The sequence below is a fragment of the Rutidosis leptorrhynchoides genome, chromosome 9, assembly GCF_046630445.1.
Source record: "Rutidosis leptorrhynchoides isolate AG116_Rl617_1_P2 chromosome 9, CSIRO_AGI_Rlap_v1, whole genome shotgun sequence".
Lineage (NCBI taxonomy): Eukaryota > Viridiplantae > Streptophyta > Magnoliopsida > Asterales > Asteraceae > Rutidosis > Rutidosis leptorrhynchoides.
Window position 1 is genome coordinate 295,718,685 of NC_092341.1, and position 72,089 is coordinate 295,790,773.

Genomic DNA, 72,089 nt, shown 5'->3' on the forward strand with positions numbered 1-72,089 from the left:
CCGACAGAACCCGTATTGTGGCCCGAGGGGAACGAAGTGGGTTTACTTTTCCGTTGATTTCTATGAGGAAGGCGAAGAAGTCACTTTCTAAGGGGTGTGAGTCTTTTATGGCTTATATTATTGATTCTAAAATAGAGAAGAGATCGGTCACTGATATTCCAGTGGTTTTGAAATTTCCTGAGGTGTTTCCTGATGAGTTACCGGGGTTGCCGCCGGTAAGAGAAGTAGAGTATAAGATTAAGTTGGTTCCGGGAACAACTCCAGTAGCTAAGGCTCCTTATAGGTTAGCACCATCTTAAATTAGAGAGGTGAAAGATGGTAAGACATGGGGTTTATAAGACCGAGTTTCTCGCCGTGGGGTGCGCTGGTGCTGTTTGTAAAGAAGAAAGATGGTACTCTGAGAATGTGTACAGATTATCGAGAATTGAATAAGAGGACAGTTAAGAACAAGTATCCTTTACCTAGAATCGATGATCTGTTTGAACAGCTTCAGGGTGCGTTGTAATTTTCGAAAATAGATCTTAGATCCGGGTATCATATGGTTCGGGTTGCAGAATCAGATATACCGAAGACAACATTCAGAACGAGATATGGGCATTACGAGTTCTTGGTTATGCCATTTGGGTTGACGAATGCTCCAGCAGTTTCCATGGATCTGATGAACAGAGTTTGTAAACCGTATTTAGATCAGTTTGTGATTGTGTTTATCGATGACATATTGGTGTATTCAAAGTCAGAGGCTGATCATGCGACACATCTTCGATTGGTGTTAGAGTTGTTAAAGAAAGAGCAGTTATACGCTAAGTTCTTGAAGTATGAGTTTTGGCTTTGATGTGACAACCCGGAAATTTCCAACCAAATTTAAACTTTAATCTTTATATGTTTCCGACACGATAAGCAATATTTGTTAAGTTAAATTTCAAGAATTTTAAACTATGTTCATACATTCATTCAACCTCGACCAAGTTCCAACGATTCACGAACCATTAAACGAATATGATTATATTTGTATATGTGTATATATATATTATAACTTGAAACGTAAACAAAATATTAGATTAAATACTTTATATAATTGTATCTGTTTCAAAATATTTATCAATGGAATTAGAAGATAAGATCAAATGATTGAATTATTAGATATATTGAATTATGATTACAAGTCTCTGTTGAAAGGCCCACGTTGATTTGAGAAATCTTTCCATATTAACAATATTCGGAAAATGGTAAAGTGATTTATAAATAAGAACAAATTGTCAATCATTGAGAACTAGACAAAGGATAGTGGAAGATTGAATCTCATAAAGACTCGATTGATCTATTTAGTTTTAAATGTACAAAAACGTTTTCAGTTTAAAAAGAACTTTATTATTAAAACGTATATAACTTTTATAAATATCTAGAACCACTTTTGACAACTCATTACTTAACTAGTATGATAAAGATAACGATATTTATATTTTATTTTTTATATGTAACGATTTAAATTAATATTATATATATTTATACGCGTATTATATGTACATAGTTTTATACTTTTACTATACTTAAACTTTACCTTTACTTTATTTTTACTTTACTTTCACTTTAATAATTCACTTTAATAATTCATACTTTAATAATTCACTTTAATAATTCATACTTTAATAATTCACTTTAATAATTCATACTTTAATAATTCACTTTAATAATTGATACTTTAACAATTCACTTTAATAATTCATACTTTAATAATTCACTTTAATAATTTAAAAATCTATTATAAATAGAATTCAATAGGTTTCATTATTTCATAGAAACTTGAAAATATTTTTCTCTAAAATCTCTCAATCGATTTACATATATATATTTACTCCGTATTATTTCAAGATATTATTAGTATACATAAAATATTACGACGGAGTGCTGTCCGAGTGATTTCGAAATTGTTTTTCGAGTGGGATAGGATTAAGGAAATTATGGGTTATAGCTATGGAGGTGATTGAGTATGGTTCATGGGTATGCTCGTGAGGTCAATATAGTGTTTATCATTTTTGTTGCGTCTACGTACCTTTCCTGCAATATTGAATCTCAATATTGATACGTGAGTACTCATAATTTAACTTTTACATACTAATAGTGTATCCCTGACTAGTGCTCGAGTATTTAGGATTATGCATGCTTGTACTTTTAATATTGCCCTTAGACAGGTTAGGTTGAATGTTGAATTAGTTACACTTGCGGTTGAGATAAGGTATAAGATATGCATGTCCTTGGAAAGCTAGCGAAAAATTAAGAACTTTTCCTTTAGATATCGAATGGTTTCGATGAACGGATTAGAAGTTATAATCAATTGAATTTTCGATATTTTTTATTAAAAATGATTATTATTATCGTCGTTTTTATCGTCGTTCTAGTTTTATCTTATTATTATGATTATTATTATCTTTATCAATAAAAGGGATTTATCATTAAAAAATTATTTTTTTTTATTTATTACTATCGTTATTATCGTTAAAGTTATAATTAGTATTATTATTATTATCCAATTATTATTATTATTAGTATTATTATTATTATTATTATTATTATCGTTATTAATATATATATCATTATTTAAAAATAGTTATTGTTATTGTTATTATTATTATTACTATATTATCATTAAGATAATTATTAGTATTATCGTTAATAATGTTATAGTAACTATCATTATTAATATTAGTGTATTTAAAACAAATATTTGTAACACCTAATTATTTTGATTACTATTATTATCATTATTATGAACACGATATAAAATACGATTAAAAGCTATTAAATGAAACGATTAGGAAATAATGAGTAAGAGTATCATGATGAAATTAAAATATTATAAGATATTGATTTAGATAAAATTATCGTTCTTATTATTTTTATCATTACTATTATTATTAAAAGTATCGTTAGTATTAAAACTATCATTTTAACAAAAATTATCATTTTAATAGAAATTTCATTGTTACTATAAAATATCATTATTATTATTATTTTAAATAGAGTTATTATTTTAAAGATAATATTAAAAATTATCGTAAATATTAAAGTTATCATAATTAGAATTATCGTTTTATCATACTGTCATCTTAGTAATTATAAATATTGATATTTTTATAATAATAACTATTATTACAAAATAATAATACAACTTTTACTTACTATCATTATAGATATTATTTTATCAAATAAATATGTGATACAAACATATTTTACTACGTGTAATAACTTACTTTAATAATACCTATCATATTATCTTTATGATATTAAATGAACCCTATAAATTTTATTACTTAATATATATAAAAGTATATTTTATTATATAAATTTAATATAAAATTTTATTTATTAATAAATAAATTATATTATTTACTCTAATAAATCTTTTAAAAATATTTAAAAATATAAAATGACGATATTTAAACTATATATTAATCATGTATAGATTTTTGGAAATTATTTTGAGTCAAATTTACTTTTGCTGACTTTTGCATATTAGTCTCGAGCATTAGGATTGTGGTACACTATGATTTAACCTAATTTGTTAGACAAATATTGACCAACACATAAATATATATAATTAATTTAGGTTCGTGAATCCGAGGCCAACCTTGCACTTGTTCAATGACGTTATATGTATTTTTACTACGAAATACAGTATGGTGAGTTTCATTTGCCTTTTTACCCTTTATATTTTTGGGACTGAGAATACATGCGCTTTTATAAATGTTTGACGAAATCGACACAAGTAATTGAAACTACATTCTATGGTTGAATTATCGAAATCGAATATGCCCCTTTTTATTAAAGTCTGGTAATCTAAGAATTAGGGAACAGACACCCTAATTGACGCGAATCCTAAAGATAGATCTATTGGGCCTAACAAACCCCATCCAAAGTACCGGATGCTTTAGTACTTCGAAATTTATATCATGTCCGAAGGAGGATCCCGGAATGATAGGGGATATTCTTATATGTATCTAGTTAATGTCGGTTACCAGGTGTTCACCATATGAATGATTATTTTTGTCTCTATGCATGAGACGTATATTTATGAGAACTGGAAATGAAATTCTTGTGGTCTATTAAAATGATGGAAATAAATGATTATGATAAACTAATGAACTCACCAACCTTTTGGTTGACACTTTAAAGCATGTTTATTCTCAGGTGTTAAAGAAATCTTCCGCTGTGCATTTGCTCATTTTAAAGATATTACTTGGAGTCTTTCATAGCATATTTCGAAGAACGTTGCATTCGAGTCATTGAGTTCATCAAAGATTATTATTAAATCAATTTATAGTTGGATAGTGGATATTATGAAATGGTATGCATGCCTGTCAATTTTCGATGTAAAGAAAGATTGTCTTTTATAAACGAATGCAATGTTTGTAAAATGTATCATATAGAGGTCAAATACCTCGCAATGTAATCAACTATTGTGAATCATTTATAATGTATATGAACGGGTCCTTTCAGTTGGTATCAGAGCGGTGGTTTTAGCGAACCAGGTCTGCATTAGTGTGTCTAACTGATAAGTCGATAGGATGCATTAGTGAGTCTGGACTTCGACCGTGTCTGCATGTCAAAAGTTTTGCTTATCATTTTGTGTCGAAAATTAACTACTTATCATCCTCAGGAAATTAGCTGCTTATCATTTTTAGTCTAAGACACGTCTTGCTGCATTGATTGCATGAATAGTGTATAGACAAAAATTCATATCTTAGCATATCTGCTAAATCATATCTTATCATATCTGTTACTTTAAACTTTGCCTGACATATCCCGCAAAGTCCTCCGTAATCTACGAAATCTTTTGATATATATATATATATATATATATATATATCTATGTAATTAGAACACCATCCGTTAGCCAAAATCATTTCATATCGAAAAAAAAAATCCTTTATCCAATCGTACGAAATGGAATTCGTCATCAGTTCAAGTCACTCAGATTCCGAAATGGAATCCCATTCAAGCTCCGAAAGCAGTGTGACCGGAATAGATCAACCAATCAATCATCACCTATTCTGGATGAATTGGGGATGGGTTCGTAGCCTCCTCAATTATTGGAAACAAGAAGAAGGTGATCCCTTCCATCCACCACATTGCCCTCTTGATGAAGAACCTGAAGCACTTACCGGCGAACCTGTCCGAAACACCATTTCATTTCCAGAGTATCTCGTCACGATTATATATTACATCAAATTTTAGATTTTATTTATCCGCTCGTCCGAACCGACAATCACCCCGGTGTAATAGAAGAAGTCAAAAAGCTTCGCGCTCGGGTAGTGGCTTTGGAGAATATGGTGCAGAGATTACAAACACCAGCAGCAGCATCAGCAGCATAACCAGTACCACCATCATCAACGCCAATAGTACCATTACCACCTCCAACCACAACCGCGTCGTAAACCTCAACTTCACAATCTGTCCCACGAGCATCAACGTCATACGCACCATAGATACCAAGGAGTACCAACAACAATAACTGACAAAGTATTAATTCATAACTTCATTGGAGAAATATTCTGCGGCGATTATGTAATCTCTAAAGTCTTAGAGATTATCTAATCTAACCCTAACCATAAATCAGTTAAGCAAACCAAAATGATAGAAGGAAGAGTAGAAACCCTGACAAAAATGGTGTATGATTAACAAGCTAAACTTGCTTTACCAACAGTATCAACAGTACCGTCAGCGTTACCAGCATCGTCAGTACAGTCAACATCCGAATCAACAACACAGATAACATCACAAACTCCGTCAGTTCAAGAATCACTGTGGACATCATTACGAATCAATAACGTGTATATTGTATCAACGAGTTATGAAGAATTAACTCATTCCCTCTCAAGAAATTATATGTATATTATATATATATATATATATATATATATTTTTTGAAATAAATCTTTCCGTGCTATACTATTGTGTGTGAATCTTAACTACTCAGTTAATTCATATTACAAATATGCAATAATGTACGTCCTTTGGCCGCAACTTAACCAGCGTTAACTACAATCTCTGTCGCAATTCAACAAATTCCAATTCATAATAACTCAAGTATATATTTGATTTTACACTTTCATCATCGATGTACCCGAAACTTTTCAGATAACATCATTCGTACTTTGCGAAATTCACAAGAATTCCACGAACCGAACATCATACATCAACAAATAACGAAGTACTGATTCATAATTTCAATGTCATTAAAGAAATACTGCGTAAAAGTTATGTACTTTTTAAAGACTTTAGGGATTATTAAATTCTAGTTTCAACCGTAAATCAAATGAGTTTAAATTAACATTAACTCATTAACTCTATGTTACATCTGAAGAAAATATACATATATATATTTTCATAAAGACTGTAATAAAATTCCTTTGTACAAAATATTAATTGTGAAATTTTTTTTTTTAACAGGTAGGTAATACCCGAGAGATATATAAATTCACAATTAATATGTTACATTCTTCGAATCTGATTTAGCAAATTATCCATTATACTCCCTACTTTCACAACAATATACATTCTTTTATAGAAATCAAAACAACCATACTCATTCAAAATTTAATTACATATTCTGATTTTGAAATCCCAAAATTCAACTCGAGATATGATCAAAATCATCACTCTTAGATCCTTACATCTTTCACAAGCTATATTTTGACTTCAAAACTGTGTTAGAACATCAAATGTATGTTAACGATTACAATCTGTGTTCAAACCCTTCGAAAATTTCTGAAGACACTTCGAATGATGAGCAATCGAGATGATGATCCAACCACATGTTACCCACAGTTATGTACCCGAAAAACTCTTGAAACCAAAGTAAAAGTTTAAACAACGTATCCGCGTCAGATTCTTTGGCATTTATTAGCAAAAATAACTTTGCGACTCCTATTCAAAGTAGCCAGTTTTGTCACAGCTCCAGCAAGTCAACTTCGACTTTTCAGTCAGACTAACCTTATTATAACCTTGAGATATACACCATCGTTACCAGGGAACCTTTTACATTCCACCACATTATTAGCAGATGTACCAACAACTTCATTACCCTTTGACTTTAGCCTCTCCAAAAAGTCATTATAATTATTTATTGAAACCCCATCATTTACTCATTCGCATCTTGTAATGAGAATTGCCATACGAATCATTGGGAATTAGCAATCAGTATTTTGAAATCTCGCAGCATGTCTACGCCAACAGTTATATGTGTATATATAACGTCTATCTTCTGGACTTAATTTGAATGTGAAGTTTCTGAAAAACACTCCGAACTAAGAATTGGTTCTCTGAAAATGGAAAAAAATGCTGATGAAGCAGCAAAAACTAAAAACGACTTTAAACGGTAAAAGCTGAATGATAATGATGAAGTGTGCTGGCAAAGCGCAGAAAAAGAGAAGTTTTGGAACTGGAAAACGGATTGAGCAAAGTAGGAAGGAGGCTTTGGACAAATTACAAAGACTGAACCTGACTTCAAAGGATCCAAATGATTCAGTACCTGCTGAAGTCATTAACGAATACCTTGCTCCTGACTCTAAACCCCTGCGGACAATATTCTTCATCATCCTCTGATATTAGAAATTCTAAAATATCATCATATCTTTCATTATAAATATCCTCCATATTTCTGAAGATATTTTCTTAATTTTTCTTATTTGAAATCATTTACCTCTTTGCGATATCTGTATTACATCATAAAAGAAACTATTTTAGTTTCTAAATTCTGAAACATTCAAGTTTAAAATAGGAATATTTTGAAGTAGTGTTGGGAACTGAAGCATGAATTAGTATAATATAATGACACTTGATCAACGTGATTATATTACAGTAAGTCATGCTGAGTTTCTAAATGGAACGTGATGATTCACAGATCATAATATCATCATGTGCCATGTTATACGACTGTTGTATTCTATTTAACCTCTAAAATATCAAGAAAATATTTCTTGATGATTCGGCCTTTTCCAAGGTATTCTAGTAATTTGACAAGTCAAGATCGTGCCATCATAATTTCCTTCCTAGAACATTAACAATGTTCATTCTGAAATTCATATCTGTGAATTCTGGACCATTACAAGCGGTGCTTAATCGCAAGAAGAAGAAACAAAAGGACAAAACTCCGAAATAAAAATTGGGGTATAAATTGCAGCAAATAAAAGAGAGCATTAACTGTTAATGATAATGATTATAGAAGACAGAAGCAGAGACTTTGAAATATAAGGGAACATATAAAGCCCAACGATAAACCAGAAATTATAAACCATATATATCGATGCATATAGCAATATAAAGACACGGGAGAACTAGAAACACTATAAACCCAAGAATATAGTAGAAGTAAATAGATTCTTCCGGCGGTAGATGAAAAAGAAGAATGACCGATATGAAAGTTAGAAGTATATCGAGAATCAGAACTGGATGGAGCATATTTATGAATACTTTAAAATATGAGTTGAGGGAGAAAGAATAGAAGGTGATGAAACATGACTAGGAACTTAGAAATCAATAGATTTAACTCACACAATGGCGGAAAAAGTGAATCAAACCCTCTAGTGAATAGGTTAATTTTTTTTTTTTGATTAATTTAGTCAAACCACAACTAAATCAAGTGTGATTAGATCAACACCTAGAGCTATTATTCACCACCTGGGTGATTTGGACTGAGAGAAAATTGGAGGAGCTCACTAGATCTGAGTGTGTGTAACAAATGAGAGGCTTAACCTAAAATTGAAGAACATAAGACTTTATATACCCCTGTTGTTGACTCAACCATATGATTCATTCATCACACGTACGAGTTGGCTTCATCAGCCGTACGGATGATCACTCACTCGTGTCTTCTCATTCAGGTTGTAATTGTGGCTTAGCTCAGCATCAGCCGTACGTATGAGCCTGTCAGCTGTACTAGTGAGGCTTCACTAGTATGTCTGACTAAGTCTAACATAGTCAAACATCTAAATCTCGTTCCTGCAGTTCCTGTAACCACATACAAACATGTATAGGATAATAACGAGCAATCATGGTGGCCTGTAAACTGTTGTACCTGCAATGGACGTGGGTAGATGTCTAGGGACTTGCATAAAATGCATCAACAGAAGGTGTGAGTTGTAAGGAAACGAAGGAGGTGAATTTATAAGAAAATCTCCGACAGAACAATTAAAATGGACGATCGTATTTAAAGCGGATCCTAATTCCCTTGATTACCGGAGAGTCAAATCTTATTAAGAAGATTTTTTTCAAATCCCTTGAAATCTGGGAATCAATCATATCTACGTCAAATGATAAGATGAATCTACACTTACTCATTTCACTCTTCTATGTTAGCTTCATTCGTACTCTTCATATAAATGGATTGTTTATCCAAATTATTCGCTGATGATAAAACTCTAATTTTCAGCCCGTATGCAACATAAAAACATACTTATTATCATTCACGACCTTTCCACTCAAATTTCGGGATGAAATTTCTTTAACGGGTAGGTACTGTGACAACCCGGAAATTTCCAACCAAATTTAAACTTTAATCTTTATATGTTTCCGACACGATAAGCAATATTTGTTAAGTTAAATTTCAAGAATTTTAAACTATGTTCATACATTCATTCAACCTCGACCAAGTTCCAACGATTCACGAACCATTAAACGAATATGATTATATTTGTATATGTGTATATATATATTATAACTTGAAACGTAAACAAAATATTAGATTAAATACTTTATATAATTGTATCTGTTTCAAAATGTTTATCAATGGAATTAGAAGATAAAATCAAATGATTGAATTATCAGATATATTGAATTATGATTACAAGTCTCTGTTGAAAGGCCCACGTTGATTTGAGAAATCTTTCCATATTAACAATATTCGAAAAATGGTAAAGTGATTTATAAATAAGAACAAATTGTCAATCATTGAGAACTAGACAAAGGATAGTGGAAGATTGAATCTCATAAAGACTCGATTGATCTATTTAGTTTTAAATGTACAAAAACGTTTTCAGTTTAAAAAGAACTTTATTATTAAAACGTATATAACTTTTATAAATATCTAGAACCACTTTTGACAACTCATTACTTAACTAGTATGATAAAGATAACGATATTTATATTTTATTTTTTATATATAACGATTTAAATTAATATTATATATATTTATACGCGTATTATACGTACATAGTTTTATACTTTTACTATACTTAAACTTTACCTTTACTTTATTTTTACTTTACTTTCACTTTAATAATTCACTTTAATAATTCATACTTTAATAATTCACTTTAATAATTCATACTTTAATAATTCACTTTAATAATTCATACTTTAATAATTCACTTTAATAATTGATACTTTAACAATTCACTTTAATAATTCATACTTTAATAATTCAAAAATCTATTATAAATAGAATTCAATAGGTTTCATTATTTCATAGAAACTTGAAAATATTTTTCTCTAAACTCTCTCAATCGATTTACATATATATATTTACTCCGTATTATTTCAAGATATTATTAGTATACATAAAATATTACGACGGAGTGCTGTCCGAGTGATTTCGAAATTGTTTTTCGAGTGAGATAGGATTAAGGAAATTATGGGTTATAGCTATGGAGGTGATTGAGTATGGTTCATGGGTATGCTCGTGAGGTCAATATAGTGTTTATCATTTCCGTTGCGTCTACGTACCTTTCCTGCAATATTGAATCTCAATATTGATACGTGAGTACTCATAATTTAACTTTTACATACTAATAGTGTATCCCTGACTAGTGCTCGAGTATTTAGGATTATGCATGCTTGTACTTTTAATATTGCCCTTAGACAGGTTAGGTTGAATGTTGAATTAGTTACACTTGCGGTTGAGATAAGGTATAAGATATGCATGTCCTTGGAAAGCTAGCGAAAAATTAAGAACTTTTCCTTTAGATATCGAATGGTTTCGATGAACGGATTAGAAGTTATAATCAATTGAATTTTCGATATTTTTTATTAAAAATGATTATTATTATCGTCGTTCTAGTTTTATCTTATTATTATGATTATTATTATCTTTATCAATAAAAGGGATTTATCATTAAAAAAAATTTTTTTATTTATTACTATCGTTATTATCGTTAAAGTTATAATTAGTATTATTATTATTATCCAATTATTATTATTATTAGTATTATTATTATTATTATTATTATCTTTATTAATATATATATCATTATTTAAAAATAGTTATTGTTATTGTTATTATTATTATTACTATATTATCATTAAGATAATTATTAGTATTATCGTTAATAATGTTATAGTAACTATCATTATTAATATTAGTGTATTTAAAACAAATATTTGTAACACCTAATTATTTTGATTACTATTATTATCATTATTATGAACACGATATAAAAGACGATTAAAAGCTATTAAATGAAACGATTAGGAAATAATGAGTAAGAGTATCATGATAAAATTAAAATATTATAAGATATTGATTTAGATAAAATTATCGTTCTTATTATTTTTATCATTACTATTATTATTAAAAGTATCGTTAGTATTAAAACTATCATTTTAACAAAAATTATTATTTTAATAGAAATGTCATTGTTACTATAAAATATCATTATTATTATTATTTTAAATAGAGTTATTATTTTAAAGATAATATTAAAAATTATCGTAAATATTAAAGTTATCATAATTAGAATTATCATTTTATCATAATGTCATCTTAGTAATTATAAATATTGATATTTTTATAATAATAACTATTATTACAAAATAATAATACAACTTTTACTTACTATCATTATAGATATTATTTTATCAAATAAATATGTGATACAAACATATTTTACTACGTGTAATAACTTACTTTAATAATACCTATCATATTATCTTTATGATATTAAATGAACCCTATAAATTTTATTACTTAATATATATAAAAGTATATTTTATTATATAAATTTAATATAAAATTTTATTTATTAATAAATAAATTATATTATTTACTCTAATAAATCTTTTAAAAATATTTAAAAATATAAAACGACGATATTTAAACTATATATTAATCATGTATAGATTTTTAGAAATTATTTTGAGTCAAATTTACTTTTGTTGACTTTTGCATATTAGTCTCGAGCATTAGGATTGTGGTACACTATGACTTAACCTAATTTGTTAGACAAATATTGACCAACACATAAATATATATAATTAATTTAGGTTCGTGAATCCGAGGCCAACCTTGCACTTGTTCAATGACGTTATATGTATTTTTACTACGAAATACAGTATGGTGAGTTTCATTTGCCTTTTTACCCTTTATATTTTTGGGACTGAGAATACATGCGCTTTTATAAATGTTTGACGAAATAGACACAAGTAATTGAAACTACATTCTATGGTTGAATTATCGAAATCGAATATGCCCCTTTTTATTAAAGTCTGGTAATCTAAGAATTAGGGAACAGACACCCTAATTAACGCGAATCCTAAAGATAGATCTATTGGGCCTAACAAACCCCATCCAAAGTACCGGATGCTTTAGTACTTTGAAATTTATATCATGTCCGAAGGAGGATCCCGGAATGATAGGGGATATTCTTATATGTATCTAGTTAATGTCAGTTACCAGGTGTTCACCATATGAATGATTATTTTTGTCTCTATGCATGAGACGTATATTTATGAGAACTGGAAATGAAATTCTTGTGGTCTATTAAAATGATGGAAATAAATGATTATGATAAACTAATGAACTCACCAACCTTTTGGTTGATACTTTAAAGCATGTTTATTCTCAGGTGTTAAAGAAATCTTCCGCTGTGCATTTGCTCATTTTAAAGATATTACTTGGAGTCTTTCATAGCATATTTCGAAGAACGTTGCATTCGAGTCATTGAGTTCATCAAAGATTATTATTAAATCAATTTATAGTTGGATAGTGGATATTATGAAATGGTATGCATGCCTGTCAATTTTCGATGTAAAGAAAGATTGTCTTTTAAAAACGAATGCAATGTTTGTAAAATGTATCATATAGAGGTCAAATACCTCGCAATGTAATCAACTATTGTGAATCGTTTATAATGTATATGAACCGGTCCTTTCATTTGAGAGGTGCAATTTCTGGGTCATGTTATCTGTGAGGCAGGTATTAAAGTGGATCCATCGAAAATAGAAGCGGTAATGGGTTGAAATTCGCTGAAGACGCTGACAGAAGTTAAGAGTTTCTTAGGTCTTGCGGGTTATTATCGCCGATTTATAAAAGATTTTTCTAAAATAGCGGGTCTGTTAACCAAATTGACCAGAAAAGACGTAAGTTTTCAATGGAGTGACCAACAGGAACAGGCTTTTCAGACGCTCAAACAGTTGTTGTGTCAACATCCAGTGTTAGCATTACCCGAGGGTTCAGAAGACTTCGTGGTCTATTGTGATGCATCAGTTGCTGGGCTGGGGTGTGTACTGATGCAGAGAGATAAAGTTATCGCGTACGGTTCTAGTCAGTTAAAGACACACGAACGTAATTATCCGCTTCATGATTTAGAAATGGCCGCAGTGGTATTTGCGTTGAAGTTATGGAGACACTACTTATACGGTACAAAGTGTGTGATATGTACAGACCATAAGAGCCTCCAATATATTTTGATGCAGAAAGAACTGAATATGCGACAGAGACGGTGGATTGAGCTTATAAAAGACTACGATTGTAAAATAAAGTATCACCCGGGTAAAGCAAATGTTGTTGCCGATGCTCTAAGTTGTAAAAGACCGTAGAGACCATGAAATTTATGAGAACCGAAATAGTTTCAGACCTTATTGAATAGATAAGATAAGTTCAAGCCCAAGCTTTATTGGAGGAGAACTTAAAGACTGAACTGATGACCAAAATCAAGGACCAATTGACTGACGATTCCTGTGGACTTAAGACGTTTAAAAACCGAATTTGGGTGCCTATGCTTCGAGATTTAAGAAAATTGATCTTAAATGAAGCGCACAAATCGAGGTTGACTGTCCATCAGGGTAGTACCAAGATGTATAATGATCTAAAGTCGATGTATTGGTAGCCAACGATGAAGAAAGATGTTGCTCAATTAGTAGAAAGATGTCATATCTGTTCTCAAGTTAAAGCTGAACACCAGAAACCTTATGGTTCATTACAACAATTGAAGATTCCAGAATAGAAATGGGATCATATTACAATGGATTTTGTAACCAAGTTACCTAGATCTCATAGAGGTAATGATATGATATGGGTAATTGTTGATTGACTGACGAAAAGTGCACATTTCTTAGCTATAAAAAAGATAGCTTCGTTGAGTACTTTGGCAGAATTGTACTTGAAAAAAATAGTTAGTCGACATGGGGTTCCGTTATCTATCGTATCCGACAGGGATTCTAGATTTGTATCGAACTTCTGGAACAGTTTACAGAAAAGTTTGGGAACGAGGCTAAATCTGAGTACAGCGTATCATCCACAGACCGACGGTCCGAGTGAGCATACAATACAGACACTAGAGGATATGTTTCGATCCTGCGTGTTAGAGTACGGTGGTCCGTGATACATATACCTTTGATCGAGTTCGCTTACAACAATACTTATCATTCGAGTATTGGTATGCCGCCTTATGAGATGTTGTATGAAATGTCCCGTTCATATTGATTATAAACGTTCCATATTAATTGATTTCGTTGCGAGGTTTTGACCTCTATATGAGACGTTTTTCAAAGACTGCATTCATTTTTAAAACAACCATAACCTTTATTTTATCGATAATGGTTTAAAAGCATTACGTAGATTATCAAATAATGATAATCTAAAATATACCGTTTACACACGATCATTATATAATGGTTTACAATAAGAATATATTACATCAAAAATAAGTTTCTTGAATGCAGTTTTTACATAATATCATACAAGCATGGACTCCAAATCTTGTCCTTATTTGAGTATGCAACAGCGGAAGCTCTTAATAATCACCTGAGAATAAACATGCTTAAAACGTCAACAAAAATATTGGTGAGTTATAGGTTTAACCTATATATTATCAAATCATAATAATAGACCACAAGATTTCATATTTCAATATACATCCCATACATAGAGATAAAAATCATTCATATGGTGAACACCTGGTAACCGACATTAACAAGATGCATATATAAGAATATCCCCATCATTCCGGGACACCCTTCGGATATGATATAAATTTCAAAGTACTAAAGCATCCGGTACTTTGGATGGGGTTTGTTAGGCCCAATAGATCTATCTTTAGGATTCGCGTCAATTAGGGTGTATGTTCCCTAATTCTTAGATTACCAGACTTAATAAAAAGGGGCATATTCGATTTCGATAATTCAACCATAGAATGTAGTTTCACGTACTTGTGTCTATTTTATAAATCATTTATAAAACCTGCATGTATTCACATCCCAAAAATATTAGATTTTAAAAGTGGGACTATAACTCACTTTCACAGATTTTTACTTCGTCGGGAAGTAAGACTTGGCCACTGGTCGATTCACGAACCTATAACAAATATGTACATATATATCAAAGTATGTTCAAAATATATTTACAACACTTTTAATACATTTTGATGTTTTAAGTTTATTAAGTCAGCTGTCCTCGTTAGTAACCTACAACTAGTTGTCCACAGTTAGATGTACAGAAATAAATCGATATATATTATCTTGAATCAATCCACGACCCAGTGTATACACGTCTCAGGCTAGATCACAACTCAAATTATATATATTTTTGGAATCAACCTCAACCCTGTATAGCTAACTCCAACATTACTGCATATAGAGTGTCTATGGTTGTTCCAAATAATATATATACATGGGTCGATATGATATGTCAAAACATTTGCATACGTGTCTATGGTATCCCAAGATTACATAATATATTAGAATACATGTATAATACAATATAATTTAGCTAGGATATGATTTGTATAGAATTGTTAATATTTCCCGTAGCTACAAAAATAAAAAAATATCCAATCTTGTTTTACCCATAACTTCTTCATTTTAAATCCGTTTTGAGTGAATCAAATTGCTATGGTTTCATATTGAACTCTATTTTATGAAACAAAACAGAAAAAGTATAGGTTTATAGTCAGAAATATAAGTTACAAGTCATTTTTGTAAGAGGTAGTCATTTCAGTCGAAAGAACGACGTCTTGATGACCATTTTGAAAAACATACTTCCACTTTGAGTTTAACCATGATTTTTGGATATAGTTTCATGTTCATAAGAAAAATCATTTTCCCAGAATAACAACTTTTAAATCAAAGTTTATCATAGTTTTTAATTATCAAACCCAAAACAGCCCGCGGTGTTACTCTGACGGCGTATGTCCAGTTTTACGGTGTTTTTCGTGTTTCCAGGTTTTAAATCATTAAGTTAGCATATCAAATAGATATAGAACATGTGTTTAGTTGATTTTAAAAGTCAAGTTAGAAGGATTAACTTTTGTTTGCGAACAAGTTTAGAATTAACTAAACTATGTTCTAGTGATTTCAAGTTTAAACCTTCGAATAAGATAGCTTTATATGTATGAATCGAATGATGTTATGAACATCATTACTACCTCAAGTTTTGTGGATAAACCTACTGGAAAAGATACAAATGGATCTAGCTTCAAAGGATCTTGGATGGCTTGAAAGTTCTTGAAGTAGAATCATGACACGAAAACAAGTTCAAGTAAGATTTCCACTCGAAATAAGATTGCTATAGTTATAGAAATTGAATCAAAGTTTGAATATGAGTATTACCTTATATTAGAAAGATATCTTACTGTAAATAAGAAAGATTTCTTGAGGTTGGATGATCACTCTACAAGATTGGAAGTAAGCTAGCAAACTTAGAAGTATTCTTGATTTTATGAAACTAGAACTTGTAGAATTTATGAAGAACACTTAGAACTTGAAGATAGAACTTGAGAGAGATCAATTAGATGAAGAAAATTGAAGAATTAAAGTATTTGTAGGTGTTTTTGGTCATTGGTGTATGGATTAGATATAAAGGATATGTAATTTTGTTTTCATGTAAATAAGTCATGAATGATTACTCATATTTTTGTAATTTTATGAGATATTTCATGCTAGTTGCCAAATGATGGTTCCCACATGTGTTAGGTGACTCACATGGGTTGCTAATAGCTGGTCATTGGAGTGTATATACCAATAGTACATACATCTAAAAGCTGTGTATTGTACGAGTATGAATACGGGTGCATACGAGTAGAATTGTTGATGAAACTGAACGAGGATATAATTGTAAGCATTTTTGTTAAGTAGAAGTATTTTGATAAATGTCTTGAAGTCTTTCAAAAGTGTATGAATACATATTAAAACACTACATGTATATACATTTTAACTGAGTCGTTAAGTCATCGTTAGTTGTTACATGTAAATGTTGATTTGAAACCTTTAGGTTAACGATCTTGTTAAATGTTGTTAACCCAATGTTTATAATATCAAATGAGATTTTAAATTATTATATTATCATGATATTATGATATATTAATATATCTTAATATGATATATATATATATATTTAAATGTTGTTACAACGATAATCGTTACATATATGTCTCGTTTCGAAATCATTAAGTTAGTAGTCTTGGTTTTACATATGTAGTTCATTGTTAACACACTTAATGATATATTTAAATATCATTTTATCATGTTAAATATAGTGTATCAATATCTTAATATGATACATATGTATTTAGTAGACGTTATCGTAACGATAATCGTTATATATATCATTTCGAGTTTCTTAACTTAGTAATCTCATTTATTATGTATATCACACATTGTTAATATACTTAGTGAGATACTTACTCATCATACTCTTATGTTAACCATATATATATGTCTATATATATACCACAACATGTAGTTTTTACAATTTTGTAACGTTCGTGAATCGCCGGTCAACTTGGGTGATCAATTGTCTATATGAAACTTATTTCATTTAATCATGTCTTAACAAGTTTGATTGCTTAACATGTTGGAAATACTTAATCATGTAAATAACAATTTCACTTAATATATATATAAACATGGAAAAGTTCGGGTCACTACAGTACCTACCCGTTAAATAAATTTCGTCCCGAAATTTTAAGCAGTAGGAGGTGTTGACGTATCTTATGGAAATAAATGCGGGTATTTCTTCTTCATCTGATCTTCTCGTTTCCAGGTGAACTCGGGTCCTCTACGAGCATTCCATCGAACCTTAACAATTGGTATCTTGTTTTGCTTAAGTCTTTTAATCTCACGATCCATTATTTCGACGGGTTCTTCGATGAATTGAAGTTTTTCGTTGATTTGGATTTCATCTAACGGAATAATGAGATCTTCTTTAGCAAAACATTTTTCTTCAAATTCGAGACGTGGAAAGTGTTATGTACAGCCGCGAGTTATTGAGGTAACTCAAGTCGGTAAGCTACTGGTTTGACACGATCAATAATCTTGAATGGTCCAATATACCTTGGATTTAATTTCCCTCGTTTACCAAATCGAACAACGCCTTTCCAAGGTGCAACTTTAAGCATGACCATCTGTAGTGACCCGAACTTTTCCATGTTTATATATATATATATATATATATATATATATTAAATGAAACTGTTATTTACATGATTAAGTGTTTCCAACATATTAAGCAATCAAACTTGTGAAGACTTGATTAATTGAAATAGGTTTCATATAGACAATTGACCACCCAAGTTGACCGGTGATTCACGAACGTTAAAACTTGTAAAAACTATATGATGACATATATATGGTTATATATATAGTTAACATGATTTTATTATAAGTATGTATCTCATTAGGTATTTTAACAATGAGTTATATACATAAAAATGAGACTATTAATTTAAGAAACTCAAAAACGATATATATAACGATTATCGTTATAACAACGTCTTACTAGGTACATATGAATCATATTAAGATATTGATACACTTGGTTAATTATGTTAAATGATAAGTAAATATATTATTAAGTGTATTAACAATGAAATACATATGTAAAAATAAGACTACTAACTTAATGATTTCGAAACGAGACATATATGTAACGATTATCGTTGTAACGACATTTAACCGTATATATATCATACTAAGATATATTATATATCATAATATCATGATAATATAACAATTTAACATCTCATTTGTTATAATAAACAATGGGTTAACAACATTCAACAAGATCGTTAACCTAAAGGTTTCAAAACAACATTTACATGTAACGACTAACGATGACTTAACGACTCAGTTAAAATATATATACATGTAGTGCTTTAATATATATTCATACACTTTTGAAAGACTTCAAGACACTTATCAAAATACTTCTACTTAACAAAAATGCTTACAATTACATCCTCGTTCATTTTCATCAACAATTCTAATCGTATGCACCCGTATTCGTACTCGTGCAATACACAGCTTTTAGATGTATGTACTATTGATATATACACTCCAATGATCAGCTCTTAGCAGCCTATGTGAGTCACCTAACACATGTGGGAACCATCATTTGGAAACTAGCATGAAATATCTCATAAAATTACAAAAATATGAGTAATCATTCATGACTTATTTACATGAAAACAAAATTACATATCCTTTATATCTAATCCATACACCAACGACCAAAAACACCTACAAACACTTTCATTCTTCAATTTTATTCATCTAATTGATCTCTCTCAAGTTCTATCTTCAAGTTCTAAGTGTTCTTCATAAATTCCAAAAGTTCTAGTTTCATAAAATCAAGAATACTTCCAAGATTGCAAGTTTACTTCCAAGTTTTCTAAATCCATTCCAAGTAATCATCCAAGATCAAGAAACCTTTGTTACTTACACTAGGTTATATTTCTAATACAAGGTAATAATCATATTCAAACTTTAATTCAATTTCTATAACTATAACAATCTTATTTCGAGTGGAAATCTTACTTGAAATTGTTTTCGTGTCATGATTCTGCTTCAAGAACTTTCAAGCCATCCAAGGATCCTTTGAAGCTAGATCTATTTTTTTCATTTCCATTAGGTTTATCCAAAGAACTTGAGGTAGTAATGATATTCATAACATCATTCGATTCATACATATAAAGCTATCTTATTTGAAGGTTTAAACTTGTAATCACTAGAACATAGTTTAGTTAATTCTAAACTTGTTCGCAAATAAAAGTTAATCCTTCTAACTTGACTTTTAAAATCAACTAAACACATGTTCTATATCTATATTATATGCTAACTTAATGATTTAAAACCTGGAAACACGAAAAACACCGTAAAACCGGATTTACGCCGTCGTAGTAACACCGCGGGCTGTTTTGGGTTAGTTAATTAAAAACTATGATAAACTTTGATTTAAAAGTTGTTATTCTGGGAAAATGATTTTTATTATGAACATGAAACTATATCCAAAAATTATGGTTAAACTCAAAGTGGAAGTATGTTTTCTAAAATGGTCATCTAGACGTCGTTCTTTCGACTGAAATGACTACCTTTACAAAAACGACTTGTAAATTATTTTTCCGACTATAAACCTATACTTTTTCTGTTTAGATTCATAAAATAGAGTTCAATATGAAATCATAGCAATTTGATTCACTCAAAATGCATTTAAAATGAAGAAGTTATGGGTAAAACAAGATTGGATAATTTTTCTCATTTTAGCTACGTGAAAATTGGTAACAAATCTATTCCAACCATAACTTAATCAACTTGTATTGTATATTATGTAATCTTGAGATACCATAGATACGTATACAATGTTTCGACCTATCATGTCTTCACATCTATATATATTTCGGAACAACCATATACACTCTATATGTGAATGTTGGAGTTAGCTATACAGTGTTGAGGTTGATTCCAAAATATATATAGTTTGAGTTGTGATCAATACTGAGATACGTATACACTGGGTTGTGGATTGATTCAAGATAATATTTATCGATTTATTTCTATACATCTAACTGTGGACAACTAGTTGTAGGTTACTAACGAGGACAGCTGACTTAATAAACTTAAAACATCAAAATATATTAAAAGTGTTGTAAATATATTTTGAACATACTTTTATATATATGTATATATTGTTATAGGTTCGTGAATCAACCAGTGGCCAAGTCTTACTTCCCGACGAAGTAAAAATCTGTGAAAGTGAGTTATAGTCCCACTTTTAAAATCTAATATTTTTGGGATGAGAATACATGCAGGTTTTATAAATGATTTACAAAATAGACACAAGTACGTGAAACTACATTCTATGGTTGAATTATCGAAATCGAATATGCCCCTTTTTATTAAGTGTGGTAATCTAAGAATTAGGGAACAGACACCCTAATTGATGCGAATCCTAAAAATAGATCTATTGGGCCTAACAAACCCCATCCAAAGTACCGGATGCTTTAGTACTTCGAAATTTATATCATATCCGAAGGGTGTCCCGGAATGATGGGGATATTCTTATATATGCATCTTGTTAATGTCGGTTACCAGGTGTTCACCATATGAATGATTCGTGGACTGATTCACAAGTTCCCGAAGAGGAACCGGAAGAAGAATCGGAACCGGAAGAAGAATCGGAACCGGAAGAAGAAATAGAACCAGTGGGGAAAATAATAAAACGGTTAAGTAAAAGAAAATCCTTAACCAACCAACCAAAGTTAATTATGGTCAATGGTATTTCTGCCAAGGAAGCAAAATATTGGGAGGATTACCAATTCTCCGATGAATCGGATTCCGACGAGAATTCCGATGATGTTTTAGAAATTACCCCAACTGAATTTAAAAAGGCAAAAGAAAATAATAAGGGAAAGGGCATAAAAATAGAGAAATCTAATTCCAACCCTGATGAACTTTATATGTATCGTCAACCCCCGAAGCCCTTAAGTTGTAACAATGACCCGGGAACCTCTAAACCACCAGGTTTTTCTAAACCGTTGTGGAAAACGACAGCTCGTATTAGGGGAACATCATATATCCCTAGAAACTTGGCAAAACGAACCAAAACCGAAGAAGAAGAAACGAGCAAGTCGGAATAAGATAGTTGTATTCGTGTGGTGTAATATATGTAATATAGTGTGCTTATGCTTTATGATATATGTAAAAATTGCTTGTATTAATAAGTATTTTTTTTATGAGTCTAACTCTTGTCTATTTTACAGTATAAAAACACAAAATGGATAGACAACCCAATATTTTAAGAGACCTACCCGGAGACTTGATTGATGAAATCTTGTCTAGAGTCGGTCAGAATTCTTCGGCACAACTATTTACGACGAAATCAGTTTGTAAGACATTCGAAGAACGTTCCAAGAATGTCTTGGTTTATAAGAGACTTTCGTTTGAAAGATGGGGGATATCACATTGGGAAACCCATAAGTTACGATGTGTTTACTTTTACGCATATATTGCGGGGAACCCAAATGCTATTTTACGCAACGGGTTAAGAAATTATTTTGACTCAATGTATCCGAATATAGGACTTCATGATTTAGAAAAAGTGGCTAACATGCAACATAAAGAAGCATGCTATGCTTACGGGTTAGTAATGGTCGCTTCTCACCAAAGTGAGAAAAAGAACATCGGGCTACAACTATTAAACAAAACGTTCTCACAAGTGACGGAGTCGGTAATTGGGGTAAGAAATGAGGTTTTTAGGTTATTACGAGACTGTTGGTCATTACGTAACCCTCGTCCCTTTGACGATGTTACAACACGCTGTCTTATCAACGGCCGTAACGGTTATGTTCCACAAGACCAAGGATGGGAAGTAGTCCTAGTAAAACCAGAATGCATGACTTGTTTCTGGACGTATGAATTACGTGTCTTTATTGCCTTTGCTGAACGACTTGTGTACTAGCTAGAATTATCTTCACAACTATCTTGTATCAAAGTTATTGTGTGCTATATTTTATGCTTTATGTAAAATAAGCGATATTGTAAGTTTGTAAAATATTGTATAAAAGTTTGAACGCGAAATATTATTATAATCAGTTTTTCATATAGAATTGTAGTAGTTGAATTGTATATTAGCTACTAAGTATGAACTTAACGGGTAGGTACTACCCGAATTTAAACTTATAAAACGCTAATATGAAGAAAAAGCTTTTATAAATGAGTTCATATTATGCCACGAAATACTATTAACTACTCTTAATATTCTGTATAATTAACTTGTTCCATTTGACTATTTTGAAGGAAATGGCACCGACTACTCGACATACCGTGAATATGAATGAAGAGGAATTTCGTACTTTTCTAGCTTCAAACATAGCCGCAGTACAGGCTACGCTACATACCAACAATAACCTTGGATCTAGCAGTACAGGAAATCGTGTAGGATGTACCTACAAAGAATTCACTGCCTGCAAACCTTTGGAATTTGATGGAACCGAAGGACCGATCGGATTGAAACGGTGGACCGAGAAGGTTGAATCGGTGTTTGCCATAAGTAAGTGTACTGAAGAGGACAAAGTGAAGTACGCTACGCATACCTTCACAGGTTCTGCGTTAACATGGTGGAATACCTATCTAGAGCAAGTGGGACAAGATGATGCGTACGCACTACCGTGGTCAGCATTCAAGCACTTGATGAATGAGAAGTACCATCCCAGAACCGAGGTCAATAAGCTCAAGACAGAACTTAGAGGGTTACGAACCCAAGGATTTGATATTACCACGTATGAAAGACGATTCACAGAATTGTGCCTATTGTGTCCGGGAGCGTTCGAAGATGAGGAAGAGAAGATCGACGCGTTTGTGAAAGGATTATCGGAAAGAATCCAAGAAGATATAAGTTCACACGAGCCTACCTCCATACAACAGGCATGTAGAATGGCTCACAAACTAGTGAACCAGATTGAGGAAAGAATTAAAGAACAGACGGCTGAAGAGGCCAATGTGAAGCAAGTCAAAAGAAAGTGGGAGGAAAACGGTGATAAGAATCACCAATACAACAACAACAGCAATTACAATAATAATCGCAACAATTATCTCAACAATCGCAACATCAATCGCAACTACAACAAACGGCCCAACAACAACAACAACAACAACAACAACAACAGCAACTACAACAATCATCCCAACAACAATAACAACCGCAACAACAACAACAACAACAACAACAACAACAACAACAACAATCAGAAGCAGCTATGCCAAAGGTGTGAAAAGTATCACTCGGGGTTCTGCACCAAATTTTGCAACAAGTGTAAAAGAAATGGTCATAGCGCGGTAAAGTACGAGGTCTACGGACCAGGGGTTAACAGAACGAAAGGAACTAATGGTGTCGGAACGAGTAATGGCGGAGCAAGTAGTGTCGGAGCAAGTTATGCCAATGTAGTTTGTTATAAATGTGGAAAACCGGGCCACATTATTAGAAATTGCCCAAACCAGGAGAACACGAATGGACAAGGCCGCGGAAGAGTTTTCAATATTAATGCGGCAGAGGCACAGGAAGACCCGGAGCTTGTTACGGGTACGTTTCTTATTGACATTAAATCTGCTTACATTTTATTTGATTCGGGTGCGGATAGAAGCTATATGAGTAGAGATTTTTGTGCTAAATTAAGTTGTCCATTGACTCCGTTGGATAGTAAATTTTTACTCGAATTAGCAAACGGTAAATTAATTTCAGCAGATAATATATGCCGGAATCGAGAAATTAAACTGGGTAGCGAAATATTTAAGATTGATTTGATACCAGTAGAGTTAGGGAGTTTTGATGTAATAGTTGGCATGGACTGGCTGAAGAAGGTGAAAGCAGAGATCGTATGTTATAAAAATGCAATTCGCATTGTACGAGAAGAAGGAGAACCCTTAATGGTGTACGGAGAAAAGGGCAACATGAAGCTACATCTTATTAGTAATTTGAAGGCACAAAAACTAATAAGAAAAGGTTGCTATGTTGTTCTAGCACACGTCAAGAAAGTACAAACTGAAGAAAAGAGCATCAATGATGTTCCCGTCACAAAAGAAATTCCCGATGTATTTCCGAAAGAATTACCGGGACTACCTCCACATCGATCTGTTGAATTTCAAATAGATCTTGTACCAGGAGCTGCACCAATAGCTCGTGCTCCTTATAGACTCGTACCCAGCGAGATGAAAGAACTGCAAAGCCAACTGCAAGAACTATTAGAACGTGGTTTCATTCGACCAAGCACATCATCATGGGGAGCTCCTGTTTTGTTTGTCAAGAAGAAGGATGGTACATTTAGGTTGTGTATTGACTACAGAGAGTTGAACAAACTTACCATCAAAAACCGTTATCCACTGCCGAGAATTGACGACTTATTTGATCAACTACAAGGCTCGTCGGTTTATTCGAAGTTTGATTTACGTTATGGATATCATCAAATGCGAGTAAAGGAGGATGATATTCCAAAAACTGCTTTAAGGACGCGTTATGGTCATTACGAGTTTATGGTTATGCCGTTTGGATGGACTAACGCACCAGCTGTGTTCATGGACCTTATGAACCGAGTGTGTGGGCCATATCTTGACAAGTTTGTCATTGTTTTCATCGATGACATACTTATTTACTTAAAGAATGATCAAGAGCACGAAGAATATTTGAGAAAAGTGCTAGAAGTATTGAGGAAAGAAAAACTGTACGCTAAGTTTTCAAAGTGTGCATTTTGGTTGGAAGAAGTTCAATTCCTCGGTCACATAGTGAACAAAGAAGGTATCCAGGTGGACCCGGCAAAGATTGAAACCGTTGAAAAGTGGGAAACTCCAAAAACTCCGAAGCATATACGTCAATTTTTAGGATTGGCTGGTTACTACAGAAGATTCATCCAAGATTTCTCCAAAATAGCAAAACCCTTGACTGCATTAACGCATAAAGGGAAGAAATTTGAATGGAAGGATGAACAAGAAAAGGCGTTTCAATTATTAAAGAAAAAGCTAACTACGGCACCTATATTGTCATTGCCTAAAGGGAATGATGATTTTGTGATTTATTGTGATGCATCAAAGCAAGGTCTCGGTTGTGTATTAATACAACGGACGAAGGTGATTGCTTATGCGTCTAGACAATTGAAGATTCAAGAGCAAAATTATACGACGCATGATTTGGAATCAGGCGCGGTTGTATTTGCATTAAAGACTTGGAGGCACTACTTATATGGGGTCAAAAGTATTATATATACCGACCACAAAAGTCTTCAACACATATTTAATCAGAAACAACTGAATATGAGGCAGCGTAGGTGGATTGAATTGTTGAATGATTATGACTTTGAGATTCGTTACCACCCGGGGAAGGCAAATGTGGTAGCCGACGCCTTGAGCAGAAAGGACAGAGAACCCATTCGAGTAAAATCTATGAATATAATGATTCACACTAACCTTACTACTCAAATAAAGGAGGCGCAACAAGGAGTTTTAAAAGAGGGAAATTTAAAGGATAAAATACCCAAAGGATTGGAGAAGCATCTTAATATTCGGGAAGACAGAACCCGGTATAGGGCTGAAAGAATTTGGTTACCAAAATTTGGAGATATGAGAGAAATGGTACTTAGAGAAGCTCATAAAACCAGATACTCAATACATCCTGGAACGGGGAAGATGTACAAGGATCTTAAGAAACATTTTTGGTGGCCAGGTATGAAACCCGATATTGCTAAATATGTAGGAGAATGTTTGATGTGTTCTAAGGTCAAAGCTGAACATCAGAAACCATCAGGTCTACTACAACAACCTGAAATCCCGGAATGGAAATGGGAAAACATTACCATGGATTTCATTACTAAATTGCCAAGGACTGCAAGTGGTTATGATACTATTTGGGTAATAGTTGATCGTCTCACCAAGTCAGAACACTTCCTGCCAATAAGAGAAGATGACAAGATGGAGAAGTTAGCACAACTGTATTTGAAGGAAGTCGTCTCCAGACATGGAATACCAATCTCTATTATCTCTGATAGGGATGGTAGATTTATTTCAAGATTCTGGCAGACATTACAGCAAGCATTGGGAACTCGTCTAGACATGAGTACTGCCTATCATCCACAAACTGATAGGCAGAGCGAAAGGACGATACAAACGCTTGAAGACATGCTACGAGCTTGTGTTATTGATTTCAGAAACAGTTGGGATCGACATCTACCGTTAGCAGAATTTTCCTACAACAACAGCTACCATTAAAGCATTGAGATGGCGCCGTTTGAAGCACTTTATGGTAGAAAGTGAAGGTCTCTGATTTGTTGGAGTGAAGTGGGGGATAGACAGATTACGGGTCCGGAGATAATACAAGAAACTACCGAGAAAATCATCCAAATTCAACAAAGATTGAAAACTGCCCAGAGTCGACAAAAGAGCTACGCGGACAGTAAAAGAAAAGATATAGAGTTTGAAATTGGAGAAATGGTCATGCTTAAGGTTTCACCTTGGAAATGCCTTGTTCGATTTGGTAAACGGGGGAAACTAAATCCAAGGTACATTGGACCATTCAAGATTATAGATCGTGTCGGACCAGTAGCTTACCAACTGGAGCTTCCTCAACAACTCGCTGCTGTACATAACACTTTCCACGTCTCAAATTTGAAGAAATGTTTTGCTAAAGAAGATCTCACTATTCCGTTGGACGAAATCCAAATCAATGAAAAACTTCAATTCATTGAAGAACCCGTCGAAATAATGGATCGTGAGGTTAAGAGACTTAAACAAAACAAGATACCGATTGTTAAGGTTCGATGGAATGCTCGTAGAGGAACTGAGTTCACCTGGGAGCGTGAAGATCAGATGAAGAAGAAATACCCGCATTTATTTCCAGAAGATACGTCAACACCTCCAACTGCTTAAAATTTCGGGACGAAATTTATTTAACGGGTAGGTACTGTAGTGACCCAAACTTTTCCATGTTTATATATATATTAAATGAAATTGTTATTTACATGATTAAGTGTTTCCAACATGTTAAGCAATCAAACTTGTTAAGACTTGATTAATTGAAATAGGTTTCATATAGACAATTGACCACCCAAGTTGACCGGTGATTCACGAACGTTAAAACTTGTAAAAACTATATGATGACATATATATGGTTATATATATAGTTAACATGATTTTATTATAAGTATGTATCTCATTAGGTATTTTAACAATGAGTTATATACATAAAAATGAGACTATTAATTTAAGAAACTCAAAAACGATATATATAACGATTATCGTTATAACAACGTCTTACTAGGTACATATGAATCATATTAAGATATTGATACACTTGGTTAATTATGTTAAATGATAAGTAAATATATTATTAAGTGTATTAACAATGAAATACATATGTAAAAATAAGACTACTAACTTAATGATTTCGAAACGAGACATATATGTAACGATTATCGTTGTAACGACATTTAACTCTATATATATCATACTAAGATATATTATATATCATAATATCATGATAATATAACAATTTAACATCTCATTTGTTATAATAAACAATGGGTTAATAACATTCAACAACATCGTTAACCTAAAGGTTTCAAAACAACATTTACATGTAACGACTAACGATGACTTAACGACTCAGTTAAAATGTATATACATGTAGTGTTTTAATATGTATTCATACACTTTTGAAAGACTTCAAGACACTTATCAAAATACTTGTACTTAATAAAAATGCTTACAATTACATCCTCGTTCAGTTTCATCAACAATTCTACTCGTATGTACCCGTATTCGTACTCGTACAATACACAGCTTTTAAATGTATGTACTATTGGTATATACACTCCAATGATTAGCTCTTAGCAGCCCATGTGAGTCACCTAACACATGTGGGAACCATCATTTGGCAACTATCATGAAATATCTCATAAAATTACAAAAATATGAGTAATCATTCATGACTTATTTACATGAAAACAAAATTACAGATCCTTTATATCTAATCCATACACCAACTACCAAAAACACCTACAAACACTTTCATTCTTCAATTTTATTCATCTAATTGATCTCTCTCAAGTTCTATCTTCAAGTTCTAAGTGTTCTTCATAAATTCCAAAAGTTCTAGTTTCATAAAATCAAGAATACTTCCAAGATTGCAAGTTTACTTCCAAGTTTTCTAAATCCATTCCAAGTAATCATCCAAGATCAAGAAACCTTTGTTACTTACAGTAGGTTATCTTTCTAATATAAGGTAATAATCATATTCAAACTTTAATTCAATTTCTATAACTATAACAATCTTATTTCGAGTGGAAATCTTACTTGAAATTGTTTTCGTGTCATGATTCTGCTTCAAGAACTTTCAAGCCATCCAAGGATCCTTTGAAGCTAGATCTATTTTTCTCATTTCCAGTAGGTTTATCCAAGGAACTTGAGGTATTAATGATGTTCATAACATCATTCGATTCATACATATAAAGCTATCTTATTCGAAGGTTTAAACTTGTAATCACTAGAACATAGTTTAGTTAATTCTAAACTTGTTCGCAAATAAAAGTTAATCCTTCTAACTTGACTTTTAAAATCAACTAAACACATGTTCTATATCTATATGATATGCTAACTTAATGATTTAAAACCTGGAAACACGAAAAACACCGTAAAACCGGATTTACGCCGTCGTAGTAACACCGCGGGCTGTTTTGGGTTAGTTAATTAAAAACTATGATAAACTTTGATTTAAAAGTTGTTATTCTGGGAAAATGATTTTTATTATGAACATGAAACTATATCCAAAAATTATGGTTAAACTCAAAGTGGAAGTATGTTTTCTAAAATGGTCATCTAGACGTCGTTCTTTCAACTGAAATGACTACCTTTACAAAAACGAATTGTAACTTATTTTTCCGACTATAAACCTATACTTTTTCTGTTTAGATTCATAAAATAGAGTTCAATATGAAACCATAGCAATTTGATTCACTCAAAACGGATTTAAAATGAAGAAGTTATGGGTAAAACAAAATTGGATAATTTTTCTCATTTTAGCTACGTGAAAATTGGTAACAAATCTATTCTAACCATAACTTAATCAACTTGTATTGTATATTATGTAATCTTGAGATACCATAGACACGTATACAATGTTTCGACCTATCATGTTGACACATCTATATATATTTCGGAACAACCATAGACACTCTATATGTGAATGTTGGAGTTAGCTATACAGGGTTTAGGTTGATTCTAAAATATATATAGTTTGAGTTGTGATCAATACTGAGATACGTATACACTGGGTCGTGGATTGATTCAAGATAATATTTATCGATTTATTTCTGTACATCTAACTGTGGACAACTAGTTGTAGGTTACTAACGAGGACAGCTGACTTAATAAACTTAAAACATCAAAATATATTAAAAGTGTTGTAAATATATTTTGAACATACTTTGATATATATGTATACATTGTTATAGGTTCGTGAATCAACCAGTGGCCAAGTCTTACTTCCCGACGAAGTAAAAATCTGTGAAAGTGAGTTATAGTCCCACTTTTAAAATCTAATATTTTTGGGATGAGAATACATGCAGGTTTTATAAATGATTTACAAAATAGACACAAGTACGTGAAACTACATTCTATGGTTGAATTATCGAAATCGAATATGCCCCTTTTTATTAAGTCTGGTAATCTAAGAATTAGGGAACAGACACCCTAATTGACGCGAATCCTAAAGATAGATCTATTGGGCCTAACAAACCCCATCCAAAGTACCGGATGCTTTAGTACTTCGAAATTTATATCATATCCGAAGGGTGTCCCGGAATGATGGGGATATTTTTATATATATGTATCTTGTTAATGTCGGTTACCAGGTGTTCACCATATGAATGATTTTTATCTCTATGTATGGGATGTGTATTGAAATATGAAATCTTGTGGTCTATTGTTACGATTTGATATATATAGGTTAAACCTATAACTCACCAACATTTTTGTTGACGTTTAAAGCATGTTTATTCTCAGGTGAATACTAAGAGCTTCCGCTGTTGCATACTAAAATAAGGACAAGATTTGGAGTCCATGTTTGTATGATATTGTGTAAAAACTACATTCAAGAAACTAATTTCGATGTAACATATTTGTATTGTAAACCATTATGTAATGGTCGTGTGTAAACAGGATATTTTAGATTATCATTATTTGATAATCTACGTAAAGCTTTTTAAACCTTTATTTATGAAATAAAGGTTATGGTTTGTTTTAAAAATGAATGCAGTCTTTGAAAAACGTCTCATATAGAGGTCAAAACCTCGCAACGAAATCAATTAATATGGAACGTTTTTAATCAATAAGAACGAGACATTTCACCATCTCTCCAATTTCAAATTCTATATCTTTTCTTTTAATGTCAGCGTAGCTCTTTTGTCGATTTTGGACGGTTTTCAACCGTTGTTGAATTTGGATGATCTTCTCGGTAGTTTCTTGTATTATCTCCGGACCCGTAATCTGTCTATCCCTCACTTCACTCCAACAAATCGGAGACCTGCACTTTCTACCATAAAGTGCTTTAAACGGCGCCATCTCAATGCTTGAATGGTAGCTGTTGTTGTAGGAAAATTCTGCTAACGGTAGATGTCGATCCCAACTGTTTTCGAAATCAGTAACACATGCTCGTAGCATGTCTTCAAGCGTTTGTATCGTCCTTTTGCTCTGCCCATCAGTTTCTGAATGCTTGCTGTAATGTCTGCCAGAATCTTGAAATAAATCTGCCATCCCTATCAGAGATAATAGAGATTGGTATTCCATGTGTGGAGACGACTTCCTTCAAATACAGTCGTGCTAACTTCTCCATCTTGTCATCAACTATTACCCAAATAGTATCAAAACCACTTGCAGTCCTTGGCAATTTAGTGATGAAATCCATGGTAATGTTTTCCCATTTCCATTCCAGGATTTCGGGTTGTTGAAGTAGACCTGATGGTTTCTGATGCTCAGCTTTGACCTTAGAACATGTCAAACATTCTCCTACGTATTTCGCAACATCGGCTTTCATACCCGGCCACCAAAATTGTTTCTTGAGATCCTTGTACATCTTCCCCGTTCCAGGATGTATTGAGTATCTGGTTTTATGAGCTTCTCTAAGTACCATTTCTCTCATATCTCCAAATTTTGGTACCCAAATCCTTTCAGCCCTATACAGGGTTCCGTCTTCCCGAATATTAAGATGCTTCTCCTATCCTTTGGGTATTTCATCCTTTAAATTTCCCTCTTTTAAAACTCCTTGTTGCGCCTCCTTTATTTGAGTAGTAAGGTTATTGTGAATCATTATATTCATAGATTTTACTCGAATGGGTTCTCTATCCTTTCTGCTCAAGGTGTCGGCTACCACATTTGCCTTCCCCGGGTGGTAACGAATCTCAAAGTCGTAATCATTCAACAATTCAATCCACCTGCATTGTCTCATATTCAGTTGCTTCTGATTAAATATATGTTGGAGACTTTTGTGGTCGGTATATATAATACTTTTGACCCCATATAAATAATGCCTCCAAGTCTTTAATGCAAAAACAACCGCACCCAATTCCAAATCGTGAGTTGTATAATTTTGCTCGTGAATCTTCAATTGTCTAGACGCATAAGCAATCACCTTCGTTCGTTGCATTAATACACAACCGAGACCTTGCTTTGATGCGTCACAATAAATCACAAAATCATCATTCCCTTCAGGCAATGACAATATAGGTGCCGTAGTTAGCTTTTTCTTCAATAACTAAAACGCCTTCTCTTGTTCATCCTTCCATTCAAATTTCTTCCCTTTATGCGTTAATGCAGTCAAGGGTTTTGCTATTTTGGAGAAATCTTGGATGAATCTTCTGTAGTAACCAGCCAATCCTAAAAATTGACGTATATACTTCGGAGTTTTTGGGGTTTCCCACTTTTCAACAGTTTGCCGGGTCCACCTGGATACCTTCTTTGTTCACTATGTGACCGAGGAATTGAACTTCTTCCAACCAAAATGCACACTTTGAAAACTTAGCGTACAGTTTTTTTTCCTCAATACTTCTAGCACTTTTCTCAAATGTTCTTCGTGCTCTTGATCATTCTTTGAGTAAATAAGTATGTCATCGATGAAAACAATGACAAACTTGTCAAGATATGGCCCACACACTCAGTTCATAAGGTCCATGAACACAGCTGGTGCGTTAGTCAATCCAAATGGCATAACCATAAACTCGTAATGACCATAACGCGTCCTAAAAGAAGTTTTTGGAATATCATCCACCTTTACTCGCATTTGATGATATCCAGAACGTAAATCGATCTTTGAATAAACAGACGAGCCTTGTAGTTGATCAAATAAGTTGTCGATTATCTGTAGTGGGTAGCGGTTCTTGATGGTAAGTTTGTTCAACTCTCGGTAGTCGATACACAACCTGAATGTACCATCTTTCTTCATCACAAACAGAACAGGAGCTCCCCATGGTGATGTACTTGGTCGAATGAAACCACGTTCTAATAGTTCTTGCAGTTGGCTTTGCAGTTCTTTCATCTCGCTGGGTGCGAGTCTGTAAGGAGCACGAGCTATTGGTGCAGCTCCTGGTACAAGATCTATTTGAAATTCAACAGATCGAGGTGGAGGTAGTCCCGGTAATTCTTTCGAAAATACATCCGGAAATTCTTTTGCGACGGGAACATCATTGATGCTCTTTTCTTCAGTTTGTACTTTCTCGACGTGTGCTAGAACAGCATAGCAACCTTTTCTTATTAGTTTTTGTGCCTTCAAATTACTAATAAGATGTAGCTTCGTTTTGCCCTTTTCTCCGTACACCATTAAGGGTTTTCCTTTTTCTCGTATAATGCGAATTGCATTTTTGTAACAAACGATCTCTGCTTTCACTTCTTTCAACCAGTCCATACCGATTATCACATCAAAACTCCCTAAATCTACTGGTATCAAGTCAATCTTAAATGTTTCGCTAACCAGTTTAATTTCTCGATTCCGACATATATTATCTGCTGAAATTAATTTACCGTTTGCTAATTCGAGTAAAAATTTACTATCCAACGGCGTCAATGGACAACTTAATTTAGCACAAAAATCTCTACTCATATAGCTTCTATCCGCACCCGAATCAAATAAAACGTAAGTAGATTTATTGTCAATAAGAAATGTACCCGTAACAAGCTCCGGGTCTTCCTGTGCCTCTGCCGCATTAATATTGAACACTCTTCTGCGGCCTTGTCCATTCGTGTTCTCCTGGTTCGGGCAATTTCTAATGATGTGGCCCAGTTTTCCACATTTATAACAAACTACATTGGCATAACTTGCTCCGACACTACTTCCTCCGCCATTACTCGTTCCGACACCATTTGTTCATGTCGTTCTGTTAACCCCTGGTCCGTAGACCTCACACTTCGCCGCGCTATGACCATTTCTTTTACACTTGTTGCAAAATTTGGTGCAAAACCCCGAGTGATACTTTTCACACCTTTGGCATAGCTGCTTCTGATTGTTGTTGTTGTTGCGGTTGTTATTGTTATTGGGATGATTGTTGCAGTTGTTGTTGTTGTGCCGATTGTTGTAGATGCGATTGATGTTGCGATTGTTGGGATAGTTGTTGTTGTTTTGGTGACTCTAATCACCGTTTTCCTCCCACTTTCTTTTGACTAACTTCACGTTAGCCTCTTCGGCCGCCTGTTCTTTAATTCTTCCCTCAATCTGGTTCACTAGTTTGTGAGCCATTCTACATGCCTTTTGTATGGAGGCAGGCTTGTGTGAACTTATATCTTCTTGGATTCTCTCCGGTAACCCTTTCACAAACGCGTCGATCTTCTCTTCCTCATCATCGAACGCTCTCGGACACAATAGGCACAATTCTGTGAATCGTCTTTCGTACGAAGTAATATCGAATCCCTGTGTTCGTAACCCTCTAAGTTCTGACTTGAGCTTATTGACCTCAGCTCTGGGACGGTATTTCTCGTTCATCAAGTGCTTGAATGCTGACCACGGTAGCGCGTAAGCAGCATCTTGTCCCACTTGCTCTAGATAGGTATTCCACCATGTTAATGCAATACCAATGAAGGTATGTGTAGCGTACTTTACTTTGTCTCCTTCAGTACACTTACTTATGGCAAACACCGATTCAACTTTCTCGGTCCACCGTTTCAATCCGATTGGTCCTTCGGTCCCATCAAATTCTGAAGGTTTGCAGGCAGTGAATTCCTTGTAGGAGCATCCTACACGATTTCTTACGCCGTTAGCTGTATTTCTAGATTCAGAGTTATTATTGGTATGTAGCGCGGCCTGTACTGCGGCTATGTTTGAAGCAAGAAAGGCACGAAATTCCTCTTCGCTCATATTCAAGGTGTGTCGAGTAGTCGGTGCCATTTCCTTCAAAATAGTCAAATGAAACAATTTAATCATACAGAATATTAAGAGTAGTCAATAGTATCTCGTAGCATAATATGAACTCATTTATAAAAGCTTTTTCTTCATATTAGCGTTTTATATTTTTAAATTCGGGTACTACCTACCCGTTAAGTTCATACTTAGTAGCTAATATACAATTCAACTACTACAATTCCATATGAAAAACTGTTTATAATATTATATCACATACAAATATTCTTCAAACTTACAACTTCGCTATATTACATATAACATGAAATATAGTACACTATGATACAGGACAGTTTTGAAGATAAATCTAGTTAATAAATAAGGCGTTCAGCAAAGGCAATAAAGACACGTAATTCATACGTCCAGAAACAAGTCATGCATTCTGGTTTTACTAATACCACTTCCCATCCTTGGTTTTGTGGAACATAACCATTGTGACCAATAGTAAGACAATGTGTTGTAACGTCGTCAAAAGGATGAAGGTTACGTAATGACCAACAGTCTCGTAATAACCTAAAAACCTCATTTCTTACCCCAATTACCGACTCCGTCACTTGTGGGAACGTTTTGTTTAATAGTTGTAACCCGATGTTCTTGTTCTCACTTTGGTGAGAAGCGAACATTACTAACCCATAAGCATAACATGCTTCTTTATGTTGCATGTTAGAAGCTCTTTCTAATTCACGAAATCCTATGTTGGGATATGTTGAGTCAAAATAGGTTCTTAACCTGTAGCGTAAAATTACATTTAGGCTCCCCGCATTTAACGCTTTAAAGAAAACACGGTGTAACTTAAAGTCTCCCCAATGTGATATACCCCACCTATCAAAGGAAAACCTTTTATAAACTAAGGCATTTCTGGAAAGGTTTTCAAATGTTTGACAAGTTAATTTCACCATAACTAAATGTGCTGATGAATTCTGACCGACTCTAGACAAGATTTCCTCAATCATATCCTCTGGTAGGTCTTCTAAAATATTTGGTTGTCTACCCTTAACGTCCATTTTGTTTTTATACTATAAAATAGACAAGTATTAGATTCGTAATAACAAACAATACAAGAAATTTTTACATAGAACAAAAAAGTACAAGCACACTACAATACATTTATTACAAAACATGCTCACACCCCTCTAATCTGAATCACTGGTTTCTTCTTCTTCGGACTTGGTTCTTTTTCCTAATCTTTTAGGGATATATGATGTTCCTCTAATACGAGTCGTCGTTTTCCACATTGGTTTAGAAAAACCTGGTGGTTTAGAGGTTCCCGGGTTATTGTCACGATATTGAAAATACGGGTGTTGACGGTACATATAAAGTTCATCGTGGTCGGAATCAGATTTCTCTATTTTGATGCCTTTTCCCTTATTATTTTCTTTTGTGTAACACCCCGTTTTTTCCCCGTATATGATTTATAGGTGAATTGGGTATGTACGATAGGCATATGAAGGGTTCGGGACATTTTCTAGTGTTAAGTCTTGTGTAAGGAGAAAATGACTCAGATCGTGCTTTGTGTCGCGGCGCGACAAAGGAGACCGCGGCGCGGCAATGGACTGAAATTGAGATCAGAAGTAGGACAAAGAATGATCCCAAACCTAGTTATAGGTCGCGGCGCGATGAATTAGGCCGCGGCGCGGCATACTGTGCGAGCTGGCACCGGTTTTGTGTAATTTTAAATGAGGAGCAAGGGCATTTTAGTCATTTCACGTTTGAGCCAGATGGGGATCTTAAATCTGGTCCATTCATTTCATTTCCTCATTTTATTTTTCCTTTTCTTTTCATTTTCCTCTCAAAACTCAAACACCCATTTGATTTCAAAGGGATTTTTGGGAAGGAAGAAGCGGGATTGGATCGTTGGCGTAGTTGACAAGTTTGTTCTCCTCGTTCTTAGCTACACGGTGATACTAGTGGTAAGCTCTACCTACGAATTTCATTTTTGTGTTCATCATTCAAATTTAGGGCTTTTGATTGTATGACTCATAGATGGAACCCATTTAGTTGTTAATTGTAAATTAACACCAAGATCCGGGTTTATAAGTGTTAAAGGCGGGTTTTGCGTTGGTTAATGATTTAACCATGTTTAAGACTTGAGAATGGTGTATAATCACTAGTATTAGTGATTATTGATGATTTGGAGACCTTTAGGGTTCTTGTGGTTGACTAACTTTGACTAGAGTCGAAATTAGGGTTTGTTGAGGATTATAACCCGAATGTCGATTCGTTGAGGTTTATAAACTTAAAATGGATTAAGTTGATGTATGAAACTGAGTTAAACATGTTTTGGTGTCAAAACTTGTAGATGGTGACATTTTGACCTTATGGGTCAAAATTAGGGTTTATGGGCAATTTTGAGAACGATAAGTGTTTAACACTTGTGATTGGGTTTAATTGGCATATTAGGACCATTCTCACTTATGTTAGTAATTATTAGATAGTTTGGGCGCGGTTTGTACTTGGAAGTGCATTTGGGTCGAATTTGCACTAAGTGTCAAATTGGGTTGGTTTGTAAATCCAATCTAATTGTGTGTTGTTGAATTTGTGATAATGGAATAGGTACTTTCCATTGACGAGTTGCGGATTACTTGGAAGCATTCTTCAAGGCGACAAGGTGAGTGTTAATATCCTATATGCATATGTATGTGTAGGATGGGTGCGGGTCGGGTGAAGGGGTTCTCGATTATAGAGCTCACTTCTCATATAGGTGGAATTATTGGACTTGTGTATAGGTCCAATTGGTACGGTTGTGTGTTTTGGTTGACTACCTTTGACGAGGTGCACACTTTGTGTGTACGTTATCACATGGGCGTGTGATGTGGATTATATAACCCCAATGGCGAAGGGTTAATATTGTGAGTGGAGTATTTATACGTACGTGTATATGGCGTATTTATTTGTGGGTGTTATGGTATGAACCATCGAGCCGGTAGTGCCATAACATGTGTGTGATAAGATGTGAACCACAAGCCGGTAGCATCGAGTGTGAACCACGAGCCGGTAGCACTATAAACTAAGATGTGAACCACGAGCCGGTAGCATCGAGTGTGAACCACGAGCCGGTAGCACTATAAAACAAAGTGTGAACCACGAGCCGGTAGCACTATAAAAGAGTATGAATCAATTGTGTATGGTGTGAACCACGAGCCGGTAGCACCATAGCGTTATGGTTAACCTTGGGTGTTTTACGCGTTTTTATATATATGTATACATATTGTATACATATAATGTTGTATTGTCATGATGTAGCTAACCTTCTGGTTGTAGCTTATTGGTATTGTTTACATCATCGTTGGTGAACTTATGTTTGTTGATGCATATTTAGCTTGTTGCTTAGTGATCGTACGGTATGCTTAGATTAGCTTGCCTTTATGCTTGGATGCTCCGGTATGCGGTATTTGTTATTTATTGTGGCATGTCCATTTTATACATATATATGTATGTAGTATATTATCATTCACTAAGCATTAGCTTACCCTCTCGTTGTTGATATTTTTATAGGTTCGCATGCTTGGCGGCTCGGGTAAGCTTGGGGATTAGAGATCTTGGCTAGGTTGCTTAGAAGATCTTTCTTTTGTATTCGATTAGGATTTGGGTAGCATAGTCCCAAATCACCATGCTCGGTTTTGGTTGGAAACTAAACTAGTCGGGTCGTTTATGTCCGGTTGGACAATTAATCAATGTATTAAATGTTTTAAGGTTTATTAAACCTTCTATTGTATTAAAGATGTTTATGGAAACACAATTGGGACCTAAAGTGTTATTTAAAGTGTATTAAAAGGAAAAAAATTTATGGGCTGGTTTTAATACGGGTTGGGTTGTTTCAAGTGGTATCAGAGCATGGTCTAAGGGATTTAGGTGACTTGAGATAGTTGCCTAGACTTAGACTTTTGTGTGTGCTTAATTGTTGCGGGACTTGTAGGATTACGGGTCGGAATGGGTTATAGTTAGTGCCTTGTTTGTAAGTGGACTAACGTTTATATTAGTAATGCGGATATTATTAATATATTATTGTGTTGTGATAATAATTCTCGCGTGTGTTGTTGTCGCGTAGAATTTATTTGTGTTTGTTTATGACATCAAGCGAGGCGGTCGTTGTACTAACAAGTTGATACGACGTGTATGCGTAATAAGGACATACAAACCTTATTACGGGTGCAAATCATGTCTAACAAGTGATGTACGATGAGTGTTCAGCAAGATGGGATGCTGTTGAGCGTGTGGTCTATACGTTCGTGATCTAATCGTTTGCATCCCATAGAATGAAAACGGAAGATGGATGCGGAACGAGTGAGCCTATTCACGAAAGGAAGGATGAGTTAACGTTAAAGATTGAGGCCGTGTTTGAACAATATGTCTCGGTTTTCACCGGCAAAGTTAGAGAAGTAACCAAGGAGTTGGTCGAAGGACAAATGATGGAAATGGTCCGAGACCAAGTGACTAAAGTTGTAAAGGAAGAGTTTGAAAAGAGGTTTCCCAAACCTTGAGGTAGCGATGATGAGGATGTACTTGCAAGGTTAGGATTACATGGTGCTCATGATAAGAGGGCACGAAGTACGCCTGAAGGCGTCGGGAATGTGAAGAAGAAGAGTAAGAAGGGTTACAAGCTCACGTGCTTTAAGTGTGGGGAATGGGGTCATTTGGCACAAGATTGTACGGTGGTGCCTTTGGGCTCAATCAGGTGTTTCATTTGCCGGATGGAGGGACACCGTAAGTCAGAGTGTTCCGAATCGCATGACTATCGGGTTAGGAGGTTAGAGCACGAATACATGATGGGAAGTGGAGCACGGAAGCCTAACAGTTCTACATCAGATACTTTTAGTACGAAATTATATGTTGTTCGTTTGTAATAACATGCGGTATGTGCGTAAGTCTTAGCTAAACTTTATTCTCCGTTAGAGATAATTCATAGCGAGCGGAGGGTTTACGTTTATGGCTCCGATTTGCTCTCAGTAGAGCGTATAAGTGGTGTGTTGTGCCTTGACTCTATGGTGCGAATCCTTGAGCGCTTAGGCATTTTGGTTGGTATCGGGTCGTTAAGCTCGTTCGAGTGAGACCCTTAAGGTCTCAATTGTGTTGTGCATGTTATTGATATGGGTGACGTTCCTAATGGAAGTACCCTATGGTGACTTTGGATTGTCGGGCGAAGGGCGTAAGACTTGGCGTAACCAAGAATTCCTTAGTATTTGGGAAATGTTTCTACCAAGCCAGGGAAATGAGTTTTGGTGTTCGGATGTTAGAGCATGTTCGCTCTCGTGTTGAAGTTGATGAACTATGAGGTTCGACTGGTGGGATGAAACCCAGGAAATCGAGTGTTTTGGATCTCGATGTATGTTGGTAAATAAGTCTATGTGACGCGACATTAGGTGCCTCTTTCATACCTACTAGCGTGGTGTTCGACCCCAATTATGTTGAGGTTACATTGTAATTAGGGTACCGAAGTGAAACCCTTAGTTACATGAGTGACTGGGTGAAGTTTGACAAGCTATAGCAATTGGATGATTGCGAGAGTGGAGTTGTGTAATTTGCGGTACACTTTTTGTTCGAAGTGTTAAGGATTGGTTGAAATCCTTTGTGTGCTCAAGATTGGAGCAAGATGTAGTGATGGGTCGTGTGAACCCAATTGTTGATAAAGTCTACCTTTGGTAGCAATGTACGGTTGTATAAACTGCGGTTATGGAATGTAGTTCCAAGTGGGGGAGTTACACCCCCGCACGAGGAGGTTCTGGTGGGAGATTTCGGATGACGCTTTTAGTAAACCGAAACTTGTGTCGGGACCTAGATTTGGTCAATTGTGGTATAGTACAATTTCGGTTAAATTGTACTTATGATTTTGGATTTGAATTATCACCAAGGTGGTAATGTGGTAAATCTCGTTGAGAGATAATGGACGTGGTTGGCAAGCAAGGTGAAATCCCTCGGTTAAGGGATGTGTGTGTCGGATTCTCTTTTAGAGAATTATTTTTTTGTACCTATGTTTGATATAGGTGGTTCTTGCTCGATTGTGTGAATGGTTAGTGGTATCTGTTAGGATTCACTATGGCATAGCAGAGCGCGATGTTACGCTACTCGTCGTTCGAGGCCAAAAGGGCGTTGATTGATGAAGCATGACCTTCAGGGTCTGCTGACTTCATCATGGGATCGTTGATTGGTGAAGCATGACCTTCGGGGTCCGCTGACTTCATCATGGGTGTAGTGTTATATCGGTTAAGCATGACCGTTGACGGGGTCCGCTGACTTCATCCGGTGTTGAGATTTGGGAAGCGGGTCGCGTGTAGTTTTTCTGCCAGCCTTCATGTTGTTGGATGTGTGGTCTATTGGTTGTTTTATACGCCAATGGTGGGGTCGTAAGGACCAAGTTGTGTGAACTAACGGTGGTTTTATACGTCGATGATGGGGTCGTGAGGACCATGTCATGGGATTAGTGAGGCGATAGCCGTGTTTCGCTCACATGTTGTTACGGGTATAACAATAGTCGATTTTTGTGCCCCTTGGGTTTAGCGTTGCGATAGTCGTTTTGGACGCTATCGGTCTTAGCCGTTGCTTATGATGTTAGGTTAGTGGCGTATTGGTTGTATTGCGCGTTACAAAGGATGTTTAGTGGTAAGTGTAATCCGTAAGGATTTTTGTGGTTCGATCTTCAACGTTTAGATTGTTGACCTTAGGTTGAGACTTGATTGTTTTTAGCGTCGTAGTCGGTAAGGGTACGCTAAGGAATTGATATCTCGGTACGAGATTGGTTGAGTTTTTCCGATACGAGGGATTGAGTTAGTGCTAATGCTTGGAATTGTGGAATTTGATAAATCGCGGGTGACGATTTAGTTGTTAAGGGTAACTCTTTGAGAAGAATTGTCGAAGAGATCATCGTGGACTTCGGTTGTTACGTGTATTGTACGTCTTGGGATCCGAGCAAATGTGTAATGTGTCGTTGGATTAACCTTCGTGTTAGTGAAATTATGGTAGTAGTCGGTTTGAAAAGCTTGTTCGAGGACCATTGAGTGTGGGTCTGTTTGGGTTCGTGACTAGGATCACGAGGACGTGATCGAATTTAAGTGGGGGAGAGTTGTAACACCCCATTTTTTCCCCGTATATGATTTATAGGTGAATTGGGTATGTACGATAGGCGTATGAAGGGTTCGGGACATTTTCTAGTGTTAAGTCTTGTGTAAGGAGAAAATGACTCAGATCGTGCTTTGTGTCGCGGCGCGACAAAGGAGACCGTGGCGCGGCAATGGACTGAAATTGAGATCAGAAGTAGGACAAAGAATGATCCCAGACCTAGTTATAGGTCGCGTCGCGACCAATTAGGCTGCGGCGCGGCATACTGTGCGAGCTGGCACCAGTTTTGTGTAATTTTAAATGAGGAGCAAGGGCATTTTAGTCATTTCACGTTTGAGCCAGATGGGGATCTTAAATCTGGTCCATTCATTTCATTTCCTCATTTTATTTTTCCTTTTCTTTTCATTTTCCTCTCAAAACTCAAACACCCATTTGATTTCAAAGGGATTTTTGGGAAGGAAGAAGCGGGATTGGATCGTTGGCGTAGTTGACAAGTTTGTTCTCCTCGTTCTTAGCTACACGGTGATACTAGTGGTAAGCTCTACCTCCGAATTTCATTTTTGTGTTCATCATTCAAATTTAGGGCTTTTGATTGTATGACTCATAGATGGAACCCATTTAGTTGTTAATTGAAAATTAACACCAAGATCCGGGTTTATAAGTGTTAAAGGCGGGTTTTAGGTTGGTTAATGATTTAACCATGTTTAAGACTTGAGAATGGTGTATAATCACTAGTATTAGTGATTATTGATGACTTGGAGACCTTTAGGGTTCTTGTGGTTGACTAACTTTGACTAGAATCGAAATTAGGGTTTGTTGAGGATTATAACCCGAATGTCGATTCGTTGAGGTTTATAAACTTAAAATGGATTAAGTTGATGTATGAAACCGAGTTAAACATGTTTTGGTGTCAAAACTTGTAGATGGTGATATTTTGACCTTATGGGTCAAAATTAGGGTTTATGGGCGATTTTGAGAACGATAAGTGTTTAACACTTGTGATTGGGTTTAATTGGCATATTAGGACCATTCTCGCTTGTGTTAGTAATTATTGGATAGTTTGGGCGCGGTTTGTACTTGGAAGTGCATTTGGGTCGAATTTGCACTAAGTGTCAAATTGGGTTGGTTTGTAAATCCAATCTAATTGTGTGTTGTTGAATTTGTGATAATGGAATAGGTACTTTCCATTGACGAGTTGCGGATTACTTGAAAGCATTCTTCAAGGCGACAAGGTGAGTGTTAATATCCTATATGCATATGTATGTGTAGGATGGGTGCGGGTCGGGTGAAGGGGTTCTCGGTTATAGAGCTCACTTCTCATATAGGTGGAATTGTTGGACTTGTCTATAGGTCCAATTGGTACGGTTGTGCATTTTGGTTGACTACCTTTGACGAGGTGCACACTTTGTGTGTACGTTATCACATGGGCGTGTGATGTGGATTATATAACCCCAATGGCGAAGGGTTAATATTGTGAGTGGAGTATTTATACGTACGTGTATATGGCGTATTTATTTGTGGGTGTTATGGTATGAACCATCGAGCCGGTAGTGCCATAACATGTGTGCGATAAGATGTGAACCACGAGCCGGTAGCATCGAGTGTGAACCACGAGCCGGTAGCACTATAAACTAAGATGTGAACCACGAGCCGGTAGCATCGAGTGTGAACCACGAGCCGGTAGCACTATAAAACAAAGTGTGAACCACGAGCCGGTAGCACTATAAAAGAGTATGACTCAAATGCATATGGTGTGAACCACGAGCCGGTAGCACCATAGCATTATGGTTAACCTTGGGTGTTTTACGCGTTGTTATATATATGTATACATATTGTATACGTATAATGTTGTATTGTCGTGATGTAGCTAACCTTCTGGTTGTAGCTTATTGGTATTGTTCACATCGTCGTTGGTGAACTTATGTTTGTTGATGCATATTTAGCTTGTTGCTTAGTGATCGTACGGTATGCTTAGATTAGCTTGCCTTTATGCTTGGATGCTCCGGTATGCGGTATTTGTTATTTATTGTGGCGTGTCCATTTTATACATATATATGTATGTAGTACATTATCATTCACTAAGCGTTAGCTTACCCTCTCGTTGTTGATATTTTTATAGGTTCGCATGCTTGGCGGCTCGGGTAAGCTTGGGGATTAGAGATCTTGGCTAGGTTGCTTAGAAGATCTTGCTTTTGTATTCGATTAGGATTTGGGTAGCGTGGTCCCAAATCACCATGCTCGGTTTTGGTTGGAAACTAAACTAGTCGGGTTGTGTATGTCCGGTTGGACAATTAATCAATGTATTAAATGTTTTAAGGTTTATTAAACCTTCTATTGTATTAAAGATGTTTATGGAAACACAATTGGGACCTAAAGTGTTATTTAAAGCGTATTAAAAGGAAAAAATTTTATGGGCCGATTTTAATACGGGTTGGGTTGTTTCATTTTGCCTCATTAAATTGGTTCGGGGTAATTTCTATAACATCATCGGAATCCTCATCCGGATCCGATTCATCGAAAAATTGGTAATTTTCCTAATATTTTGCTTCCTTAGCGGAAACACCATTGACCATTATTAACTTTGGTCCATTGGTTGAGGATTTTATTTTATTTGATCGGTTTTCTGTGGTTCCTACTATTCCCCCCTCCGGAACCTCTTCTTCTTCCGGTTCCTCTTCTTCTGGTTCCTCTTCTTCCGGTTCCGTTTCTTCTTCCAGTTCTTCGGGAACTTGTGAATCTTGCCAATATATAATCGACTCTTCGTTATTATTAGGTGAGTCAATGGGATTTGTGCTAGAGGTAGACATCTATCACACAATATCAAACATGTTAAGAGATTAATATATCACATAATATTTACATGTTAATAATATATAGTTTCCAACAAAAATGTTAAGCAATCATTTTTAAAGAAAACACGGTCGAAGTCCAGACTCACTAATGCATCCTAACAAACTCGATAAGACACACTAATGCAAATTTTCTGGTTCTCTAAGACCAACGCTCTGATACCAACTGAAATGTCCCGTTCATATTGATTATAAACGTTTCATATTAATTGATTTCGTTGCGAGGTTTTGACCTCTATATGAGACGTTTTTCAAAGACTGCATTCATTTTTAAAACAACCATAACCTTTATTTTATCGATAAAGGTTTAAAAGCATTACGTAGATTATCAAATAATGATAATCTAAAATATACCGTTTACACACGACCATTACATAATGGTTTACAATAAGAATATATTACATCAAAAATAAGTTTCTTGAATGCAGTTTTTACATAATATCATACAAGCATGGACTCCAAATCTTGTCCTTATTTTAGTATGCAATAGCGGAAGCTCTTAATAATCACCTGAGAATAAACATGCTTAAAATGTCAACAAAAATGTTGGTGAGTTATAGGTTTAACCTATATATTATCAAATCATAATAATAGACCACAAGATTTCATATTTCAATATACATCCCATACATAGAGATAAAAATCATTCATATGGTGAACACCTGGTAACCGACATTAACAAGATGCATATATAAGAATATCCCCATTATTCCGGGACACCCTTCGGATATGATATAAATTTCGAAGTACTAAAGCATCCGGTACTTTGGATGGGGTTTGTTAGGCCCAATAGATCTATCTTTAGGATTCGCGTCAATTAGGGTGTCTGTTCCCTAATTCTTAGATTACCAGACTTAATAAAAAGGGGCATATTCGATTTCGATAATTCAACCATAGAATGTAGTTTCACGTACTTGTGTCTATTTTGTAAATCATTTATAAAACCTGCATGTATTCTCATCCCAAAAATATTAGATTTTAAAAGTGGGACTATAACTCACTTTCACAGATTTTTACTTCGTCGGGAAATAAGACTTGGCCACTGGTCGATTCACGAACCTATAACAAATATATACATATATATCAAAGTATGTTCAAAATATATTTACAATACTTTTAATACATTTTGATGTTTTAAGTTTATTAAGTCAGATGTCCTCGTTAGTAACCTACAACTAGTTGTCCACAGTTAGATGTACAGAAATAAATCGATATATATTATCTTGAATCAATCCACGACCCAGTGTATACACGTCTCAGCTAGATCACAACTCAAAGTATATATATTTTTTGAATCAACCTCAACCCTGTATAGCTAACTCCAACATTACTGCATATAGAGTGTCTATGGTTGTTCTAAATAATATATATACATGGGTCGATATGATATGTCAAAACATTTGCATGCGTGTCTATGGTATCCCAAGATTACATAATATATTAGAATACATATATAATACAATATAAGTTAGCTAGGATATGATTTGTATAGAATTGTTAATATTTCCCGTAGCTACAAAAATCAAAAAATATCCAATCTTGTTTTACCCATAACTTCTTCATTTTAAATCCGTTTTGAGTGAATCAAATTGCTATGGTTTCATATTGAACTCTATTTTATAAATCAAAACAGAAAAAGTATAGGTTTATAGTCGGAAATATAAGTTACAAGTCATTTTTTTAAGAGGTAGTCATTTCAGTCGAAAGAACGACGTCTTGATGACCATTTTGAAAAACATACTTCCACTTTGAGTTTAACCATGATTTTTGGATATAGTTTCATGTTCATAAGAAAAATCATTTTCCCAGAATAACAACTTTTAAATCAAAGTTTATCATAATTTTTAATTATCAAACCCAAAACAGCCCGCGGTGTTACTACGACGGCGTATGTCCAGTTTTACGGTGTTTTTCGTGTTTCCAGGTTTTAAATCATTAAGTTAGCATATCATATAGATATAGAACATGTGTTTAGTTGATTTTAAAAGTCAAGTTAGAAGGATTAACTTTTGTTTGCGAACAAGTTTAGAATTAACTAAACTATGTTCTAGTGATTTCAAGTTTAAACCTTCGAATAAGATAGCTTTATATGTATGAATCGAATGATGTTATGAACATCATTACTACCTCAAGTTTTGTGAATAAACCTACTGGAAAAGAGACAAATGGATCTAGCTTTAAAGGATCTTGGATGGCTTGAAAGTTCTTGAAGTAGAATCATGACACGAAAACAAGTTCAAGTAAGATTTCCACTCGAAATAAGATTGCAATAGTTATAGAAATTGAATCAAAGTTTGAATATGAGTATTACCTTATATTAGAAAGATATCTTACTGTAAATAAGAAAGATTTCTTGAGGTTGGATGATCACTCTACAAGATTGGAAGTAAACTAGCAAACTTAGAAGTATTCTTGATTTTATGAAACTAGAACTTGTAGAATTTATGAAGAACACTTAGAACTTGAAGATAGAACTTGAGAGAGATCAATTAGATGAAGAAAATTGAAGAATGAAAGTGTTTGTAGGTGTTTTTGGTCGTTGGTGTATGGATTAGATATAAAGGATATGTAATTTTGTTTTCATGTAAATAAGTCATGAATGATTACTCATATTTTTGTAATTTTATGAGATATTTCATGCTAGTTGCCAAATGATGGTTACCACATGTGTTAGGTGACTCACATGGGCTGCTAAGAGCTGGTCATTGGAGTGTATATACCAATAGTACATACATCTAAAAGCTGTGTATTGTACGAGTATGAATACGGGTGCATACGAGTAGAATTATTGATGAAACTGAACGAGGATATAATTGTAAGCATTTTTGTTAAGTAGAAGTATTTTGATAAGTGTCTTGAAGTCTTTCAAAAGTGTATGAATACATATTAAAACACTACATGTATATACATTTTAACTGAGTCGTTAAGTCATCGTTAGTCGTTACATGTAAATGTTGACTTGAAACCTTTAGGTTAACGATCTTGTTAAATGTTGTTAACCCAATGTTTATAATATCAAATGAGATTTTAAATTATTATATTATCATGATATTATGATATATTAATATATCTTAATATGATATATATACATTAAATGTCGTTACAACGATAATCGTTACATATATGTCTCGCTTCGAAATCATTAAGTTAGTAGTCTTGTTTTTACATATGTAGTTCATTGTTAACACACTTAATGATATATTTAAATATCATTTTATCATGTTAAATATAGTGTATCAATATCTTAATATGATACATATGTATTTAGTAGACGTTATCATAACGATAATCGTTATATATATCATTTCGAGTTTCTTAACTTAGTAATCTCATTTCTTATGTATATCACACATTGTTAATATACTTAGTGAGATACTTACTCATCATACTCTTATGTCAACCATATATATATGTCTATATATATACCACAACATGTAGTTTTTACAATTTTGTAACGTTCGTGAATCGCCGGTCAACTTGGGTGATCAATTGTCTATATGAAACTTATTTCATTTAATCAAGTCTTAACAAGTTTGATTGCTTAAAATGTTGGAAACACTTAATCATGTAAATAACAATTTCATTTAATATATATATATATATATAAACATGGAAAAGTTCGGGTCACTACAGTACCTACCCGTTAAATAAATTTCGTCCCGAAATTTTAAGCAGTTGGAGGTGTTGACGTATCTTCTGGAAATAAATGCGGGTATTTCTTCTTCATCTGATCTTCTCATTCCCAGGTGAACTCGGGTCCTCTATGAGCATTCCATCGAACCTTAACAATTGGTATCTTGTTTTGCTTAAGTCTTTTAATCTCACGATCCATTATTTCGACAGGTTCTTCGATGAATTGAAGTTTTTTGTTGATTTGGATTTCATCTAACGGAATAGTGAGATCTTCTTTAGCAAAACATTTCTTCAAATTCGAGACTTGGAAAGTGTTATGTACAGCCGTGAGTTGTTGAGGTAACTCAAGTCGGTAAGCTACTGGTCCGACACGATCAATAATCTTGAATGGTCCAATATACCTTGGATTTAATTTCCCTCGTTTACCAAATCGAACCACGCCTTTCCAAGGTGCAACTTTAAGCATGACCATCTCTCCGATTTCAAATTCTATATCTTTTCTTTTAATGTCAGCGTAGCACTTTTGTCGACTTTGGGCGGTTTTCAACCGTTGTTGAATTTGGATGATCTTCTCGGTAGTTTCTTGTATTATCTCCGGACCCGTAATCTGTCTATCCCCCACTTCACTCCAACAAATCGAAGACCTGCACTTTCTACCATAAAGTGCTTCAAACGGCGCCATCTCAATGCTTGAATGGTAGCTGTTATTGTAGGAAAATTCTGCTAACGGTAGATGTCTATCCCAACTGTTTTCGAAATCAATAACACATGCTCGTAGCATGTCTTCAAGTGTTTGTATCGTTCTTTCGCTCTGCCCATCAGTTTGTGGATGATAGGCAGTACTCAAGTCTAGATGAGTTCCTAATGCTTGCTGTAATGTCTGCCAGAATCTTGAAATAAATCTGCCATCCCTATCAGAGATAATAGAGATTGGTATTCCATGTCTGGAGATGACTTCCTTCAAATACAGTCGTGCTAACTTCTCCATCTTGTCATCTTCTCTTATTGGCAGGAAGTGTGCTGATTTAGTGAGACGATCAACTATTACCCAAATAGTACCAAAACCACTTGCAGTCCTTGGCAATTTAGTGATGAAATCCATGGTAATGTTTTCCCATTTCCATTCCGGGATTTCGGGTTGTTGAAGTAGACCTGATGGTTTCTGATGCTTAGCTTTGACCTTAGAACACGTCAAACATTCTCCTACATATTTAGCAACATCGACTTTCATACCCGGCCACCAAAATTGTTTCTTGAGATCCTTGTACATCTTCCCCATTCCAGGATGTATTGAGTATCTGGTTTTATGAGCTTCTCTAAGTACCATTTCTCTCATATCTCCAAATTTTGGTACCCAAATCCTTTCAGCCCTATACCGGGTTCCGTCTTCCCGAATATTAAGATGCTTCTCCGATCCTTTGGGTATTTCATCCTTTAAATTTCCCTCTTTTAAAACTCCTTGTTGCGCCTCCTTTATTTGAGTGGTAAGGTTATTGTGAATCATTATATTCATAGATTTTACTCGAATGGGTTCTCTATCCTTTCTGCTCAAGGCGTCGGCTACCACATTTGCCTTCCCCGGGTGGTAACGAATCTCAAATTCGTAATCATTCAACAATTCAATCCACCTGCGTTGTCTCATATTCAGTTGCTTCTGATTAAATATATGTTGGAGACTTTTGTGGTCGGTATATATAATACTTTTGACCCCATATAAATAATTCCTCCAAGTCTTTAATGCAAAAACAACAGCACCCAATTCCAAATCGTGAGTTGTATAATTTTGCTCGTGAATCTTCAATTGTCTAGACGCATAAGCAATCACCTTCGTTCGTTGCATTAATACACAACCGAGACCTTGCTTTGATGCGTCACAATAAATCACAAAATCATCATTCCCTTCAGGCAATGACAATATAGGTGCAGTAGTTAGCTTTTTATTCAATAACTGAAATGCCTTCTCTTGTTCATCCTTCCATTCAAATTTCTTCCCTTTATGCGTTAATGCAGTTAAGGGTTTTGCTATTTTGGAGAAATCTTGGATGAATCTTCTGTAGTAACCAGCCAATCCAAAAAATTGACGTATATGCTTCGAAGTTTTTGGGGTTTCCCACTTTTCAACGGTTTGCCGGGTCCACCTGGATACCTTGTTTGTTCACTATGTGACCGAGGAATTGAACTACTTCCAACCAAAATGCACACTTTGAAAACTTAGCGTACAGTTTTTCTTTCCTCAATACTTCTAGCACTTTTCTCAAATGTTCTTTGTGCTCTTGATCATTCTTTGAGTAAATAAGTAAGTCATCGATGAAAACAATGACAAACTTGTCAAGATATGGCACACACACTCGGTTCATAAGGTCCATGAACACAGCTGGTGTGTTAGTCAATCCAAATAGCATAACCATAAACTCGTAATGACCATAACGCGTCCTAAAAGCAGTTTTTGGAATATCATCCTCCTTTACTCGCATTTGATGATATCCAGAACGTAAATCGATCTTCGAATAAACAGACGAGCCTTGTAGTTGATCAAATAAGTTGTCGATTATCTGTAGTGGGTAGCGGTTCTTGATGGTAAGTTTGTTCAACTCTCGGTAGTCGATACACAACCTGAATGTACCATCTTTCTTCTTCACAAACAGAATAGGAGCTCCCCATGGTGATGTACTTGGTCGAATGAAACCACGTTCTAATAGTTCTTGCTGTTGGCTTTGCAGTTCTTTCATCTCGCTGGGTGCGAGTCTGTAAGGAGCACGAGCTATTGGTGCAGCTCCTGGTACAAGATCTATTTGAAATTCAACAGATCGATGTGGAGGTAGTCCCGGTAATTCTTTCGAAAATACATCGGGAAATTCTTTTGCGACGGAAACATCATTGATGCTCTTTTCTTCAGTTTGTACTTTCTCGACGTGTGCTAGAACAGCATAGCAACCTTTTCTTATTAGTTTTTGTGCCTTCAAATTACTAATAAGATGTAGCTTCGTTTTGCCCTTTTCTCCGTACACCATTAAGGGTTTTCCTTTTTCTCGTATAATGCGAATTGCATTTTTGTAACAAACGATCTCTGCTTTCACTTCTTTCAACCAGTCCATACCGATTATCATATCAAAACTCCCTAAACCTACTGGTATCAAGTCAATCTTAAATGTTTCGCTAACCAGTTTAATTTCTCGATTCCGACATATATTATCTGCTGAAATTAATTTACCGTTTGCTAATTCGAGTAAAAATTTACTATCCAACGGCGTCAATGGACAAATTAATTTAGCACAAAAATCTCTACTCATATAGCTTCTATCCGCACCCGAATCAAATAAAACGTAAGTAGATTTATTGCCAATAAGAAACGTACCCGTAACAAGCTCCGGGTCTTCCTGTGCCTCTGCTGCATTAATATTAAACACTCTTCTGCGGCCTTATCCATTCGTGTTCTCTGGTTCGGGCAATTTCTAATGATGTGGCCCAGTTTTCCACATTTATAACAAACTACATTGGCATAACTTGCTCCGACACTACTTCCTCCGCCATTACTCGTTCCGACACCATTTGTTCATGTAGTTCTGTTAACCCCTGGTCCGTAGACCTCACACTTCGCCGTGCTATGACCATTTCTTTTACACTTGTTGCAAAATTTGGTGCAAAACCCCGAGTGATACTTTTCACACCTTTGGCATAGCTGCTTCTGATTGTTGTTGTTGTTGCGGTTGTTATTGTTGTTGGGATGATTGTTGTAGTTGTTGTTGTGCCGATTGTTGTAGATGCGATTGATGTTGCGATTGTTGGGATAGTTGTTGTTGTTTTGGTGACTCTTATCACCGTTTTCCCCCCACTTTCTTTTGACTAACTTCACGTTAGCCTCTTCGGCCGCCTGTTCTTTAATTCTTCCCTCAATCTGGTTCACTAGTTTGTGAGCCATTCTACATGCCTTTTGTATGGAGGCAGGCTTGTGTGAACTTATATCTTCTTGGATTCTCTTCGGTAACCCTTTCACAAACGCGTCGATCTTCTCTTCCTCATCTTCGAACGCTCTCGGACACAATAGGCACAATTCTGTGAATCGTCTTTCGTACGAAGTAATATCAAATCCCTGTGTTCGTAACCCTCTAAGTTCTGACTTAAGCTTATTGACCTCGGCTCTGGGACGGTACTTCTCGTTCATCAAGTGCTTGAATGCTAACCACGGTAGCGCGTAAGCAGCATCTTGTCCCACTTGCTCTAGATAGGTATTCCACCATGTTAACGCAATACCTGTGAAGGTATGCGTAGCGTACTTCACTTTGTCTCCTTCAGTACACTTACTTATGGCAAACACCGATTCAACTTTCTCGGTCCACCATTTCAATCCGATTGGTCCTTCGGTCCCATCAAATTCTGAAGGTTTGCAGGCAGTGAATTCCTTGTAGGAGCATCCTACACGATTTCTTACGCCGTTAGCTGTATTTCTAGATTTAGAGTTATTGTTGGTATGTAGCGCGGCCTGTACTGCGGCTATGTTTGAAGCAAGAAAGGCACGAAATTCCTCTTCGCTCATATTCAAGGTGTGTCGAGTAGTCGGTGTCATTTCCTTCAAAATAGTCAAATGAAACAATTTAATCATAAAAAATATTAAGAGTAGTCAATAGTATCTCGTAGCATAATATGAACTCATTTATAAATGTTTTTTCTTCATATTAGCGTTTTATAATTTTAAATTCGGGTACTACGTACCCGTTAAGTTCATACTTAGTAGCTAATATACAATTCAACTACTACAATTCCATATGAAAAACTGTTTATAATATTATATCACATACAAATATTCTTCAAACTTACAACTTCGCTATATTACATATAACATGAAATATAGTACACTATGATACATGACAGTTTTGAAGATAAATCTAGTTAATAAATAAGGCGTTCAGCAAAGGCAATAAAGACACGTAATTCATACGTCCAGAAACAATTCATGCATTCTGGTTTTACTAATACCACTTCCCATCCTTGGTTTTGTGGAACATAACCATTCTGACCGATAGTAAGACAATGTCTTGTAACGTCGTCAAAAGGATGAAGGTTACGTAATGACCAACAGTCTCGTAATAACCTAAAAACCTCATTTATTACCCCAATTACCGACTCCGTCACTTGTGGGAACGTTTTGTTTAATAGTTGTAGCCCGATGTTCTTGTTCTCACTTTGGTGAGAAGCGAACATTACTAACCCGTAAGCATAACATGCTTCTTTATGTTTCATGTTAGAAGCTCTTTCTAATTCACGAAATCCTACGTTGGGATATGTTGAGTCAAAATAGGTTCTTAACCCGTAGCGTAAAATTGCATTTAGGCTCCCCGCATTTAACGCTTTAAAGAAAACACGGCGTAACTTAAAGTCTCCCCAATGTGATATACCCCACCTATCAAAGGAAAACCTTTTATAAACTAAGGCATTTCTGGAAAGTCTTTCAAATGTTTGACAAGTTAATTTCGCCATAACTAAATGTGCTGATGAATTCTGATCGACTCTAGACAAGATTTCCTCAATCATATCCTCTGGTAGGTCTTCTAAAATATTCGGTTGTCTACCCTTAACGTCCATTTTGTTTTTATACTGTAAAATAGACAAGGATTAGATTCGTAATAACAAACAATACAAGAAATTTTTACATAGAACATAAAAGTACAAGCACACTACAATACATTTATTACAAAACATGCTCACACCCCTCTAATCTGAATCACTGGTTTCTTCTTCTTTGGACTTGGTTCTTTTTCCTAATCTTTTAGGGATATATGATGTTCCTCTAATACGAGTCGTCATTTTCCACTTTGGTTTAGAAAAACCTGGTGGTTTAGAGGTTCCCGGGTTATTGTCACGATATTGAAAATACGGGTGTTGACGGTACATATAAAGTTCATCGGGGTCGGAATCAGATTTCTCTATTTTGATGCCTTTTCCCTTATTATTTTCTTTTGCCTCATTAAATTGGTTCGAGGTAATTTCTATAACATCATCGGAATCCTCATCAGGATCCGATTCATCGGAAAATTGGTAATTTTCCTAATATTTTGCTTCCTTAGCGGAAACACCATTGACCATTATTAACTTTGGTCCTTTGGTTGAGGATTTTCTTTTATTTGACCGGTTTTCTGTGGTTCCTACTATTCCCCCCTCCGGAACCTCTTCTTCTTCCGGTTCCTCTTCTTCTGGTTCCTCTTCTTCCGGTTCCGTTTCTTCTTCCGGTTCTTCGGGAACTTGTGAATCTTGCCAATATATATTCGACTCTTCGTAATTATTAGGTGAGTCAATGGAATTTGTGCTAGAGGTAGACATCTATCACACAATATCAAACATGTTAAGAGATTAATATATCACATAATATTTACATGTTAATAATATATAGTTTTCAACAAAAATGTTAAGCAATCATTTTTAAAGAAAACACGGTCGAAGTCCAGACTCATTAATGCATCCTAATAAACTCGATAAGATACACTAATGCAAATTTTTTGATTCTCTAAGACCAACGCTCTGATACCAACTGAAATGTCCCGTTCATATTGATTATAAACGTTCCATATTAATTGATTTCGTTGCGAGGTTTTGACCTCTATATGAGACGTTTTTCAAAGACTGCATTCATTTTTAAAACAACCATAACCTTTATTTTATCGATAAAGGTTTAAAAGCATTACGTATATTATCAAATAATGATAATCTAAAATATACCGTTTACACATGACCATTACATAATGGTTTACAATAAGAATATATTACATCAAAAATAAGTTTCTTGAATGCAGTTTTTACAAAATATCATACAAGCATGGACTCTAAATCTTGTCCTTATTTTAGTATTAAACAGCAGAAGCTCTTAATAATCACCTGAGAATAAACATGCTTAAAACGTCAACAAAAATGTTGGTGAGTTATAGGTTTAACCTATATATTATCAAATCATAATAATAGACCACAAGATTTCATATTTCAATATACATCCCATACATAGAGATAAAAATCATTCATATGGTGAACACCTGGTAACCGACATTAACAAGATGCATATATAAGAATATCCCCATCATTCCTGGACACCCTTCGGATATGATATAAATTTCGAAGTACTAAAGCATCCGGTACTTTGGATGGGGTTTGTTAGGCCCAATAGATCTATCTTTAGGATTCGCGTCAATTAGGGTGTTTGTTCCCTAATTCTTAGTTACCTTACTTAATAAAAAGGGGCATATTCAATTTCGATAATTCAACCATAGAATGTAGTTTCACGTACTTGTGTCTATTTTGTAAATCATTTATAAAACTTGCATGTATTCTCATCCCAAAAATATTAGATTTTAAAAGTGGGACTATAACTCACTTTCACAGATTTTTACTTCGTCGGGAAGTAAGACTTGGCCACTGGTCGATTCACGAACCTATAACAAATATGTACATATATATCAAAGTATGTTCAAAATATATTTACAACACTTTTAATACATTTTGATGTTTTAAGTTTATTAAGTCAGCTGTCCTCGTTAGTAACCTACAACTAGTTGTCCACAGTTAGATGTACATAAATAAATCGATATATATTATCTTGAATCAATTCACGACCTAGTGTATAAACGTCTCAGGCTAGATCACAACTCAAAGTATATATATTTTTGGAATCAACCTCAACCCTGTATAGCTAACTCCAACATTACTGCATATAGAGTGTCTATGGTTGTTCCAAATAATATATATACATGGGTCGATATGATATGTCAAAACATTTGCATACGTGTCTATGGTATCCCAAGATTACATAATATATTAGAATACATATATAATACAATATAAGTTAGCTAGGATATGATTTGTATAGAATTGTTAATATTTCCCGTCGCTACAAAAATCAAAAAATATTCAATCTTGTTTTACCCATAACTTCTTCATTTTAAATCCGTTTTGAGTGAATCAAATTGCTATGGTTTCATATTGAACTCTATTTTATGAATCAAAACAGAAAAAGTATAGGTTTATAGTCAGAAATAAAAGTTACAAGTCATTTTTGTAAGAAGTAGTCATTTCAGTCGAAAGAACGACGTCTTGATGACCATTTTGAAAAACATACTTCCACTTTGAGTTTAACCATGATTTTTGGATATAGTTTCATGTTCATAAGAAAAATCATTTTCCCAGAAGAACAACTTTTAAATCAAAGTTTATCATAGTTTTTAATTATCAACCCAAAACAGCCCGCGGTGTTACTACGACGGCGTATGTCCAGTTTTACGGTATTTTTCGTGTTTCCAGGTTTTAAATCATTAAGTTAGCATATCATATAGATATAGAACATGTGTTTAGTTGATTTTAAAATTCAAGTTAGAAGGATTAACTTTTGTTTGCGAACAAGTTTAGAATTAACTAAACTATGTTCTAGTGATTTCAAGTTTAAACCTTCGAATAAGATAACTTTATATGTATGAATCGAATGATGTTATGAACATCATTACTACCTCAAGTTTTGTGGATAAACCTACTAGAAAAGAGACAAATAGATCTAGCTTCAAAGGATCTTGGATGGCTTGAAAGTTCTTGAAGTAGAATCATGACACGAAAACAAGTTCAAGTAAGATTTCCACTCGAAATAAGATTTCTATAGTTATAGAAATTGAATCAAAGTTTGAATATGAGTATTACCTTATATTAGAAAGATATCTTACTGTAAATAATAAAGATTTCTTGAGATTGGATGATCACTCTACAAGATTGGAAGTAAGCTAGCAAACTTAGAAGTATTCTTGATTTTATGAAACTAGAACTTGTAGAATTTATGAAGAACACTTAGAACTTGAAGATAGAACTTGAAGATAGAACTTGAGAGAGATCAATTAGATGAAGAAAATTTAAGAATGAAAGTGTTTGTAGGTGTTTTTGGTCATTGGTGTATGGATTAGATATAAAGGATATGTAATTTTGTTTTCATGTAAATAAGTCATGAACGATTACTCATATTTTTGTAATTTTATGAGATATTTCTTGCTAGTTGCCAAATAATGGTTCCCACATGTGTTAGGTGACTCACATGGGCTTCTAAGAGCTGGTCATTGGAGTATATATACCAATAGTACATACATCTAAAAGCTGTGTATTGTACGAGTACGAATACGGGTGCATATGAGTAGAATTGTTGATGAAACTGAACGAGGATGTAATTGTAAGCATTTTTGTTAAGTAGAAGTATTTTGATAAGTGTCTTGAAGTCTTTCAAAAGTGTATGAATATATATTAAAACACTACATGTATATACATTTTAACTGAGTCGTTAAGTCATCGTTAGTCGTTACATGTAAATGTTGATTTGAAACCTTTAGGTTAACGATCTTGTTAAATGTTGTTAACCCAATGTTTATAATATCAAATGAGATTTTAAATTATTATATTATCATGATATTATGATATATTAATATATCTTAATATGATATATATATACATTTAAATGTCGTTACAACGATAATCGTTACATATATGTCTCGTTTCGAAATCATTAAGTTAGTAGTCTTGTTTTTACATATGTAGTTCATTGTTAATACACTTAATGATATATTTAAATATCATTTTATCATGTTAAATATAGTGTATCAATATCTTAATATGATACACATGTATTTAGTAGACGTTATCATAACGATGATCGTTATATATATCATTTCGAGTTTCTTAACTTAGTAATCTCATTTCTTATGTATATCACACATTGTTAATATACTTAGTGAGATACTTACTCATCATATTCTTATGTCAACCATATATATATATGTCTATATATATACCACAACATGTAGTTTTTACAATTTTGTAACGTTCGTGAATCGCCGGTCAGTGATCAATTGTCTATATGAAACTTATTTCATTTAATCAAGTCTTAACAAGTTTGATTGCTTAACATGTTGGAAACACTTAATCATGTAAATAACAATTTCATTTAATATATATATATAAACATGGAAAAGTTCGGGTCACTACATTGTATGGTCGCAAATGTAGAACGCCGACTTGTTGGTTAGAAGCCGGAGAGAAACAGTTTGCAGGTCCAGAATTAGTTCAGATAACAGCTAACAAGGTAGCAATAGCACGTGAAAAGTTGAAAGCGGCATGTGATAGACAGAAAATGTATGCCAATCCATGTAGACGTCCGGTAAACTTTGAAGTAGGTGATCGTGTTTACTTGAAAGTTTCGCCGTGGAAAGGAGTTATCAGGTTTGGTAAGCGAGGTAAGTTAGCTCCAAGGTACATTGGGCCTTTCAAGATTATTCAACGGGTTAACGACCAGACTGTTGTGTTAGCGCTTCCATCAGAGTTGGCAGGGATACACAACACTTTCAACGTATGTTACCTTAGGAAGTGTAAGGTCGATGATGAGAAGCAACTGGTTCCGTTGAGTGATTTGAGGGTAGACCTAAATCAAAAGTTAGTTGAAGAACCGGTTAGGATAGTCGATATAAAGGTAACTAAGCTGAGAAAGAATGAGATCCATATTGTGCTTGTTGAGTGGAAGCATAGTTTAGGATCGAACCTTACGTGGAAGACCGAAGAGCTGATGAAGGCTCGTTATCCATGTCTATTTAACCAAGACTAGATTCTGAGGACGGAATCTCTTTAAGGGGGTGGATTTGTAACATCTTCAGATCGGGCATAGATGTAAGATGACCTTTTTGCCCTTAGGCATAATTGTGTGGTTAGTTATGCTTTTATTTTAATTAAATGTTTATTGTTATTTTATTATTTGGTTAAGACCAGTATGTGACAAGGGTCACAGAACAGGTTCATTTATTTAATTTGGATACCGTTAGGGCAGTCAAATTAAGTACGAAAGATATTAGATAACTGGTAAATACCCGTGTGTGATGGGGTATTGTATTTAACCCACATATATAAGCCTTGGACCAGCCATTTCTTGAGGTTTCTTGAATCTTCCTAAACACACTCCGTACTTACTTTCTCTCCTACTTGAAACCCTAATTTCTCAATCTTGTTTTTGGATTAAAATTGTGTTATTAAGATTGTTACTACTGACTTCGTGATCATTTCAAGGTAACAACTTCTACTTTTCAGTTCTAAATTGCTAGATTTGTATGGTTTTAAGTTAAGTTTTGTCAAAAAGTGGATTTTGAGTCAAATTTAGCCAAATTGGTGTTATTGATGCTTAAAACTAGAGGGTTTGTTTAACACCCCGCCAAATTTTAATCTGATGGCGTGTTAATCAAGGTCCCAAGTTAACAATTACGCCCTCTATATAAGACATTTTAAGCAATCGCATTTAATTTTATTAAAAGTTGACTTTCAAAACATAAGTCAATAATCCCAAAATAGAAACACTGTTGTAATCGTAACCACAAGCCAACAGTATTTAAATAGTTATAAAATTTTCAAATGCGAAAGTAAATAATGTTCTTTATAAGAATGCTGACTCCAAGGCCAGACCATGCAGCAAACACAGCGGAAGTCTACCTCTTAAGGACCTGAGAATAAAACACGCAAAAACAGGTCAACAAATAATGTTGGTGAATCTACTGGTTTAAATGATGTATCAGTATCTGTAAAACAGTTATCAGAAAAATAGTTTAGTTTCCTTGACCACGAGATTTTACAAGTACAACTCCAACTTGCGAAACGTTTGCATAATCTATGAGCACCTGAATACTAGCAATGACCCGAGTATAGAAACCACTATACCCGCCTTTACCTCATAAAATGTTATACACTTTTTCGAGTGTATCTAATGTTCAAAGTAAATGTACCACAGTTAATAATGTAGGGTGAGGTTGTCAACCTAATGGATCCGTCCATCTAAATTGTGATTACACCGATGGTATTAAAAGTATTCAAGCTAGAGGCTTTGTGAACAAACTCAATATGCATATATAGTACTCGTGTCAATACAAAAGCATTTGATAATGTAAGTATAACAGCGTGTATTCTCATCCAAGAAAACATGTAAAAAGCGGGACTGTAGACTCACCTTTGAATAAAATTCGGATTGAAAGACAAACGACTTGTACGGATTATAAACGAGTAATGCAACCTAAGTATACGTATTTAAGTTGGTCATTAATTATGCCTTAAACAAATGTGGTTTCATAGTATAAGTTTTCTTATTTCTCGACTCGACGCGTTTCAAAGTAAAAGTCAACATACAATCAACTAGTTCATGCAAGTCAAACAAAGTCAACCGAAGTCAAACCGAAAGTAAAACTCGGTCAAAGTATTCAAATAAAGTCAAAATCAGTAGGTTCATGTAAAATGTTGGTCAACATGTCAAACCTAAGTCAAACAACACGTTTTGGATCATAAATAGTCTATTTCACAATTTCAGTTTATCGTTGTGCACAAAGTTCATGTACATGTAGCAAACTTAGCATGTTATCTCATAGTAAAAAATTCAAGTAAACATGGAAAACTCCAGATCATAAGTATACTCAAAATCAATTCCAAAAAGTCCGGCCAGGGTCTCATACGATAATTAAAAGTCAGGAATCAGAAGGGTACATTTGTAGTTTATCAAGTCAGTTTCTGATCGCGCACTGATTTCGTTTTGCCTATAACCGGAGCTAGGGACATGAAATTGACACAAGGTCAGTGGCCATGGTTCAAGTACAAGTCAAACTAACAAGTATCAAAAGTTGAGAAATTTTTGTTTAGCCAATTTGTACAGTTTATTCGTGCAAGTTGAATGTTCAGTTTTCAGCTCAATTCATAAGTTACACAAAGTATGGCACTAGTGTGCCCAATTCATAAGGTTTCGGAGGTTGAAATAAACTGAGAATATATCACATAACATATAAAGATTCATTTTCCAGAAGCATACATTCTATTTCAATAAACACAAACCACAGAGTATAACACAGAGAGAAAGTTGCAGATTCGATTCTAGTTTAGCTAGTCACATTCGCATGCAATTATCCGAAGATCTAGATACAATTAGCCTATGATATCTACATGAAAGGTGAATTAATTTTTGTGTAAATTTCAAATATGCAAATATTTAAACACAGAAGTCAACACATTTTATCATACAAGGCTGTTTTCATGCAAGTGCTGTATAATTCTACTTTTACACTAAATCAAGCATATCTTGAGTTATACATAAGCAAAAGACATGATATCCTAGTGTAAATTGAGTGTTTTTAAATTATATTTCTAGTGGTATAAGTTTCACATGCCAATTCGTGGTCTATCAAACCCAGATTTCTGATTACATAACAAAAACACAACGTTAATTCAAATGGACATAACTTGATCATCCGGATTCGAAATCAAGCGAATCTAAAGCCTAAAATTAATAGTTTTTCTCAAGGAATCTAATTAACACATAATATCATGCATTTGAAAAATCAAAATTCACTGATCATGCAATAAACAATTCAGTTTTAAAGCCTAACGCATCAAACGATCAAATTAACGATAACAATTAACATGTACGCGTATAGACTTGAGAAAATGACAACATAACTATGAAACATTAATAAAAATCATATTTTTAAGATTAGGGTTTATGTAAATATACCTTAGATCGCGAAAATAATTACACACACGCGTAGAGGATGACACGAATTGCAACTTTGATGTTCAAGACTTGATCAAAAAATAAATTTTGAGTGTGTGTGTGGGTGATGGGCGACGGCAGCAGGAGAGGGAGGGAGGGAACAATTTGGTCGACAAAAAAAATAATGGGGAGGAGGATTTAGTTTAGGTTTTATTAATTAATCAACTTAGGGGCCAAGTAAACCACTATTTACACTTAAGTCCACCAACTTTGCTCATTTAAAGGGAGGGGGCATGGGGTTGGCCGAATGGCCCATGGGGGTGACTCTCGGGCTTGTGTTTTACAATTCCTTGTATTCGTGGCTCATTTCAAGTGCCGTTTAGTCGTACCGAAGGCCCGGAACGCTAAAGCGATCGTTAAACGCAACCAAACGTTAATTCATTAAAAACCCAATAAATTAATTATTTTTAAAAAGTTAATAATTAATAAATTAATTATTAAAATAAACCCGAGCGTTTCGTTGCTCAAAAAGCAGTTATCAAAACCGTATCGTTTTTATCGTATTTTATTATCCGAAATATTTATTTGTATTAATATCAACCGATATTAATTATTGTAACCCTCCAGGGATCGGGTATGTATTTATTACACATAAACACATAAAAGTCAAGTAATCGCCGTTGAATAAACTAACAGAAGGTTAACGGAAGTAACTGAAAAAGCAGGGTTGTTACATTACCCACCTGTTATTGAAAATTTCGTCCCGAAATTTTATTGATCGTCCGCTGAAGTAGTTTCTTCGGGAAACAGTTGCGGGTACTTCAGTCTCATCTGATCTTCACGCTCCCACGTGAACTCTGGTCCTCTCCTCGCATTCCACCTAACTTTAACGATAGGAATTCTGCTTTGCTTCAACTGTTTGACCTCACGGCCCAAGATTTCGACAGGCTCTTCAATGAAATGAAGTTTGTCGTCGATACGTAGTTCCTCTAATGGAATAATCAAATTCTCGTTGGCTAAGCACTTCTTCAAGTTGGATACGTGAAAAACGTCGTGTATACCACTGAGTGCTTGTGGCAGTTCCAACCTGTAAGCTACCGGTCCAACTCTTTTGGTTATCTCGAATGGTTCAACATATCTAGGACTCAATTTACCTCGTTTTCTAAACTGTACGATACCCTTCCAAGGTGATACTTTAAGCATAACTTTATTACCAACTTGGAATTCTATGTCCTTCCGTCTAACATCGACGTAACTCTTTTGACGACTCCGAGTCATTCTCAATCGTTCCTGAATCTGTAGAACTTTCTCAGTTGTCTCCTGTATAATCTTAGGACCTGTCAACTGACTATCTCCCAATTCACTCCAACAAACGGGAGATCTACATTTCCTTCCGTACAACGCTTCGAAAGGTGCAGCTTTAATGCTCGCATGGTAGCTGTTATTGTATGAGAACTCAGCTAGTGGTAAGTACTTATCTCATCCATTTCCAAAATCAATGACACATGCTCGCAACATGTCCTCAAAAGTCTGGGGGTGATACGTTGTACTCATATCTAAACGGGTCCCCATCGCTTTCTGTAATGACTGCCAAAATCTGGAACTGAATCTGCTGTCGCGATCGAATATAATATATATAGGCACTCCATACCTAGAGACGACTTCCTTAATGTAGATCTGAGCTAACTTCTCCATTTTATCAGTTTCTCTTATCAGTAAGAAGTGTGCAGACTTAGTGAGACGATCCACGATAACCCAAATAGTATCGTAACCTCCCACTGTTCTCGGCAGTTTCGTGATGAAGTCCAGGGTAATACCTTCCCACTTCCACTGGAGAATCTCTGGCTGAGTTACTAATCCTGATGGCTTCTGATGTTCAGTCTTAACTTTATCGCAAGTCAAGCACTTTCTGACATAGGTAGCAATGTCAGCTTTCAAATTTGGCCACCAATAAAATGCTTTTAAATCTTGATACATTTTATCCGATCCCGGATGAATTGAGTTCCTTGACTTATGTGCTTCCTCCAACACTAGTTCTCTCAATCCACCAAACTTTGGTACCCAAATTCAATTAGCAAAGTACCGTGTTTTGTCCTCCTTGATGTCAAATTTCTTATCCATTCCTCTGAGAAATTCAACATCGACATTTTCTTGCTTCACGGCTTCTTGTTGTGCTTCACGAATTTGTGATGTGAGATTCGTACGGACAACTATGTTAAGAGCCTTAACCCTGAGGGGCTTCTCTCGCTCTTTTCTACTCAAAGCATCCGCCACAACATTCGCTTTGCCCGGATGGTATTGAAGTTCGCAGTTATAATCGTTAAGTAGTTCCATCTAACGTCGTTGTCTCATGTTGAGCTGTTTCTGATCAAATATGTGCTGTAAACTCTTATGGTCAGTGAAGATAGTAAAATTGGTTCCATACAGGTAGTGTCTCCACATTTTAAGTGCAAATACAACAGCTCCTAATTCAAGGTCATGTGTAGTGTAGTTCTGCTCATGAATCTTTAACTGACGCGATCCATAAGCAATAACCTTGTTTCGTTGCATAAGCACGCAATCCATTCCTTGTCGTGAGGCATCACAATAAACAACAAAATCTCCACTTCCCTCTGGTAGAGACAATATTGGTGCATTTGTTAACTTCTCCTTCAACAACTGAAATGCAGTTTCTTGCGATTCTGACCACTCATACTTCTTGACCTTATGAGTCAATGCGGTTAATGGTAGGGCAATCTTAGAGAATCCTCCAATGAATCTCCTGTAGTAACCAGCTAAACCCAAAAATTGCCGGATTTGAGTTGGCGTCTTTGGAGTTTCCCAATTCTTAACCGACTCAATCTTTGCTGGATCGACATGTATTCCATTGGCCCCTACAACATGGCCAAGAAATTGTACCTCTGGTAACCAAAAGTCACACTTAGAGAACTTTGCATACAACTGCTCTTTTCTAAGCATGGTCAATATCGATCGTAGATGCTGTTCGTGCTCTTCCTTATTCTTGGAGTACACCAATATATCATTAATAAACATAATGACAAATTTATCTAGGTATACCTTACACACGCGGTTCATGAGGTCCATGAACACTGCTGGTGCGTTCATCAAATCAAACGGCATCACTGTAAACTTATAGTGTCCATAACGTGTTCTAAGCGCCGTCTTCGGGACATCAGTTTCTTTGACTCTCAATTGGTGATACCCGGATCTCAAATCAATCTTCGAATAACAACTAGATCCCTGCAGCTGATAAAATTAGTCATCAATCCTCGGTAGCGGATACCGATTCTTGATTGTCAACTTGTTTAATTCTCTGTAGTCGATACACAATCTCATCGACCCATCCTTCTTTTTAACAAACAAGACTGGAGCTCCCCAAGGTGAAGAAATCGGTCGGATAAATCCCTTGTCTAACAACTCTTGCAATTAGCTAGACAACTCTTGAAGCTCTGAGGGTGCAAGTCTATACGGTGCGCGAGCCACCGGTGCCACTCCTGGCACTAAGTCTATCTGAAACTCAACTTCTCGATGCTGTGGAAGACCAGGTAATTCCTCCGAAAAAACTTCAAGAAATTCCTTAACTATAGGAACGTCTTCGGGTCTCCTTTCTTCAGGTACGATTTGGCTTACATGAGCCATAAACGCGATACATCCCTTTCTCACATATCTCTGAACTTTCAAGCAGTTAATGAGATGTAATTGTGAATTGTTCTTCTCTCCATAAATCATCATAGGTTCACCGTCAACAATACAAATACGAATAGCCTTTATGTCACAGACCACTTCGGCTTTGTTATCAGCTAACCAGTCCATTCCAACCACAAGGTCAAAACTTTCCAGTTTAATAGGTATCACATCAATGCTATAAGGCTTACCCTCTAACGTCAAAGTACAACCGCGATAAATCTTATCGGCTCTCATCAAGTTACCATTCCCTAGTTCTATGGAATACACATCATCTAGGGGAGAAACAGGATTCTTAACATTGTGACAAACATCCTTAGATATAAAACCTCTATAAGCACCAGTGTCAAACAAAACATAAACAGGTTGATCATTGAGTGAAAACGTACCCGTGACTAGCTTCGGATCATCACGAGCTTCCGCGGAATTGATGTTGAATGCCCTACCTCGAGCATTCCCATTGTTGTTGTTATTAGGATAGTCCCTCTTGAAATGGCCCGGCTGTCCACAACCATAACAGTTCTTACCATTACCAGCATTGTTCGCATTGCTTGCAATGTTGTTGTTGTTGGTGTTGCCGTTGAGGTTAACCTTACAATCTTTCGCCAAATGGCCAAACATCTTGCACCGGTCAAAAATTAGAACAGCACAGTTTCCGGTATGATGCTTGCCACACTTTTGACATTGTGGCTTTTTACCCTTATACCCGGAGTTAGTTCCCGTGACCCCAGTGTCGTTGCGGTAAGAATCTTGCTTCTTGAATGGCTGTTGGTTAAAATTCTTATCTTGACCACCATTCCACTTCCTCTTACCATCATTGGTCTTATTCTCATTCACTGTAGTACCCTTTCCTCTTTGGGCAATCTGGTCCAGTAACAAACTAGCCATGTCAAAAGCTTCTTGCACGTTTGCGGGTTTAGAAGTAGTGACCCCGCCTTGAATATTCTCACTTAGACCTTCGATGTACAGTTCCACCTTACGCCTCTCATGAGTAACCATCTCAGGACACATTAGCGCCAGTTCAAAGAACCTCTTGTTATAGGTGGTGAGATCGTTGCCAACTAACTTCAGCTCTCGGAACTCGCGTTCCATTTTCTTAATCTCATTTCGTGAACAATACTCTTCAATCATTCTTTGTTTTAAGGTGTCCCAAGGTAGAGCATAAGCTTGATCTTGACCCAGGGATTGAGCATAGTTGTTCCACCAGGTAAGTGCACTGTCCGACAGTGTGCCCGTAGCAAAACCTACCCGGTCATTATCATTACACCCGCTGATGCGGAAAACTGACTCAAGCTTTTCAAACCATCGAGTGAGACCAACTGGTCCCTCAGTTCCATTAAAAGGATGCGGGTTGCAATTAGTGAATGTCTTGTAAGAACATCCATTACAGCCTTGAGTGCCATTCCCATTAGTGTTGCTCGAACCACCACGATCATTGCTATTTCGAGCGTTGTTAAATTCTCTCAGTAGTTCAGCTCTTTCGACCGCAATTCCTTCGGTGACCATTCTCCTGATCTGAGCGGCAGTTGATTCCTTCGGAGGCATATTCAACACAGGAAAACACACTAGGTCAGTATCAAAACAACGCTATATAAAAATATACTAGCAACGAGTGTTGAAGACTAGTATATAATAATAGTACGAAGAGATTCGCAAGTAGTGAGAAGTAGTGTATGTAGTATCGGTAGTGATAAGTAGTGACAGTAGTGTCACTAGTGATAGTAGTGATAGTAGTGATACTAGTGGTAATAGTGGTGGTACTAGTGTTATGTAGTGATAGCAGTGGTAGTAGTACTAAGTGGTAACAATAATGATAATCATGGCAGTATCACAAAACACAAGTAGTATAATCATTCAATGTTACTAAATACAGAATATTACCGCATGCAATAAAAGATAATAATTATTCATAGCATAATCCACCATTATTATAATAAAATCCAAAAGTATTAACCAAATCCCACAAGTGATAAAACCAAACAATAATCATAATGTACTAATAGCCCGGTTTAAACACCGGTAAGTCTTATATAATCAAATAAAGAAAGGATGGTGGATGAAAAAGAAATGAAAGCTCATGGTCGAATGACCCTTCACTTCCTCTTCTGTCGAGTACGGGAAGCAGGTCCATCATTCCTCGGCCTATCACGTTCTGCCTCCAACGCAGCAACCCTGGCAGTGAAGGCTGCTATCAACCTCTCCAAATCTAAGAACCTCGCTTCAGCCTCATACGTATAAGTATTTATGGACGTGACCCTTGAGTCCAACCTATCAAGATCATCAGGGTGCGGGTATGTCCTCGCAATATCACTCAAAGCATTAACACGATCAACTACATTCCTGTTCTGATTAGTGTGAATCAGATCCAACTCATAAAGGTTAACGGGATAGTTAGGCATCTGGTGTGGAGCAGGTGCTGGTCTGGAGCAGAAGCAGGTGCATTCACATCAGCCATACTTGAGTTGTTGCTACTGTTTCTGAAATCCCGTGACATCTAACTCACAAAACAAGAACACATATAAAGCAGATTAGTTAAACACATAACGTTAGTCATAAAGTACTGATGTAGTGACTAAGTCCCGGTAGTAGTCTAGACTCACCAAATTGTCCTAATGAGTAAATCAGACACACTAATGCAAGTCCTAGTTTCCCTACGAACCGTTAGCTCTGATACCATCTATAACACCCCGCCAAATTTCCATCTGACGGCGTGTTAATCCAGGTCCCACAGTTAACAGTTACGCCCTCTATATGAGACGTTTTAAGCAATCGCATTTAATTTTTTTAAAAGTTGACTTTCAAAACATAAGTCAATAATCCCAAAATAGAAACACTGTTGTGATCGTAACCACAAGCCAACAATATTTAAATAGTTATAAAAGTTTCAAATGCGAAAGTAAATAATGTTCTTTAAAAGTATGCTGACTCCAAGGCGAGACCATGCAGCAAGCACAGCGGAAGTCTACCTCTTAAGGACCTGAGAATAAAACACGCAAAAACAGGTCAACAAATAATGTTGGTGAATCTACAGGTTTAAATGATGTATCAGTATCTGTAAAATAGTTATCAGAAAAATAGTTTAGTTTCCTTGACCACGAGATTTTACAAGTACAACTCCAAGTTTCAAAAAGTTTGCATAATCTATGAGCACATGAATACTAGCAATGGCCCGAGTATAGAAACCACTATACCCACCTTTACCTCATAAAATGTTATACACTTGTTCGAGTGTATCTAATATTCAAAGTAAATGCACCACAGTTAATAATGTAGGGTGAGGTTGTCAACCTGACGGATCCGTCCATCTAAATTGTACTTACACCGATGGTATTAAAAGTATTCAAGCTAGAGGCTTTGTGAACAAACTCAATATGCATATATAGTACTCATGTCAATCCAAAAGCATTTGATAATGTAAGTATAACAGCGTGTATTCTCATCCCTGAAAACATGTAAAAAGCGGGACTGTAGACTCACCTTTGAATAAAGCTCGGATTGAAAGACAAACGACTTGTACGGATTATAACCGAGTAATGCAACCTAAGTATACGTATTTAAGTTGGTCATTAATTATGTCTTAAACAAATGTGGTTTCATAGTATAAATTGTCTTATTGCTTGACTCGACGCGTTTCAAAGTAAAAGTCAACATACAATCAACTAGTTCATGCAAGTCAAATAAAGTCAACCGAAGTCAAACAAAGTCAACCGAATTCAAACCAAAAGTCAAACTCGGTCAAAGTAGTAAACTAAAGTCAACATCAGTAGGTTCGTGTCAAATGTTGGTCAACATGTCAAACCTAAGTCAAACAACACGTTTTGGATCATAAATAGTCTATTTCACAATTTCAGTTAATCGTTGTGCACAAAGTTCATGTACATGTAGCAAACTTAGCATGTTATCTCATAGTAAAAAATTAAAGTAAACATGAAAAACTCCAGATCATAAGTATACTCAAAATCAATTCCAAAAAGTCTAGCCAGGGTCTCATACGATAATTAAAAGTTAGGAATCAGAAGGAGTACATTTGTAGTTTATCAAGTCAGTTTCTGAGCGCTCACTGATTTCGTTTTGCCTATAAACGGACCTAGGAACATGCAATTGACACAAGGTCAGTGGCCATGGTTCAAGGACAAATCAAAATAACACATATCAAAAGTTGAGCAATTTTTGTTTAGCCAATTTGTACAGTTTATTCGTGCAAATTGAATGTTAAGTTTTCAGCTCAATTCAGAAGTTACACAAAGTATGGCACTAGTGTGCCAAATGCATAAGGTTTCGGAGGTTGCAATAAACTGAGAATATATCACATAACATATAAAGATTCATTTTACAGAAGCATACATTCTATTTCAATAAACACAAACCATAGAGTATAACACAGAGAGCAAGTTGAAGATTCGATTCTAGTTTAGCTAGTCACATTCGCATGCAATTATCCAAAGATCTAGATACAATTAACATATGATATCTACATAAAAGGTGAAGTACCCTTTATGTAAATTTCAAATATGCAAAGCTTTAAACACAGAAGTCAACACATTTTATCATACAAGGCTGTTTTCTTGCAAGTGCTGTATAATTCCACTTTTACACTAAATCAAGCATATCTCGAGTTATACATAAGCAAACGACATGATATCCTAGTGTAACTTGAGTGTTTTTAAATTATCTTTCCAATGGTATAAGTTTCGCATGCCAATTAGTGGTCTATCAAATCCAGATTTCTGATTACATAACAAAAACACAGCGTTAAATCAAATGGACATAACTTGATCATCCGGAAACGAAATCAAGCGAATCCAAAGCCTAAAATTAATAGTGTTTCGCAAGGAATCTAATTAACAAATAATATCATGCATTTGAAAAATCAAAATTCACTTATCATGCAATAAACAATTCGGTTTTAAAGCCTAACGCATCAAACGATCAAATTAACGATAACAATTAACCTGTACGCGTATAGACTTGAGCAATTGACAACATAACTATGAAACATTAATAAAAATCAGATTTTTAAGATTAGGATTTATGTAAATATACCTTAGATCGCGAAAAGAATTACACACACGCGTAGAGGATGACACGAATTGCAACTTTGATGTTCAAGACTTGATCAAAAAATAAATTTTGAGTGAGTGGGTGTGGGTGATGGGTGACGGCAGCATGAGAGGGAGGGAGGGAACAATTTGGTCGACAAAAAAAATAATGGGGAGGAGGATTTATTTTAGGTTTTATTAATTAATCAACTTGGGGGCCAAGTAAACCACAATTTGCACTTAAGTCCACCAACTTTGCTCATTTAAAGGGAGGGGGCATGGGGTTCGACCGAATGGCCCATGGGGGTGACTCCCGGGCTCGTGTTTTGCAATTCCTTGTATTCGTGGCTCGTTTTAAGTGTCGTTTAGTCGTACCGAAGGCCCGGAACACTAAACCGAACGTTAAACGCAACCAAACGTTAATTTATTAAAAATATAATAAATTAATTATTTTTAAACAGTTAATAATTAATAAATTAATTATTAAAATAAACCCGATCGTTTCGTTGCTCAAAAAGCAGTTATCAAAACCGTATCGTTTTTGTCGTATTTCATTATCCAAAATATTTATTTGTATTAATATTAACCTATATTAATTATTGTAACCCTCCAAGGATTAGGTATGTATTTATTACACATAAACACATAAAAGTCAAGTAATCGCTGTTAAATAAACTAACGAAAGGTTAACGGGAGTAACGGAAAAAACAGGGTTGTTACAGTTTAAGTCCCTAAACGTTTTCCTAACATGTTGTGTGTGAATTTTGGGTTAAAATCATGCCTGGAACCGAGATTGAGTGATTTTGGTTTGAAAAAAAGTCATTTATGCTGCTGCTGCTCGATGAACACAACCGTACGGTTGCAGATTGCAACCGCACGGGTACACGGTGCAACCGTACGGGTGCATGTGGAACCGT